Below are 72,089 nucleotides of genomic sequence, written 5' to 3'. Positions count from 1 at the left end.
AAGGCATAGAGTCGACTGTACTTCCTTAGAAGGTTGGCGTCATTCAATGTCTGTAGTGAGATGCTGAAGATGTTCTATAGGTCAGTTGTGGAGAGTGCCCTCTTCTTTGTGGTGGCGTGTTGGGGAGGAAGCATTAAGAAGAGGGACGCCTCACGTCTTAATAAGCTGGTAAGGAAGGCAGGCTTTGTCGTGGGCAAAGTACTGGAGAGTTTAACATCGGTAGCTGAGCGAAGGGCGCTGAGTAGGCTACGGTCAATTATGGAAAACTCTGAACATCCTCTACATAGCACCATCCAGAGACAGAGAAGCAGTTTCAGCGACAGGTTACTATCGATGCAATGCTCCTCAGACAGGATGAAGAGGTCAATACTCCCCAATGCCATTAGGCTTTACAATTCAACCGCCAGGACTTAAGAACTTTTTAAAAGCTATTATTAATGCTTTTTGAGATAGTGATTTAGATGCATATCATATTTTTTACTGAGTTAAGTATTGTATGTAATTAGTTTTGCCACAACAAGTGTATGGGACATTGGAAAAAAAGTTGAATTTCCCCATGGGGATGAATAAAGTATCTATCTATCTATCTATCTATCTATCTATCTATCTATCTATCTATCTATCTAATAAACCTGATTCTGATTGGGATATCCTTACTAATCTACAGGCATCTGTCATAATGTTTTTTGTTAACATTCAATTAGAAGAGCCACTCGCTAAACAGCCTGCACATATTCCAGACCTCTTGGCTGTGCTCTTCCAATCAAGGAATGGGGATCAAGGACCAACTTTATTGGCCACCTACTGAGAATTTACCTGTATTAGGAATTTGCTGTGGCGTGTTAGTCAGGATGCTTGTTGGTCAGTTTAGTGCTGCTCAGAAGGGAACTTTGAGGAAAGGCGGTTTGCTGGGTAGGTATTGTCCGCATTGATTTTTCCTGCACGCTTCTTTGTCCAGAAAACATACAAGTCCAGCAGTGATTGCAGACTGCAATCAACGACCTCTTCTGCTGACCAGACAGCTCACTGTAGTTTTGGTAAATTATAAAAGGGTGCTGCACCAAACCCGGCAGTAATACTCTCTATGACGGCATGAGCAACTGTATCAGTACATTCTGAGGAAAATGGAATTGTACTGACTGCCGCAAGAAGTATGTCCTCTGCTGAGACTTTTGTAAATGAAGGAGATGTAGTTTTCCAACACAAGATCCTGCAAAATAACCCAAGCACCTGACTGTTGAAACAGTGCGATAACTATAGTGTTGTTGATGATGAGTGGGTGGAAATAAGACACATTTCTCCTGAAGTCGATATGCATATCTGCTAGTAGGCAGTGTGATCAGAATACTAGCTGGTGCCAGGATCTGTTTACTCTACAGATTTCCAGCAGTTGTGTAATGTGCCAAATCTATGTAAAGCTTTAGAATGTATGCAGGATCTGCCAGGCCATTGAGAGAACAGTGTTTACAGCCATTCTCTAACCATGACCCATTGTTTCAATAAGATGTGTTGTTAGTTTATCACAGAAACTCAGAATCAGCTTTATTATCACTGATATACATCTTGAACTTTGTTTTGTGGCAACAGTAGACTGCAATACATAAAATATGCTATAAATAATAATCAGAATTTTATGGTACGTATATAAAAATAAATAAGTAAGGCAAAAAGAGAGGAAAGCTGATGTTGAAGGACTCATGGTCCACTCAGGAATATGAATGTGGAGGGAAGAAGCTGTTCTTAACACATTGTGGTATTTTCAGGCTCTTGTACCTCCTTTTTGATGACAGTAGTGAGAAACAGGCATGTCCGGGGTGGTGGAGGTCCTTAATGAATGCCACCTTTTGAGGCATCACCTTTTGAAGATGCCCTTGATGCTGGGGAGGCTAGTGCCCCGGAGCTGGCTGAGTTTACAACGCTCTGCAGCTTTTTCCGATTCTGTACAGTGGCCAACCGTACCAGATGGAGATGCACAGCGAGCCCTTCGTTCTGAAATAGGAGAAACCCATCCAAGTTTTCTGCTTCCTTCTCTCACTCTGCCTTACAAAATTGCTCCCATCTTTACCCCTCAGAAGATTCTTGACATGTTGAGTTGCCTAAGGCTTGTTGTAAACCACCAGGGGTATGGTTAGGATGATGGATAGTGAATTGTTTCATAGACCAGATACAAATCTTTTGGGATAATGATTGATTCCAGATTAGGAAAAGGTTGAAATTGGTCCACTTATTCCTAATCATTTGGACTTGAGTGTAAGGAGCACATTCTTGAGATCTGCTGATAAAAGTAAAGGAGAACTTTATAAACCACACGTGGGAATAATAATAGATTTGAAGGAAATTAATAGTTAATGAATTACCAGTCAGGGCATGAATTAGATACAAGTTGTAAGGTGATATCATTTGGGAGAAATAAACAATGTTAGAAGAAAATACTGGAGTTTTAAAGGGTGGGAAGATTAATGCTGTGGGAACTGTGGGCTTGTAGGACATATTAGATAATAGGTATTGTCAGTGATGAATTGAGTAGCAGTCAAGCATGGATGACAGAAGCTTGATCACCTTCTCTACTCTTGCCCACTTCTTCATGTTTACTGTATGTAATCTATGAAATTCCTGGGGAAGGAATGAGAAGTAGCATCAGGGTCCAACTGGGAATAAAAGTAACGGCCATAACAACCAGCCAAAACCGATGCAGTCTCAGTGTGTGGGCATGCTCACCAAACGGAGAGACGTAAATGGGGTTAGGAATGCATGAACTTCACATAACCATATAACAATTACAGCACGGAAACAGGCCATCTCGGCCCTTCTAGTCCATGCCGAATGCTTACTCTCACCTAGTCCCACCGACCTGCACTCAGCCCATAACCCTCCGTTATTTTCCTGTCCATATACCTATCCAATTTTTTTTTTTTAAATGACAATATCGAACCTGCTTCTACCACTTCTACTGGAAGCTCGTTCCGCACAGCTACCACTCTCTGAGTAAAGTAGTTCCCCCTCGTGTTACCCTTAAACTTCTGCCCCCTAACTCTCAACTCAAGTCCTCTTGTTTGAATCTCCCCTACTCTCAATGGAAAAAGCCTATCCATGTCAATTCTATCTATCCCCCTCATAATGTTAAATACCTCTATCAAGCCCCCCTCAACCTTCTACACTCCAAAGAATAAAGATCTAACTTGTTCAACCTTTCTCTGTAACTCAGAGAGAAATGTCCACAAATGTGGAGGTTATGACCAGGGTCACAGTTAGAGAATGGCCACAGACACTATTTTCATGGAGGTCTGAGAGAATCTACACAGATTATCAAACATTGTTCTGGTATCCCATCTGCATCCATTTTGTACATTGAAGTCCATACTCAAACCAATTCAAACTAAATGAAAATCACAAGCAAGCCTGAAGAATTTATATTGTTTAACTCTAAATTCTCAACATCTTAAGTGCTTTCAGGCTAACTACTTATCTACTTAAAAAGGAAATGATTTATTGCAAGGCAACACACACAAAATGCTGGAGGATCTCAGCAGGCCAGGCAGCATTTATGGAAATGAATAAACAGACGTTGTTTTGGGCCCAGACACTTTATCACGACTTGACGAAGGCTCTTGGCCCAAAATGTTGACTAGTCCTGATGAAGGGTCTTGGCCTAAAACATTGACTGTTTGTTCATTTCCATAGATGTTGGCTGACTTGTGGAGTTCCTCCAGTGTTTTATATGTTGCCTTGGATTTCCAGCATCTGCAGATTTTCTCATGGTTGTCACTTATAACAAGAGTTTTCTTTCACCTCCACAGCTCCATAAGGTTTCTGTGAAATAGAATTTGGTTGGAATGTTCTTGGGCAGTGTGGTGAACTACATATACCTGTCTGGACACGCCCCCTGCTGACTGCTCCTGTGGCTCCTCCCACAGACCCCTGTATAAAGGTGATTGAGAGGCCTGAGCCCGGCCTCTCAGTCTCCAGGATGTAGTATGGTGGTCAACCACTGCTTGTTCCTTCTTCCAGTCAATAAAAGCCGATATCTCGCCTTTACGTCTCAGAGTGAGTTATTGATGGTGCATCAGGCAGTAACACAAAATGGGTGCTAATGAGTATTATTCAAACATCGAAAAAAATTCATGCAATCACTATTAAATATCATCATTATGTATCATGTCATATGACACAGGTGATTATGGTCTTCCATCTGTCTCTATCCATCACCATGATTGTTTCTGCAATTTTTTTCTCCAGAAGTGATTTGCCATTTCCTTCTTCTGGGCAGTGCCGGCTGGTGGCGTAGTGGCATCAGCACCGGACTTTGGAGCAAAGGTTCCTGAGTTCAAATCCAGTTGGCTCCCTTGCTCACTTTCCATCCGTGCTGGGTTGAGTGTCGAGCTAGCAACTCTGCTTCATAAAAATGAGAAAGCCTGCTAAAAAAATGCTGTAATGACAGTTTAATGGTGCCTGATGACTTCACTGGGAGTTAAGGGCTTTCTTCTTTCTTCTTCTCTTCTGGGCAGACCCCAATCATTATTAATATTCTTGGTCGCTTAACCAAGACTTGTGATCTGCACCAGCTGCTCAACGACCTGCTCCCATGGCTTCATGTGACTTTAATTGGAGGGGAGTGGATACACCTTGCCCAAGGGTGACCTGCAGGTTAGCAGAGGGAGAAATGCCTTACACCTCCTTTGGTAGAGATGTAGCTCCACCACACCACCCACATTATAAAATACTCTGCAAATATTGCAGATTTCAGCATGAAATCAAAGGGAGATTATAAATCATAATTTGACAAAATTACTAGTGTCAGAGAAAATAATTTGATGGCCTTGTGTGTTGTAGATCTTCTCATAAATTATTTAATATATATACACAATTACAAATTTTTATGATCCAACTGCTCCAAAATTAATATTTTGCATATGGTTTGTATGTTCTTTGAAGTGTTTTAAATGTCATTTAAAATTAGTGTTAAACATTAAAATGTTTTAATGTGGTAAAAATTAATCACTAGTCTTGTTTATTTTGCTGCCTCAAAGAATTAGAACATAGAATTCTCCGATGTGATTGGCTGGTTAGCCAGATTAATAAAAAAGGATTACATGAACATTGAAGCAGTCCATGCTGGTGTTTATATTCCAGCCAAGCTTACTGCTGTTTTTCTTCATCTAAATCAGTGTAACTCTCTATTCCTTTCTCCCCTTTCTGTCTTATGCTTGACCAACCTCTTCTGAAATTTCTCCTGTCATAGCAAATTCCCCATCACTGCAACAGGTTAATGGATTTTCTTCCAAATTCATTATTGGATGTCAAAGTGTCACAACTGCGGACACTTCCGTGGAGTCTGGGCTCACTTGCAGGCGGGAAGCTGGAAGAAGACGGCAATCCTGCATGTGAGGATGAGCACATTCCAGTCAATTAGAGCTTCTTTGTAACTGTACTTAGCTCTTTTCCTTTTGTTTCAGTCCTGTCAAGTCTTGATCAAGGCACATTGATGACAATGCTCTCTGCTTACCTTAGTCCACATTCCAGGAAAGGGGATTAGTGATTTCGATAGACACTGTTAAAGGAGTGGTATTAATTTAGTTTTAGGTTACTGCTTTTGAGCTACAGTGATGGTATTAGTTTTTAGTTAGTTTGAGGGATTTTTGTTAATGGCCCTGTTGGTATAGGGTTTATAAATATCTCCCTTTTTCCTGTACAGTTCTTATTAAAACTCAGTGAAATATTTCTTTCTGTGTCTTTCTATGTCTCTCCTTCTGTATTTGGGTCATCACTGAACTCCTGTCACAAAGTTAGAGTTGAGTCTATTATTATAATTATAAGACATGTTTATCTGTGTAGGCCTCCGTTAGTCTCAATAGACCATGGATTTGCACCTTGGGAAGTTTCCAAGTTTCATAATTTTTTTATGGGAGACCGACAGTTGCCCAACCTGCAAGTCTCCCCTCTCCACGCCACCAGTGTTGTCCAAGGGAAGGGCATTAGGACCCATACAGCTTAGCACCGGTGTTGTCGCAGAGCAATGTGTGGTTAAGTGCCTTGCTCAAGGACACACATGCAAGCCTCAGCCAAGGCTCGAACTAGCAACCTTCAGATAACTAGACGAACGCCTTAACCACTTGGCCACACGCCAACACATATGTTCATGTAGGTACAATGGAAAAATAAACTTACTTGCAGAAGCATCACGGGCACATGGCATCATATAATCAGTATTCACGAACACAACAACTAGGACAAAAACGTCAATTAGAGTGCAAAGTGATCAATGTAGACATAGTGTTGCAGCAATCTAGTTATCAGGGTTGTGCTGGTTGATTCAAGAACTGAACGGCTGAAGGTAAAAAACTATTCTTTGACCTGATGGTGTTGGACTTCAGGATTCCTGCCTTCTGCTTGATGGTAATAAGACAATGACATAGTTTGAATGGAGGTGACATTGATGATAGATTATACCTTCTTGAAGCTGTGTTTCCAATAGATTCTATTGATGGTGGGGAGGGACGTGCCTTTGATTTACTAAACAGAGTCTGGTCTGCTGCTCTCTGGGATGTGTGGGGTGTCCAAGGAGGGGTAACACCTCTGGGGAATGGGCTTGCTTTGTCCGTTCTGGAGCAGCTCTCTCACCTTCGGTCCCCACCGGACACTCAGCTCTCAGCTGTGGCTCCAAGTAGCTGTTAGTACGTGACGGCAGCCCCTGCCTGTGCACTGAACCAGGTGAGGGTAGCCAGAAAGCCTAGCACTCCGGTGAGATAGGGATATGGCTGACCCATCACGTGAAGTCGGCTCCAGTGGAGTGGGGAGATGAAATCAACAGTGAGATCCAATGGCCAGGGAGGCGGTTGTGCAATGCTTTGCGGAGAGCGAAGGGCGTAAGGAGCCACAGAAGAAGTCATGGACGTCCACCACAACCAAGGAAGACCTCACTTGTGCTGACTACTGGTGCAACTGGACCAAGACATCCGAGGTTGAGAGAGTGGAACTGGCCAAGCGCAATGTCTTTTCCATGTTAAAACTCCTGTCATGGTCAGATACGACAGACAACCACTACTCTCTGTACCTTCTTACCTCCCTGCTGTAACCAGTCATGACACTTACAACAGCACGTCAGTCGAAGGTTGTTGGAGGCTTCAGTGACAGGCCAATCCTCCTTAATTGCCCAAGAAAGCACAGAAGCTGGACCTCATTCCCTGTGACAGCATCAGTGTGCTGGGCTCAGGAGTCGTCAGCCAATATGTCAGCTCCCAGGAATTTAAAGCTGCTGACTCTCTCCATTGTCGAGTCTCCCTATGTAGACTGGCACATATTTGACCCCCTTTCTCTTCCTGAAGTCAACAATCAGCTTTTTAGTCTTACTAATAGTGAGTGAGAGGTTGTAGTACCACTCAACCAGGTGCCCTATCTCACTTCAGTTAGTTGACTCATCACTACCTGTAATTTATCCAATGACAGTGGCGCCTTTGGCAAATTTGTGTACAGCATTAGAGTCTTCTAGCTATGTTCTTCTCCACTAGTGGAAACATTATCACTATTTCATCTCAATCAATACACTTAATCATTTTAAAGACCATAAAAAGAGTTTCAAAAGGCGATACATCTTGAAGGTAGCATCTTTCATTTTGGGCCCTCACCACCTGGAACATGCCCCCTTCTTATTACTAACATCAAGCAGGAGGTGCAGAAGCCTGAAGACTTGCCCTCAATGTCTTAGGAACAGCTTCTTCCCCTCCACCTTCAGATTTCTGAACAGTCCATGAACCAATGAACACTACCTCACTACTGTGCTCTCTGTTTTTCCACTAATTACTTATTTTTTGCATGTTTCTTATTGTAACTTTAGTATTTTCTATGTATTGCATAGTGCTGTTGCTGCAATACGATAACTTTCACAGCATATAGAACTGTGCAGAAGTCTCAGGGATATATATAGCTCGGGTGCCTAAGAATTTTGCACAGTACTGCATGTGTCGATGTGGAGCAGAGAAAGAGTTTGTGAAACTGGCAGGAGCAAAGGATGTTGGGAATGATGAGGGCGGAGCGTCGTGGGAGGGGTGTGGGACAAGTGGCAGAGGAGTGCCGTGGAAGGGGCTGACATGGGTGCAGACACACCCAGCCCTGAGCCACCAAGCAAGGTCATTTGATTCCAAGCAGTTGTTTCATTGATAGTTACAGAATGCCTCCCTGGTGCTTCCTGCTCTCTCCACTCTCCTTTTCCCTTTTTCCAACCACAATTCCCCTCTCCCTACCCTTTCCCACTCTCAGTCCACAAAAGACATCAGAATCAGGTTTATCATCAATCACATATGTCATGTTTTATTTTGCGGCTGCATTATAGCACAATACATAAAATTGCTATCGTACGTGCAAAAGTCTCAGCCACCCTAGCTATTTATATGTGCCTAACAATTTTGTGTAGTACTGTATGTCAGTAATGATAAAACATTTTCTGATTCTGATTTTGACTTTCACGAGTCACTTCACACAACTTCTGTTTTCAAGTGAACAGAGAAGCTGCTATGACATTGCTGTAGCATCACAGAGGGATCCCGGGAAGCTAATGACTCACTGGAAGCAATCTGACATAAAAGGACAGTTTGCATCTTTCTTGTCCCTTTTCTTTGCCATTAGCAGTGTGCATGATTGCTTTATCATTGACTGGAGCAAACATTGTATGCAAAATAAAATTAAAGCAAGGTCGGACAATTGACTATTGTCTGGGACTAATTTCAGCTCTATAACAATTTTTATTATGTTATCATCACTAATGAAAACCAAAGCCTTTAATTAAATCTGCTACATTGGTTTGTTGAGTGAGAGTTTTGAACCTAAAAGATCTCTCTGCCTAAACATGTAATTCTCTTCACAGACACGCTCTGAAATTGTTGCTACATAAACAGTCACTCTAATCCTTTCTGAGTTGATACAGTGCATTGAATGTCTCCATTGTATCATATTTCTCCGATAAGAGCTAATACTAAAGAGCTGGCTGCCTCTTTGTTAAAGCAGATCTGGCAAGTTAATGACAGATGTTAGCAAAATCTGGACTTTCGTTTATGTTGCAGAGTCAGACAATTGTCACTTTGAATTATTAACCTGCTCAAAGTACCAGTACATTTCACTTGAAAAACCTTTAATTGATTTCAGGTTGCCGTTCACCAATGTACCAGGCACTTCAAGAATGAAATATTTCTTCCTATTACTTTATTGTTATTAGCAGATAGCACCGCTGGACTGGGCAGATGCAATCAACAGAAAGATCCAACTCACTGTTGGCAGTTCAGGAACGCCTCGGGGAGAGCGAAGGGCATGGTAAGGCATAGAAAAAATCATAGTCATCGACTAAATGTATCCTGAATCTGGACTTCTGAGGTTTAGAGAGTTGAACTGCCCTAGTGTTATGGCTTCTCCACTTTAAAAACTTCCCCATACGAGGTTTGAACTGTCATCATTAGATATTTAATTATTTGAGATATTTATGGACACTCAAAGCTGCTACGCAGGTTGACTCTGTGGTTAAGAAGGCATATGGTGCATTGGCCTTCATCAATTGTGGGATTGAGTTTAAGAACCGAGAGGTAATGTTGCAGCTATATAGGACCCTGGTCAGACCCCACTTGGAGTACTGTGCTCAGTTCTGGTCGCCTCACTACAGGAAGGATGTGAAAACTATAGAAAGGGTACAGAGGAGATTTACAAGAATGTTGCCTGGATTGGGGAGCATGCCTTATGAGAATAGGTTGCGTGAACTCGGCCTTCTCTCCTTGGAGCGACGGAAGATGAGAAGTGACCTGATAGAGGTGTACAAGATAATGAAAGGCATTGATCCTGTGGATAGTCAGAGGCTTTTCCCCAGGGCGGAAAAGGCTAGCATGAGAGGGCATAGTTTTAAGGCGCTTGGAAGTAGATACAGAGGAGATGTCAGGGGAAAGTTTTTTACGCAGAGAGTGGTGAGTGCGTGGAATGGGCTGCCGGCGGTGGTGGAGGTGGATACGATAGGGTCTTTTAAGAGTCTCTTGGATTTTTACATGGAGCCTAGAAAAATAGAGGGCTATGGGTAAAGCCTTGGAGTTCTAAGGTAGGGACATGTTCAGCATAGCTTTGTAGGCCAAAGGGCCTGTATTGTGCTGTATATTTTCTATGTTTCTGTATTTTGACAGAAATAAAATATTTTAATGCTTCAGACCGTAAGTTAACAGAAACTTTGATTAGTACGCTGAGGCTAATTTCTCAGCAAAAGATATCTATGATTCAAAGATCCAAAGATTAAAAGTACATTTATTATCAAAGTACATATGCAATATACAACCCTGAGAATTGTCTTTCCATAGACAGCCCCGAAACAAAGAAAACCCTGGAAACTGTTCAGAGAAAAACATCAAACTCCTCCCCATTCTATGTGCAAAAAACACAGGTCACACACATGGCAAAAAAGAGAAAAAAATATGAGAAAACACAAAATCGAAAGAGTGCAGACATATTCAGCTCAGTTCAGTTTAGTAGAATCCGGTGCTGTGTCAGTTGCTATCTTTAGGCTGCCACATCAAAATTGCCAACATTCTTTTATACTAATTAACAAATCTCTCATGCTCCAGGTATGCAACTTACAAAGTGCTTTCTCATGAAGACAAGAAAATATGACTTAAAGTAGATGCTCCTTTAAGGCATGAAGTACATTGAATTGACTTAAAAATGAGTTCATTTACAAGACAGAGCGCAAAGGTGAATCTTGGTTTTGATTGATTGACAGGTCCCCGGGGGAGTTTATTTATTTATTTATTGAGATATGGCGCGGAATGAGTCCTTTCGGCCCTTCAAGTGATGCCGCCCAGCAATCCCCTGATTTAGTCTGAGCCTAATCATGGCACAATTTACAATGACCAATTAGCCTACCAGCTGATACATCTTTGAAATGTGAAGGAACCCACGTGGTCACAGGGGGAACCTACAAACTCCTTACAGGCAGCAGCGGGAATTGAACCTGGGTCATCTGCACTAAAAGCATTGTGCTAACCACTGCAGTGATTTTCCTTTAAACCATTTATTTATTTTCAAGTGTTGATGCTGCTGAGAAGGCTAACAAGCATGAGGTTTTGATCTTTGGTAGGACAAACCAGGGTTGAACTTACATGGTGAGCGGTTGGGTACTGAGGAAACCAGTAGACCGGGGGGCGGGCGGGGGGGGGGGGGTCTGTAAATAGAGATCCATAATTCCTTGAAAGTAGTGTCACAAGTACATAGGATCATAAAGAGAGCTTTTGGCATATTGGTCTTCATAAATCAAAGTATGGCATACAGGACTTGGGATGTTATTTTGAAGTTGTATAAGACTTTGATGAGGCCTAATTTGGAGTGTGTGTGCAATTCTGGTCACCTACCCACAGAAATAGATCTGAAGATTGAAGGAGTGCAGAGCAAATTTATAAGGATGTTGCCTGGACTTGAGGATCTGAGTTATAGAGAGAGGCTGAATAGGTTAGGACCTTATTCTTTACAGCATAGAAAACTAAGGAGAGACTTCAGAGAGGTATACAAAATCATGAGGGGTATACATGGAGTAAATGTAATCAGCCTTTTTTCACTGAGGTTTGACTAAACTAGACCTAGAGGTCATGGGTTAAGGGTGACATGTTTAAGCCACACATGAGGGGGAAATTCTTCACTCAGAGAGTGGGAGAGTGAGCAGCCAGTGGAAGTGTTAGAGAAGGGCTTGATTTTAACATTTAAGAGAAATTTGGATAGGTACATGGATAGGAGGAGTATGAAGGAAGGGCTATGATCTGGGAGCAGGTCAATGGAACTAGGCTGATTAATAGTTCAGTATGGACGAGATGGGCTTAAGGGCCTGTTTCCGTAATTGGTTAATTCACCCTTTTTTTTCTCTGCTGTAAGAGCGCTGCAGTGTTAAAGCCTCTTGCATATTTGCAAGTTCAAATCCAGCGTGTTTCACTCACACTGCCACGTTTGCTTTGATTTTTACTTTAACACTGGTTGGTCCATCTGCACGAGTGATGCTGATTTATTTATTTATAGATACAACAACATAACAGGCCCTTCTGGCCCTAGGAGTTCATGCCACCCAAGTACACCCACATGACCAATTAACCTACTAATCTGTACGTCGTTTGGAATGTAGGAGGAAACCAACTAAGTCAGGGGGCAATGTAGAAACTCTGTTCAAACAGTGGCAGAATTGAACCTGGGTCTCTGGCACTGAAATTGTGCTTTGCTACCAACCTACCCCAAAGTTTACAGTACCTGGTACTCCCAGGTGATCTCTGACCAGGTACTGAGCAGGGCTGAGCCTGCTTAGTTTTCGAAACGAGATGGGATTGGGCATTTGCAGGTTAGTATGGCTGCAGGTCACCGAACCCACGCTTCCTGCATGGCAGGGAAGAAGCCTGGCACCAAACCACCAGAGCAGATAACCTGTTGCTGCCTTGGTCTCCTCCCTCCGAACTGACCAGCATAAGTACACTCACTGGGTGTATCTGCACCAGCTCCTATGCTCAGACACTTTCTGCCGTATTTGTTATTTTGGCCCTTTCTTTACAGCTTTGTGATAAGCACAATTAAAGAAGATTCATCTGAGGGATGAGGATAATACTTTTCTCAGTTATTTTTAACAACACTTCGCCAGAACGGAAGACTATCCTTGTCGATAATTTCTGAATGGGCTTCCAATTATATAGAACATCGAGCAGTACAGTACAGGCCTTTCAGCCCACGATTTTGTGGCGACTTTATAACCCACTCCAAGATCAATCTAACCCTTTCCTTCCACAACCCCCCCCCCCGTTTTTTCTCTCATGCTTGAACCTATCTAAGAACCTTTTAAATGTTATTAGTGCATCTGCCTGTACCACCACCCCCAGTAGTACGTTTCATGCACCCACCTGTGTAAAAAAACTTAGCTCCGACATCCTGTATATTCTTCCCTCCAGTCACCTCAAAAAGCCTGTGCCTGTCCACTTAATCCATGGCTGTTATGATCTTGTACAACTCTATCAAATCACCTCTCATCCTCCTTCACTCCAAGGAGAAAAAGCCCGAGTGCGCTAACTAATGTACGTAATGACATCTGGAGATTGTTAAGAATTTATTTAGAGATAGGGCACATAGTAGGTCCTTCCAGCCCTTTGAACCACACTGCCCCAACAACCCCACAACTCCCATTAACTCTAGCCTAACCATGGGACAATTTGCAGTGACCAGTCAACCCACCCAGCACCTCCCTGGACTCCGACAGGAAGCCAGAGCCCTGGTGGAAAACCCACACATTCCACGGGAAGGACGGCCAAAGACTCCCCACAGAATGGCACCGGTATCGAACCCCAAACTCCGGAATGTCCCGAACTGCAACAACCGCAGTACAGGGAGAGTTTACTTTACTCTGGTACAACACCAGGTCATCTCATTTTGCTTGCGTCATTGTCATGTGGCAAATTTATCCGTGTTCTATACGAACGTGATATTTGCTTCTTAGACATTAATGACTCGCAGAACAGTTATGTCAATAAGCCCTGCAATTACTTCCAAAGGAAATATTTCTGTCTGTCATTGTTGCAACAGCACCACAGACATTCAAATTTGGGCTTAATATGCCATTTCAAATTCAGGATCATTATTACCGCCTCCACTCAAGACTTTCTGCAGATACTGGAAATCCAGCGTAATGCACAGAAAAGTCTGGAGGAACTCAGCTGGTCAAGCAGCATTGATGGAGAGAAATAAAGAGTCAGTGTTGCGGGGTGAGGCCCTTCATCAGGACTGAGAAATTTTAGTTTTACTTCCTAGGTGACTTGCTTTATAGATTATCGTTTCCCCTTGCGGATCAGTGCTGGTTAAGACACTGTGAGTTGCTTACCTTCTCTCCGACATAATGCCACAGTATCTTTTATTTGCAAACGATAGAGTAGACCAAGGCCTCTGCTAAATCACTCTGCCTAAAAAAGATCCCCCTTTGTAAATTTTCTGAAATTTATTTCCATTGCAGTCAATAGAGCCAGCTGTTTAGATTGCGTGCTTAGCACTGCTGACCAGGGATCAATCCCGCACTTGAATATGTCAAATAGCATTACATCAAAGCCTCAGTGGCCTCTGATCTGTGGCAGAAAAGCCTACTTCAAAGAGTAAAGCTGTAAAACCTGCAGATTCATGTCTCTTACAATGGTCTGCTCTGGAATACCCAGTGTGTTTCTGTATCAGCCTGATGTTGAGTTATGCTGCACTGCATAGTTTGGATCAAAAAAGATACTAATGCAAATCTAAAATAGAAACTGTTAGAAATTCTCAGCAGTTCGGCCAGCATCTGTGAAGAGAGAATCAGGGTTAATGCTCAAGGTCAACACATACCCTTTAATGGCCACCTGACTAATATCCATTATACAATCATTTTAACATGACAATAACGATTTGAACAAGTAGATTTTCTTCTGATGAGGTGTAGGCAAAGAGGTAAATGGTGGATATTTTGGATGTATGGGCTCCAATAATTGGAACAATAGGGATAAGAAACAGAAATAGGATCGGATTCAGGTCTATTATGTGTCTTTATTTATTCATATAAGGCACTATGCAAAAGTCACATATATTGTATACAGCTAACAAGAAAAATTCTGCAGATGCTTATATAGCTGGGTTACTTAATAAGAATTTTGCACAGTTCTGTAGGAATATTATGTATCACATTGTATTGCTGCTGCAATACTGATTTCATGACATATGTGAGTGATATAAATCTGATTCTGATTTGGGTCTCCATTGTGGATGGAGAGTGGGAAGGGGGCAGGGGGAGGGGAATCATGGTTGGAAAAAAGGGAAGGGAGAGGGGACGGAGCGGGAAGTACCAGAGAGACATTCTGTAATGATCGATAACCCAATTGTTTGGAATCAAATGACCTTGCCTGGTGTCTCAGGGCTGGGTGTGTCTGCACACACAACACCCCCCACTGGCACTCCTTCTCTGCCACCTGTCCCACACCCCTCCCATGGCGCTCCACCCTCACCATTCCCAACATCCTTTGCTCCCACCAGGTTTACAAACCTCTCTCTCTCTCGCTATATATATATAGCTGATACAAAGCTAAGCACTCTTATTAATGTTTTGCAACTACCTTCCTATTGTAACCAGCACACAGGACCGTGCAAGTCCTAGGAACCCTAGCTATATAAGACTTCTACATAAATTACTATACAGCAGTTTATGTATGGAACTCTACTGCTGTCGCAAAACAGCAAATTTCACAGCATAAGTCAGTAATAATAAACTTGATTCTGAATCTGATTCTGATTCTTATATGACATAAAATTTGTTGTTTTGTGGCAGCAATATATCATAAAATCTTAAATTTGCTATTAATTACAAAATAATTAAAGAGTTTAAAGAAATAAGAACAAAGAGTTAGTGTTCATGGTTCATGAAATGTTCAGATATCTCACGATGAAGGGGAAGAAGCTGTTCCTGAATCACTGAGTGTGGGTCTTCAGGCTCCTGTACCTCCTCCCCACTGGTAATAAAAAGAAGAGGGCCTGTCCCAGATGGTGAGCGTCCTTAATGATGGACAGCGCCTTCTCGAGGCTTGCTTTTTGAAGATGTCCTCGATGGTGGGGAGGTTGATGGAGTTGAGTGAATGAACAACACTGTGCAGCCTCTTGCAATCCTGTGCTTTGGAGAATCCACACCAGGCTGTAATGCAACCAGTCAGAATGCTCCCGGCCACACACACCTATAGAGATTTTCAAGAGTCTCTGGTGACATATCAAAGCATTATCAGTCCTCAAGCCTCATTACCTTATCTGTTTTGTGATATAAAACCTTAAGACATTGGAGCAGAATTAGTCCATTCGGCCCATCGAGTCTGCTGTGCCATTTGACCCGTTCCCTCTTGACCCCATTCCCTTTCTTCTCCCCATAACCTTTCACTCCCTGACTTATCAAAAATTTATCACCCTCCTCCTTATATACGCACAGTGACCTAGCCTCCACAGCCGCCTGTGGCAACAAATTCCACAGGTTCTCCACCCTTTAGCGAAAGAAATTCCTCCTCACCTCCACTCTAAATGGACATCCCTCCATTCTGAGATTGTGCCTTCTGGTCCTAGACTCCCTTACCCACTATCAGAAACATCTCCACATCCGCTCTATCTTGGCTGTTCAACATTTGATAGGTTTCAATGAGATCCTCCCTCATTCTTCCGAATTCCAGCAAGGTCAGGCCATGAGTCATCAAACGCTCCTCATATGATAACCTTTTCGATCCTGGAATCACTTTTGTGAACCCTCTCCAATGCCAATGCATCCTTTCTTAAATAAGGTACCCTAATGTGCTTGCAATACTCCAAGTGAGGCCTCACCAATGCAATGCTTATAAATTCTCAGCTTTACATCTTTGTTTTTTATACATGTGTTTATGCTGAAGGCATTTTAAAATGTTTATATTTAAGGGATTTTTAGGCTCTCATTTAGGAATTAGGAGGGATTTAGGAAAAAAGGCTATCATTGAAACACGCAATGAGTAAAAAGTGTAAACAACCTGTAACCTGAAGAGTTAATTTTAGTAGTTAGGTAACTGGACTAGTAACTCATTGACCTGGTAAAACGAGCCAGAGAAATGGGTTCAAATGTAACTCCGCTCTAAACTGCCTAGGTTTCAGTTATGTCTATGTTTTGTTCTTCCACCGCACTGGGTAGGCCACACAAACACTAATCTGAACTCTTTCATGGGTACAGATGGTGAGGCGGACAGAGGAAGTGTTCACAGCATATTTTCAGTATCTCCTTGGAAGAATGCTAGTTCCCAGTCAATTCTTGGGAATTCTCACCCCTTGATCACTCACAGTAATCTGGGATTTCATGGAACCCCTGGGTAAGTGGTTGAAAATGCACAACATCTTTAAGGTACCTAGTCATTTATCCCATAAAGTGCTTCCTGCCCCAACAATGGAAGTCTTTGAGGTTCCTACACTCGCCTCATCAGTCACTTCGAAACCACCAAAGTCCAAGTGAAGGAAAATCTGCCTCAATCATGAGGTGCTGCCTAAAATAAAAGAAGAATGTTGTAATGAGAGAAGGGAGAGCTTTTTTTCTCCTGTTGGTTATGGTTGCTGATGTTGTAACTGGAATTATGTTTAGTTCTTTATAATCCTTTTGGAGTTAATGTGCTGAGAAGAATAGGCAATAATCCAAACAGAAAACACTTAACTTTATTAATGTCACTTGAAATCTCACCTAGGATTTTGAGGCCAGACCGTTACCTCATTGAGGTCAGCAATTATAATTGAAATGCTCGTTCCTCTTTGAGAGCAGTGAAAAAAATGACTTCAAATTTTTTCCTTCATTTAAAAGCATATTTTTCATTGCTGTTTGAAAAGTGATAGTGAGAAATATTTTTTAAATTTTATAATACTTAATGGGCTAGAAAAATAAGATTTGATGTTTTATAGTAAGAATTAGACATTATACTAGAAAGAGGTTCTAGCAACTGATGTAACATGTTACTGAAAGTAACAAAAGACTTTTCTAGGTATAAATTCAATAAGCCCATGTATATGAAGTAGAATTGTGCTGCCTTTATGCCTAAAAATCTCATCAAGCTCTGTGCAATTTCTCACACAAAGCTACTTTCTTTTGTCAGACTTGGTGAATGACCTTCTTTATCCTTGATCACACACACACTGTGATGTCATTGCAGACCAATCACAGGACAGAAGCAATGTCTGTCAGGACACTATTACATTTTTGCAGACTGGCTTCATTTACCTTCACCACTCAGGCTCCTCAGGACGAAATTGAGCTATCCCATATCAATGATATGATTCAAGGGCCTTTTGTCACAAATCCAATTAGTTATGATTGTGAATAATTAATCAGTCACTTACCTACTAAATGGGTCAAATGGCTCTCAAATTATACTTTAAAAAAAATAAAACCTCCTATCTTCATCACAGTATTCGGTACATTGTGATGGGTCATGTTGCCTGATGAATTTTCTGAGTTTTCAATATAGAATTAACCGATATTAAAGTACATAGCTTGTAGTATTGTTTTCTGATTCTGTATGTGGAATAATGTTAAAGATGCCTTCAATATAACTGAATATATAAATAAAGATGAATTAACAAAAAATAGCACTGTTAGCTTCAAAAATGCTCATTTGCCTATCAGCTAAATGGTCTAGAGCAGGGGTTCCTAACCTGGGGTCCATAGACTCCTCAGTTAATGGTAGGGGTCCATGGCATAAAGGAGGTTGCAAAACCCTGATCAAGAGACTATTTATACAAATCTCTCATTAATGTTTCCCAATGCTTTCTTTCATCTGTTAAGAGGAAAATACACAGAGTGTATGCTCATGGTCTTCTGCTGCTGCAGCCCATCCACTTCAGGATTTGATGCATTGCGTGTTCAGAGGTGCTCTTCCGCACGCCACTACTGCATGGTTATTTGAATTACTGTCACCTTCCTGTCAGCTTGAACCAGTCTGATCGTTCTCCTCTGACCTCACTCATTAATGAGATGCTTTTACCCACAGAAATGCTGCGCACTGGCCGTTTCTTGTTCTTCGCACCATCCTCTGTAAACACTAATGTTGGAGTGACGGAGGTTGAGGGGAGATCTGATAGAGGTTTATAAGATTATGAGAGGCATCAATAGAGTCAACGGATAATATCTTTTTCCTAGGGTTGAAATGTCTAATACCTGAGGGCATGCAATTAAGGTGAGAGGGGGAAAGTTTTTACACAGGAGTGGTGTGTGCCTGGAATGCACTGCCTGGTGTGGTGCTAGAGGTAGAAACATTAGTGAAGTGTTTACAGAGGGACATGAGTTTGAGGAAAATGGAAGAATATAGACATTGTGTGGACAGAGAGGATAATTTAGTTAGCCAGGTGATTACTAATTTAATTGGTTCATTATGGGGTGAAGGGCCTGTTCATTTGCCAGGCTTTTCTATGTTCTTTTGTTATGCATGAGCATCCTAGAAGAACAGCAGTTTCTCAAATACTCAAACCACCCCATCTGGCACCAACATTATGGGCTGAAGGGCCTGTTCTTGTGTTGTGCTATTCTACGTTCTACTGCTATGTATGAAAACACTAGGATATCAGCAGTTTCGAAGATACTCAAACCACCTTGTCTGGCACCAACCTTTCATGGTTAAAGTCACTTAGATCACATTTCTTTCCCATTCCAATGTTTGGCCTGAACAGCAACTGAACCTCTCGGCCATGTCCGCATGCTTTTATGCATTGAGTTACTGCTATATGATTGGCTGATTAGATATTTGTATTAAAAAGCAGGTACACCGATGTACCTAATAAAGTGACCACTGAGTGTATGGTTAGTAGGGCAAAAATTTATTTAGGGTGGCTTTTGGATGGTTGAATGTGTTTGAGGAGTTTGGAGATGAGTCATTTGTCATGGAATATCATTCTTCAAAACTATTCTTGTAGCATAATATTAATGACTGGTCCTCATAAATTTTAGGTCACTGTTGATCAACAGGATAGAGATAATGGGGAAAAATTATTGATCTTAATGTCGAAGAGTCTGAAGTGATTTAATTAAATTCTTGCTTGTTGGAGAACTTTGCCCTGGCCTAGCACTTTCATTCTGTGAATAATATTTGGTCATTCTCAAACCCAACCTAAGTATTGCCTGAATGAATCTTGCAGGAACAAAGAAGTACATTATCTGAGGATCTGCAATAATCACTGGACATTCCCATATCTTACAGTATGAAGGAGGGAAAGTCATATGATTCAGCAGCTGAAAGTGGTTATAGTGAGAACACTGACCTGCAGCAAAAGTATGTAGATAGACGATTGACCTCCTACAGCTACAAGCATAGAAGGAACATTTATGTATAGCCTAATGTTCTCAGTTAGCAGAATCCCCAGCTTTTCTATGTACACAATCAATGCACTTACTCTAAGGATTAAACTATTTAGACCACTTTCTGTGGTTGTCCAATGTCCCCAAAAACTCATCTATGTACTTACTCAAAAGTTAAATAGAAGGAAAGCTAATTGGGTTTGAAGGACAATGTCCAACTTTTGACTTGATTTTATTACTTACATCCTTCATATACATGAGGAGTAAAAATCTTTATGTTATGTCTCCATCTAAATGTGCAGTGTGCAATCATAGTAATTTATAATAAGTAGTATGTACAACAGGACAGTCAATACTACATAAAAATACAATTGTATCAGCATGAATTAATCAGTTTGATGGCCTGGTGGAAGAAGCTGTTGCAGAGCCTGTTGGTCCTGGCTTTTATGCTGCGGTACAGTTTCCAGGATGGCAGCAGCTGGAACAGTTTGTGGTTGGGGTGACTCAGGTCTCCAGTGATCCTTCGAGCCATTTTCTCACACCTGTCTTTGTAAATGTCCTGAACTGTGGGAAGTTCACATCTACAGATGTGCTGGGCTGTCTGCACCACTCTCTGCAGAGTCCTGCGATTGAGGGAAGTACAGTTCCCATAGCAGGCAGTGATGTAGCCAGTCAGGATGCTCTCAATTATGCACTTGTAGGAAGTTCTTAGGATTTGGGTCCCATACCAAACTTCTTCAACCACCTGAGGTGAAAGAGGCACTGCTGTACTTTTTTCACCACACAGCCTGCATGTAGAGACCACATGAGATCCTCGGTGATGTATATATCAAGAATCTTAAAGCTGTTCACCCTCTCAAACCCAGATCCATTGATGTCAATAGGGGTTATCCCACCTTCATTCCTCCTGTAAATCCACAACCAGCTCCTTTTTTTTTGTGACATTGAGGGAGAGGTTGTTTTCTTGACACCACTATGTCAGGGTGATGACTTCTTCTCTGTAGGCTGCCTAGTTATTATTTGAGATTAGGCCAATCAGTGTTGTATCATCAGCAAATTTAATTAGCAGATTGGAACTGTGGGTGGTGACACAGTCATGGGGATACAGAGAGTAGAGGAAGTGATGCATTTTATTGAAGAGTACACCCCTTTCAATTCTATTAAAAGTCAGGCTCATATTTGAGATTGCATCTTTTAATTAGAGAGGACAGCCCTGGCAGGACAGAGAAGAGCACACGTTTAAAGTCTCAGAGGGAAGATTGGATCCATTGAGTGAAAAAATTATAAACTCTGCCTTTGAGAGAAAATATAAAGCAGAGATTAAAGATAAGAATAACAATTAGCTTTAATTTTAGACATGCGCATCTAAACGTGCCATTAATGTCAAATCAAATCAGCCAGGATTGTGCTGGGCAGCCCATAAATCTCGCCATGTTCTAGCATACCCACAACCTGTAAATTCTAACTTTAAGTCTTTAGAGCGTGGGAGAAAGCAGCAGCACCCAGAGGAGACCCAGGTGGCCACAGGGAGAACGTACGAACTCCATCCAGACAGCATCAGGATTTGAACTCTGATCTTACAGCTGGTCCTGTAAAAGTGTTACACTAACTGCTATGGTACTGTGCTATCTCTAATAGTCATACCTGGACTGGATGAGCATCTACAAACTCCCCAGAAGGAGAATATGCTTCTTGCCTGACCTCCTTAATGACCGCAAAAAATGACTGCTTCCCCTGAATCTTTTTCCAGTGTAGTTACAGACACATATGCAGAATACCAGGGTGGCGGGGTGGAGAAACATCTCTACCGAAAGAGGTAGAAGGTGCTCCTTCCCTCCACTAGCCTGCAGGACACCTGTGAGCAAGATCTAACACCTGCTTAAACCCCCTGATCACGGTTACGCAAAGCCATGGGAACAGGTGGTGAATGGTCGTATGAGCAGCTAGTGCATGTCACAAATCCTGTGTTTGCAATCGATGATGTCAGGCAGTCTCTGGAGAGTATGGCTGAGGTCATGCATCTTCTAAAGACGCTGCCCGGAAGGCGGCAATGGCAAACCACTTCTGTAGAAAAAATTGCAAAGAACAATCATGGTCGTGGAAAGACCGTGATCGCTTATGTCATACAACATGGCTCATAATGAATGAATCCGGAATACCACAATGAGCTATTAAAAATCCACGTGACAGGTTATTAACTGGACTATTCCAACTATGAGGGAGAAGAACAACATTCATCACACAGAGAGGGAAATGCAGTAGAGACAGGATAGATGGGGATAGGAGATATATTCACTGAAAAGGAAAGGATTGGTGTGTTTGCAGGATAGATAGCTGAGAACGACAACGTGATGGAGTTGTGATTCAGAAGGCTGTTGAAGAGAAAATTTCCCATTTATATACCTGCATTCACATCCCTCTCAGGACATTCCACTGAAGCATGGGAGCACTGCTTTTCTTGCAGTGCAGACAAGGCAAAAGGCAATTTCTCACATCAAACTTCTTCAAATATTGTGGTGCTTAAGTTAAGGTCAGTTATATTTTAGTGATGCTGACTGAGAGATAAATATTTGCTGGGTACCAGGAAAGTCCTCCTGTGCATCTTTTGAAGTATAACCATAAACTCTTTTCTGTTCAGTAGGTTGCCATTTTAAAAAGTCATCCTAAAGATGGCACCATATGCTTCTCACATATCAGTACGGTGACAGTCTGAATGATTGTAGATTGTTGTTTATGGATGAAAGTTTTGCCAAAAGTGCCTCCCAGAGAGACTGTAATTGTAGATCTAAAAAAGGCATTTGGGTGCTGTTAACGACAGGGTATTGAAAACAGCAAATTTCCTTATCTTTTTCAAATGGATAGGTCAGAAAAATCTTCCAGAACCCAATGTAGGAAGGTGGGACATTAATCCTGTAGCTGACATACTTGGCTGCTACCAGATATGTCATCTGTGTAGTGATAGTGCATTTATCTCTTGGGAAAAGTATTTCACTTGCTGCAGCTGAGTATCAGCGGTTTAATGTTAAATCAATAAACAGCCATCAACTATTCTTAGTTAATAAAACTTGTCCTCTGTGCAAAATCCCAATCTTTCCAAATTCTACGAACAAATTGGCACTTCAAGTTGAGATTGAGGTTTGTGAATCAATGCCATTCCCTTGGCCACATCCTCAACATTGAATCATGAAGAAATATTGTCACCAGATGTCTGAGTGAAAAGCTTACAGGCGAATAGGTTGGAAATTTGGTGTTACCCATGTGATGGCTCCGCTCTTCCACTCTGAACGTGGCCTGGAATTCCTCTTCGGACAAATTGATCGGCTACTTCAAAGAGCACAATGTCATATAGAAATTACAACTTCCAGCTTTAGATTGATCATTTTTATATGATTGTTTATACTTTTTAATATGTTCGCTGCTATAAAGTTTCCAGAAGCATTTGTATTTTTTAAAAATCAGGGTATGGTAGGAAAACTGCTCTTTACTTTTGAGCAGGACATCAGGGAAAATTCAGCTACTTCTCTTCAGAGATTTGTCATGAAACCTTTAATGTTTGGCCGAGAGAGCAGACAGGTTTAATATCTCATCCAAAATGATGGGGCCTTTGACAGTACAAACCACTCTCAGTATTCTCCTGAAACTCATATTGAAGAAAGAAAATGCTGTGGAAAAAATTCATTACACGGTACATCATACAACAGTTGAAAATACTTGCACAAAAACACAGTATTATTACAGCAACTGTGCAAACATATTTCTGTCAATTGGTATCACATTTCAAGCACTTAGAATTGTCTAACAATGACAATCACAAGGATGCTTTGTCACTCAAGTGCCTGGAGATCAACATAATTTATATACAGTCTCCAAATTGATTTTAAGATAATTTTAATGAATCATTCATAGATTGACTTGAAAGGGAAAATGAGATTTAGAAGTGCTGAATCAGAATCAGGTTTATTCTCTCTGATGTATGTTATGAAATTTGTTGTTTTCAAGTCAAGTCACTTTTATTGTCATTTCGACCATAACTGCTGGTACAGTACATAGTAAAAATGAGACAATGTTTTTCAGGACCATGATGTTACATGACACAGTACAAAACTAGACTGAACTATGTAAAAAAAAACACAGAGAAAGCTACACTAGACTACAGACCTACACAGGACTACATAAAGTGCACAAAAACAGTGCAGGCAATTACAATAAATAATAAACAGGACAATAGGGCAAGGTGTCAGTCCAGGCTTCAGGTATTGAGGAGTCTGTTAGCTTGGGGGAAGAAACTGTTACATTGTCTGTCTGTGAAAGCCCAAATGCTTCGGAGCCTATTTGCAGCAGCTATACAGTGCACAACATAAAAATTACTACAATAAATAAATGATAAATAGAGCAATGCAAGGTGGTGTTCATGGACCATTCCCAAATCTGATGGCGGAGGGGAGAAGTTGTTTCTAAAATGTTGAGTTTGTGTCTTCAGGCTCCAGAACCTCCTCTCTGGTGGTAACAATGGGAAGGGCGGCTTGGCCCGAATGGTGACGGTCCTTAAGGAAGGATGCCACATTCTTGAGAGACCATCTTTTGAAGATGTCCTCAGTTGTGGGGAAGACTGTCCCTGTGATGGAACTGGGTGAGTTAATACACTTTCAATCCTGAATACTGGAGCCTCCATACCAGATGGAGATGCAACCAGCCGGAACATTCTCTACCGTGCATCTATAGACATTTGGTGACAAACCAGATCTCCACAAATTCCTAATGTACGTTTGTAGTATAGCTTCTTTGTGCCTTCTTCTTAATTGCATCAATGTGCTGGGCCCAGGATATACCCTCTGAGATGCTTCCTTTCAAGAGCTTGAAGGTGCTGATCCCTGGATGATGACTGTTGTGCGTTCTCCTGACTTCCCTTTCTGAAGTCCACTATCAGTTTCTTGGTCTTGCTGATGCTGAGTGCAAAGTTGTTGCTGTGGCACCACTCCACCAGCTGATACACCTCACTCTCGTGCACCTCCTCATCCAAAATGCACTGACTGTGGTTTCCTAATGAGGAGGTCAACGACTCAGTTGCAGAAGGAAAGACAGAAGCCCAGGTTTGAAGTTTGAAAGGATGGTAGTGTTGAACACTGAGCTGTAATCCATAAGCTGCAGCCTGACTGAAGCTTTATTGTTGTCCAGGTGCTATAAAGCTGAATGGAGAGCCAATGAGGTTGTGTCCGCTGTAGACCTGTTGTGGTGGTAGACAAACTGCAGTGGGTCCAGGTATCTTGGGGTTGTCTTCTGTTTCATGGATGCTTGTGGAGAGTAAGAATTTCAGGTTGTACACTGTATACATCCTCTGATATTAAATGGAGCCATTGAACTTGCTTAGGCAGGAGATAACTGCAGCCATGATCAACATCCCCAAGAATTTCATCGCAGCAGATGTGAATCCTACCAAGTGATAGTTTTGTAAGTGATAGGCATTGCTGCCAAGTGATAGGCAGCTCATGCTATTTTGAAGCAGGTGCTAACCTCCAACTGCAGCAGTGAGAGGTTGATGATGTACTTGATCACTCCAGCCAACTGGTTGAAGCAGGTTCTCAGTAACATGCCAAGTAATCATCGTGCTTGACGCCTTGCGAGGTTTCACTCTCTTGAAGGCTGTTCTGATATCGGTTTCCAAGACAGAGATCACAGGATCGCTAGATGCTGCAGGGATTTGGGTAGGTGTAGTGTTATTCTCCCTTTCAAAGCATGCACGAAAGACAAAATATGATGGGTCAATTTTATCTGAATATACTGGTAACATGCATAGGCACTGTGAAATAATTTATGCAAACGCAGACTTTTAGAAATAGAATGAGCAAACCTAATGCATGTCACAAACCATCAAAGCTAAACTATTATTTAAGCCCAGAACAGTGAGAACTGGCCAGCAGAATGGCTTATATTTGAATTGGTGTCTTTGTAATAAATTTAGAACGAAAATTGCTCAATGGCTGGATAATATGGCTTCAGTTTTGAATTGATTTGAGCTCTTGATAGCTATCATAAATGCTTTGGCATACTTTACTTTGGAATAGGAAAGCTCTAGTAGATTAAGGGCTCATGCAGTAATCAGCTGGACACCAGTTCAAGAGTAAAGTACACTGGGACATTCATTACAGCCAGATTACTGTGCCAAGAGTGCTATTTTTCATAGTATTTATGGTAAAATTGTTTGACTGTTATTGTAAATGTTAAGATACTTTGAAGAGGTAATCTGCATTTAAACCATGAAAAGCTGGTGAAATTACCTATAATCTGTAAGAAGAATATAGGATTATTTTAATATATGACATGTGTTGGCCTCTTTCTGGCGAATCTACACAAAATATCATTATAGATACTGTGCTTGGTTTGGAGAGAAAATAAATTGAGAGAAGAATTAATGGTGTATATCATCCAAAAGTGTCCAAACCAAGACGATCGGACTTCCTCACATTTTCAGCCAGCTGACAGAAATATTTCAGAAACAGCCACCACACCCTCTCAGGCTGCCCTGGTTTCACCTTTTAAAGAGAGAGTGAACAACCCTGGAAATAAATTCAGTTGAATTAAAAACATCTAGATATGTTTTTGGCTGTGATACGGAACAGTTCCATGCTTACAAAACTAATTTAGCTGTAAAGAGATCACAGCAACTTATGTTTCATTTTTATTTATTTGGAGATACAGCTCGGTAACAGGCCGTGCCGGCTCAAAGAGCCCCACATCACACATTACACCCATGTAACCAATTAAGCTACCAACCCATATATCTTTGGAATGTGAGAGGAAACCCATACGGTCAGCTATACTCCAGAAGACCGAAATCAAACAGGAGTTTGGCATCAGCACCGGACTTCAAGACGAGTTAGTTCCTGCTTCGAATCTGGCCAGCTCCTTGCACGCTTCCCATTCGTGAGCGCCGAACAAGCAACTCGGCCTCGTAAAAAACAGACAAATTACTAATGAAACAGTAAAGTTGCCACCCTATACTCCACAAGGTGCAGAGAGGAACAACTATAACTAACTTTTGTTTTAGTATGTACCATTAGTATGCACTAGATTAACTCAGCTTGGTTTATTCCACAGCTCCTTGCCAACTCTAATGTCAAGGAGGAAAAGGGGAACAGGCACAGGGAACACCGCCACATATCTCTTCATAGTCAAGCATTATCCTGACTTGGAGAAACATAAGGTGAGGTCCTCATCCTGGAACTCAACTGGCAACAGCATTGAGAGAGCACTTACACTAAAAGGACTGCAGAACTGCAGGGCTATGTTGAAGGGATGGGTTAGATTGATCTTAGAGCTGGTTAAAGATCTGTTCGGTTAAAGTGTTGTTTAAAGATTTGGTTAAAGGGTCTGTTCGGTGCTGTAATGTTCTAAGTCCAATATTTATTGGGACGCAGTATTGGGTTTCCACTGGGCAGACTCAAAGTGGAAAAGGTCTGGAGACGGATAGGACTTTAAAATTTTAAAAATACTAAGGTACAGATCTATTTTTTTACATAGAGATCACAGGCCACTGAGGCCTGCTGCTTCTTCTAAGATGGCTGTGGTTTTCACCTCCCACAGTTTGGGATGAAGTAGTTCTGCCTTCACAGAATGTCTGTGACAGCTGGTTTTGCCCCACCCCAGGGTCACTATTATTGAAAGTAAATAGCTTCAGGATATGTCAGGAAATAAAACAATGTTGAAGAAGGGAAAACACCAGTGTGGACACCCACACAATGGAGCTAATTAAATTAATCCATAAATCTCCACTTACATTTCACGCAGCAGCTGATTTCCCCCCATTCCTTTGAATGGGAGCATTGCCCAGGTTTGACCTGCTGCTTAATCTGCAGATTTCCCAGGCAGAGAACAGAGAAAATCCGGGAACATCTGCAATGCTGCATTGTATTCTGTGGTGAGTCTTGACGGCCGTGTAAATATTGGATCAGAATATTTCAAGGGACAACGAGCATCATAAATGCAGCAACTCCATCTCCCAGAGGTCTCCACCACTCCCAACAGGGGACTCACAAGGGACAGCCCAATACCATAAGACATAGCAGCAGAATTAGGCCTATTGAGTCTGCTCGACTATTGGCTGATTTATCATTCCTCTCAACCCCATTCGTCTGCCATCTCCCCGTAACTTTTGATACTCAAGAACCTAATAAGACCTAAACAGCCCAGCTTGGTAGACATCAAAAGATGGTCTTCCACCTGCATAATTTTGTTTCTCCATTCTTAGTGATTCCTACTTTGCATGATTAAATTTAATGAAATATTGGAATTGAACTTTCACCTGTTTACGCAATACAGAACCAGCTTCTACCTTGGATGACTTTTCATTGAATAAGTCTTTGTTTCATCACTTGCATGTCACTGTTTCTGTTGTTTTCAGACAGGGAGCTCAATAGTTTTCATGTTTACCTGTGACTTGGGCAATACAAAGGGCAGAAGGCATGGGAGCAGTGAGATTGGGGGATTGTTTCATAGCACCACCTTTCACTGATCAGATTCAACTCCCGCTGGCTGTAAGGAATTTGTACATTCTTCTCACATCAGTTACTCTGGGTGCTCTGGTTCCTCCCATTTTCTCCCAAAGATATATGGCTAGGGTTAATGAATTGTGGGATGTTATGTTGCCCCTGGAAGCATTGCAACAGTTACCAATGGCCCAGCACAGTCTCCAGTGATTTGATTAACTCAAACAAGGCATCGCAGTGTGTGTGTGTGTGTGTGTGTGTGTGTGTGTGTGTGTGTGTGTGTGTGTGTGTGTGTGTGTGTGTGTGTGTGTGTGTGTGTGTGTGTGTGTGTGTGTGTGTGTGTGTGTGTGTGTGTGTGTGTGTGAGAGAGACAAATAAAACTAATCTTAATCTTCATCCTTAAAGCCCGCTTTATGTTTCTTTTCTCTCCAAGACAGAATTTATCAGTTTTTCACTCAGTGGAGCAATCCTGCCTCTGATCAATCTTGCCAGCAGTCAGATTCCACTCAAGGATTTTACTACGTCATATAGGGTGACGCACCTGTATGTTACAAAAAGGATTTTGGTTAAGACATAGTCCCACTTCGCCAATTTAAATAGAATAAAGATCTCATGCCACGGTTTGCAGAGTAGGTTACTTCCCTTATTGAAATGTCAGCAAGTCATTTATGCCACTCTCTGTAGGATGTATGATCTATTTTGTTTTTCAGCATACTTCTGCCAATGTAAGCATAACTGTCAAAAGTTTGTGGACTTTTAAGCACAATTTGCATTCACTGATTTTAAAACTTCTGTGATCTTTTGGTCCAGTTGTAAAAACACTGCGTTAGTGGATTGACACATGCATTTTTTTGTGATAAACCCATTTGCAGCTGCTTAACCAAATTCTTCCACTCTTAAATATAGAATGGAACATTTTTAAGGTGAAGATTATTTAATAAAAAAAAAGAATTAGCCTTTGAAATGATGCCTGACTGTGTTGATTCAAGTTTTTGCATTTGGCAATATTGAACGAGTTTGAGTGAAGTTCAGGAGAAATTTCAACTTTTTGACAAGATATTTATGGGCACAAACTTCCAGAATAATCATTCCCTCAAAAAGGAAATCCCACCTGTCACAGTTTTTAAAATAACAGAGCTAATATTGGATTTGATGGAATTGATTTCAAGTCAAGCAGCAAATGCAGCTTGATTGAAATATTTGGAAAATAAATGACAGCCTTCTACTTCACAAAAGCAATTTCTACTTCACAAGAATGCAATTGCAGTTCCAAGACAGGAAATTGAAGAAAATGGTCTACATAGGGTAATGAAGATGGACAGATAAGATAAAATATACTGGATGACCTTTCCTGCTCCTTGCTTATGTCTGATGGAAGACACGTTGAACTGATTCACATTGATAGATCTACTTTAACACAATCGTGCTTCCATTTCATCGAAAATGAATGTGAATTAATTTGCATGGAGTCTGAGTTTGTAAATGTTATTGGTCTCAATAGATTATTGTATTTATTCAACTGTATCACCTGCATTACAATTCCTATGTTTTGTAACTTCATAAATTAATTGAAAGACAAACATGGGTGCCTGGGGAAAAACGTTTCTATTTCATTTTGTTAATTCAGTGAGGCGCGCACTTATGATGCAATGAAGTGATGACTTATGCAATTCATGTACTTTTACATATAGCCTGTAATAAATTATGTAAACAAAGAATGCTTAATCAAACAATAAATTTACAGTTTACTCAAATATTACTGAAATATTAAATAAGCATTCCTTCATATTAGCTATAAACTACAGCTCAATATAGAATGCATCTCAATTTACAGTGCCTATAAAAAGTACTCACCTCACCCCCACCCACCGCCCAGGAAGCGGATTTAATTTGGCTTTTTTGACACTGGTCAACAGAAAAGACTTTCTTTGTGTCAAAGTGAAAACAAATTCCTACAAATTCGTCTAAATGTATTACAATTATGAAACACAAAATAACTGGTTGCATAATTACTCACCCTCTTCAGGTCAGTACTTAGTAGATGCTCCTTTGGCAGCAATTACAGCCTCAAGTCTGTGTGGATAGGTCTGTATCAGCTTTGCACGTCTGAATGCAACAATTCTTCCCCATTCTTCTTTACAAAACTGCTCAAGCTCTGTAAGATTCTGGCCACTCCAAGATATTAATTTTGTTGTTTTTAACCCATTCCTATGTAGCTTTGGCTTTATACTTGGGATCTTTGTCTTACTGGAAAAGAAATCTTCTCCCAAGTCACAGTTCTCATGCAGACTGTATCAGGTTCTCCTCCAGGGTTTCCCTGTATTTTGCTGCATCCATTTTACCCTCTACCTTCACTAGCCATCCAGGGCCTGCTGCAGAGAAGCATCCCCATAGCATGATGCAACTGCCTCCATGCCAATTGGGATGGTCTGTTTTTGATGACATGTGGGGTTTGGCTTATGCCAAACATAGTGTTAAGTTTAATGGCCATAAAGCTCAATTTTGGTTTCATCAGACCATTGAACCTTCTTCCAGCTGACTTCAGAGTCTCCCACATGACTTCTGGCAAACTCTAGCTGAGATTTCATGTGAGTTTTTTCAAAGGCTATCTCTTTGCCACTCTCCCATAGAACTATAACTGGTGAAGCACCCGGGCAACAGTTGTTGTATGAGCAGTCTCTCCCATCTCAGCCACTGAAGCTTGTAACTCCTCCAGAGTTTTCATAGGTCTCTTGGTGGCCTTGCTCACTAGTCTCCTTCTTGCATGGTCACTCTGCTTTTGAGGATGGCCTTCTCTAGGCAGATTTATAGCTGTGCCATATTCATTCCATTTCTTAATGATTTTCTATCATTCCCACAATCCTGATTAAGAAGTTGCAGAACATTGGCCTCTGTACCTCCCTCTGAAATTGGATCCTCGACTTCCTAACCAAAAGGCCACAATCTGTGTGGATTGGTGATAACACCTCCTCCTCATTGACGATCAACACTGGTGCACCTCAGGGATGTGTGCTTAGGCCACTGCTCTACTCTCTATATACCCATGATTGTGTGGCTAGGCATAGCTCAAATACCAACTGTAAATTGCTGACGATATAACCATTGTTGGTAGAATCTCAGGTGGTGACAGGAGGGCACACAGGAGTGAAATATGCCAACTAGTGGAGTGGTGCCACAGTAACAACCTGGCACTCAAGTCAGTAAGATGAAAGAGCTGATTGTGGACTTCAGGAAGGGTAAGATGAAGGGACACATACCAATCCCCATACAGGGATCAGAAGTGGAGAGAGTGAGCAGTTTCAAGTTCCTGGGTGTCAAGATCTCTGAGGATCTAACCTGGTCTCAACATATTGATGCAGTTATAAAGAAGGCAAGACAGTGACTATACTTCATTAGTAGTTTGAAGAGATTTGGTATGTCCACAAATACACTTAAAAACTTCTGTAGATGTACCATGGAGAGCATTCTGACAGACTGCATCACTGTCTGGTATGGGGTGGGGGCAACTGAACAGGACTGAAAGAAGCTGCAGAGGGTTGTAAATCTAGTCAGCTCCATCTTGGGTACTAGCCTACAAAGAACCCAGGACGTCTTCAAGGAGCAGTGTCTCAGAAAGGTAGCATCCATTATTAAGGACCTCCAGCACCCAAGGCATGCCCTTTTCTCACTGTTACCATCAGGTAGGATGTACAGGAGCCTGAAGGCACACAGTCAGCGATTTAGGAACAGCTTCTTCCCCCTCTGCCATCTGATTCCTAAATGGACATTGAACCCTTGGACACTGCCTCACTTTTAAAAAAAAGTATATGGTATTTCTGTTGTTTGCACAACTTTTAATCTATTCATATACTGTATAAAGTATACTGAATAGGATTTGTTTATTTATTTATTATTATTTTAATTTTTTCTTCTATATTGCATTGAACTGCTGCTGCTAAGTTAACAAATTTCACTTCACACACTGGTGATAATAAACCTGATGCTGATTCTGATTCAGTTTGACTTAACTGTACTCCAACGGATATTCAGTGACTTGGAAATTTTCTTGTATCCATCTCCTGACTTGTGCTTTTCATGGAGTTGCTTGAGCTGTTCTTTATCTTCATGGTGTAGCTTTTGCCAGGATACTGACTCACCAACAGTAGGAGCTTCCAGATGCAGGTGTATTTTTACTAGAACCAATTGAAACACTTGACTGCACACTTGTGATCTCCATGTAACCAATTATGTGACTTCAAAAACCAACTGGCTGCACTAGTAACGATTTGATGTGTCATATTAAAGGGGGTGAATACTTATGCAATCCAATTATTTTGTCTTTTATATTTGTAATTAACTTCGATCACTTTGTGGAGATCTGCTTTCACTTTGACATTTTTTTCTGATGATCAGTGTCAAAAAAAAATTAAATCCATTCTGATTCAATGTTGTAAAACAATAAAACATGAAAATTTCCAGGTGTGTGTGTGTGTGTGTGTGTGTGTGTGTGTGTGTGTGTGTGTGTGTGTGTGTGTGTGTGTGTGTGTGTGTGTGTGTGTGTGTGTGTGTGTGTGTGTGTGTGTGTGTGTGTGTGTATTAAATGTATTAACCTTCCTTGGAAGTTTTCATACATAAAGAGTATGATATAATACACCTACTCTTTGGACATCCACAGTATAAGTATAATAAATTATAAATTGACCTATTCAGGCCTAAGGATTTAATTGTTGTAGAGGATTTCTTACTCTTGTGGGCTAACTTCTTTCTTGACACAAGTTAGGTGTGGTGGTCAATCTGCTTAGCAGATGAAACTTGTGACTGTGAAACAATCTCAGGTTCAGGGGCCTCCTCCATAGTATAGAACATAGAACATAGTTATCTACAGCACATTATAGTCCCTTTGACCCACAGTGTTGTGCTGACGAAGTAACGATGTAACCTATTCTAGAAACAGCCTAGTAGTATCCTACCGCATAGCCCTCTATTTTTCTAAGCTCCATATACCTATCTAAGAGTCTCTTAAAAGACCCTATTGTATACTCCTCCACCACCATTGCCAGCAGTGCATTCCACGCACCCACCACTCTCTGCGTGAAAAACTTACCCCTGACGTCACCTCTGTACCTCCTTCCAAGCATCTTAAAACTATGTCCTCTCGTGTTTGCCATTTCAGCCCTGGGAAAAAGCCTCTGGCTATCCACACGATCAATGCCTCTCATCATCTTATACACCTCTGTCTGGTCACCCCGCAGCTTCTATTGCTTCAAGGGAAAAAAGCCAAGTTCACTCAACCATTCTCATACGGCACACTCTCCAATCTGGGTAACATCACTGTAAATCTCCTCTGCAGTCTTTCCATAGTATCCACATTGTTCCTGCACTGGGGACCAGAGTTGAACACAGAACTCCAAGCGGGGTCTGACCGAGGTCTTATATAACTGTAACGTTACCTCACGGCTCTTAAACTCAGTCCCACTGCTGATGAATGCTAACACACCACACGCTTTCTTAACAACGCTGTCGGCCATTGCAGTAGTTTGTCAGGGTGTGAAGCATCAGACCTCCTTGTTTGAGGAGCCCTCAATTTGTCTGAGTTGTTTGTCCTGCAAACTCCTTCTGGGATTGGGTTTGAGGAACGGCACAGCTGGTGAGTTGTTGGTTGTGGAGTGTGCTGCACTGCGATACACAAGGAGGAAATTGGCGAGATTCGGATTCAGTGTCAGGGTAGTGTCCACGGCTGACATTGCCTGCAGTGTGTTCTTTAGACTCTGGACAAACCTCACTGCCAAGCAGAGCAGATGTAATACCTCTGATTCCACTTAATTTCAGGAATGACTGAAACTGCTGTTCAACAAATGGTGGTCCATTGTCACTGACGAAGCGTTGTGGAATACCAGTCCTTAAGAGGCTTCCCTACACGTCAACCATGTGTGAGGCTGTAGTGGAGGTTATTGGAAACATTTCTAGGCACTTGGTAGCTGCAATCACTACAATCAAGAAATCTGTGCCCATGAATGGTCTGGCAAAATCGACATGAATCACTGCCAGGGCAATGCAGGCCATTCCCGGGGATGGAGAGGCACTGCTCTTCACATCTTCTGAACATGTTGGCATCCTGTATATCGCATGGCGAGCTGGTCGATCTGCTGCTCTATTCCAGGCCACGAGACAAAGCTCTGAGCCCACACTTTCATTTTGACCATGCTTAGATGACCGGCATGTCGCTCCTCCAACACTTTAGCTCTCAGCTTGGATGGTACAACAACTCTCAATCCCCACATAAGGCAACCTCCATCAAGGGAAAATTCATCCCATCACTGGTAAAAATGGGGGAACTAGGATTCCAGCTGCGCATTCCAGATATATTGGGTTGTCATGTGGAAATGAGACAGTGTGGGGTCTATTATATTTTACCGTTGGATCATCGCTGCCATAATAAGCAGACTTTTGATTTGCATTTGGAAAAATGTGTCAAGTGGAAAGTCAATGTTTCAGAGATTTCCTTTTCCAAGGGTAAATGAGACAATACAAGACAGTGTTTTGGATTTGTACTATGGACTATGGTTCTATCATTTTTAAAAAAATATTCTGTGTTTTTGCCTGTTTTTTGTTTTTCTGTGCGGGGCTGGGGAATTGGAGGTCGAAGTTCTTGTAACATTTTGTGCGGGGGAGGTGGGTCTAGGGATCAATGTTGTTGCATTTTTATTGTTAGTTTTTTGTGTGGAGAGAGGGAGATTTGGAGGCTGATGTTCTTTTTGCATTTTGTGCAGAGGAAAGGGGATCGGGGTTAATGTTCTTGTTGTGTTTCTTGAGAGGGAGGGTATTTTGGAAGTTGATGATCATGTTGCTGTTCTTTTTTTCTTGGCTTCGTGGCTATCTGGAGAAGATGAACCTCAGAGTTGTATACTTTGATAATAACTTAACCTTTGAATCTTTCTGAAATCCACTTCTCATTGTTTGTCCATTGCTATTTATTCCTGATCTGTAGTAATGAGTTCAAGGAGTGGACAACAGTAGTCAGATTTGGCAGGAAGCTGTTATAGTAATTGATAAAACCTAAAAAGAACCACAACCATGACATGTCCTTTGACGTTGAATCATCCATCACTACTTGAATTTTCTCAGCAGACTTGTGTAATACTTGTGTGTCAATGGTGTGACCACAGTAAGAGATGCTTGGGTTAAATAATTCACAGATCCTGACAGACCCATTCTTCTTGGCTACTGCGACCACTTGCATTGCCCATAGGTTCCACACAATCTTGGAAAGAATTTCTTCAGCCTCCATGCATTCTAACTGACTGGCTACTTTATCATGGACAGTGTAAAGAATTGGATGGGCTTTCGTAAAACTTTGGTGGGACATTTTCATTCAACACTATTTTACCCTTGATATGTTTACATTTTTCAATACCATCCTTGAACACTGCTGTGGTATCATTCAGTATCTTTCCTAATTCACTTTCAATTGACTCTATTGCAGGAGATGTAGTATGTGAATTATGGATAGATCTCCAATCAAGAAATGTGAAAACTAATCATTGTCCCACAATGCCAGCTCTCCTGTTCTTAGCACATGCAAGCCAAATGTGGCTTCTTGCTTGTCATTCCCACAGGAGCTATCTTTTCTCCAGTGTAAGTTCTTAGTTGGATATCTGCAGGCTTCTGTTCTTTGAAATGCCATTCAAAATCATTTTTGCAGCATGATTGAAATGGCTGAGCCAGTGTCCAATTCCATTTTAATTAATTTGCCAGTCACTTCCAGTGAAACCTATATTGCTTGCCTCTTGTTAGTTTTCACTTTGAAAATCTCAACACTACACACTTCTCTGTCACTCTTATAAGTATCAGATTTTTTATCAACAGCATGTGGATTAGTGCTCTCTATGAAGCTGCACCTTGACTTTTTATCTTTTCCTCTACCCTAGGCAGCCTATTTAGTTTTGTCTGTCTGACATGTTCTTTGTATACATTCTACTTTGTTGCATTTTCTGTAAGTTTTGCCTTTAAACCTTCATTGGTTCAGTGTATGTGAGCCCCTGTCACAACAATAACACAATTTGTTTGGTCAAGCAGGTTCCTGTTTAGACTTTGCAATTTTGTTCACAGACAGACAGACAGACATCCTTTATTGATCCCGAGGGAAATTGGGTTTCGTTACAGTCACACCAACCAAGAATAGTTTAGAGATATAGCAATATAAAACCATAAGTAATATAATAATAATAATAATAAGAAGAAGAAGAAGAAGAAGAAGAAGAAGAAGAAGAAGAAGAAGAAGAAGAAGAAGAAGAAGAAGAAGAAGTAAATGATGCCAAGTGGAAATAAGTCCAGGACCAGTCTATTGGCTCAGGGTGTCTGACACTCCGAGGGAGGAGTTGTAAAATTTGATGGCCACAGGTAGGAATGACTTCCTATGACGCTCAGTGTTACATTTTGGTGGAATGAGTCTCTGGCTGAATGTACTCCTGTGCCTAACCAGTACATTATGGAGTGGATGGGAGACATTGTCCAAGATGGCATGCAACTTGGACAGCATCCTCTTTTCAGACACCACCATCAGAGAGTCCAGTTCCATCCCCACAACATCACTGGCCTTACGAATGAGTTTGTTGATTCTGTTGGTGTCTGCTACTCTCAGCCTGCTGCCCCAGCACACAACAGCAAACATGATAGCACTGGCCACCACAGACTTGTAGAACATCCTCAGCATCATCCGGCAGATGTTAAAGGACCTCAGTCTCCTCAGGAAGTAGAGACGGCTCTGACCCTTCTTGTAGACAGCCTCAGTGTTCTTTGACCAGTCCAGTTTATTGTCAATTTGTATCCCCAGGTACTTGTAATCCTCCACCATGTCCACACTGACCCCTTGGATGGAAACAGGGGTCACCGGTGCCTTAGCCCTCCTCAGGTCCACCACCAGCTCCTTAGTCTTTTTCACATTAAACTGCAGCTGATTCTGCTCACACCATGTGACAAAGTTTCCCACCGTAGCCCTGTACTCAGCCTCATCTCCCTTGCTAATGCATCCAACTATGGCAGAGTCATCAGAAAACTTCTGAAGATGGCAAATCTGTGCAGTAGTTGAAGTCTGAGGTGTAGATGGTGAAGAGAAAGGGAGACAGGACAGTCCCCTGTGGAGCCCCAGTGCTGCTGACCACTGTCTGACACACAGTGTTGCAAGCGCACGTACTGTGGTCTGCCAGTCAGGTAATCAATAATCCATGACACCAGGGAAGCATCCACCTGCATTGCTGTCAGCTTCTCACCCAGCAGAGCAGGGTGGATGGTGTTGAACGCACTGGAGAAGTCAAAAAAACATGACCCTCACAGTGCTTGCCGGCTTGTCCAGGTGGGCGTAGACACGGTTCAGCAGGTAGACGATGGCATCCTCAACTCCTAGTCGGGGCTGGTAGGCAAACTGGAGGGGGTCTAAGTGTGGCCTAACCACTCTCACTTTCATTCCTGACCGCAACTAACATGCCTAAGTCTGCAATTTTCATTGATACAGTGATTTCAACTGCTCTTTTAAATGTGAGTTGTACTTCAGTTTGGAGTCATTTTTAAATGCTTTCTTGTTAGGTTCCACAGACTAAACAACCTCCCAGTGCAATATTAAGCCCTTCTCTGAACTGACAACGCATAGAAAACCTCTTCAATTCAGCCATGTACACCAAAATGGACTCCCCTTCACTTTGATTCTGATTGTGAAACATTATGCGTTTTGCTATCAAGAATGGTTTCATTCTAAATGTTCTTGCATTACCTTCACTACTTCTGCAAAGATAATTTTTGTTGGATTGGTTAGAGCAGTTAAACTTCTAAGCAAACTGTATGCTCTTCTACCAAAACTGGCACTCATTTCTCACTGGCTATTTCATTTGATTTAAAATACTGTTCAATTAGCTCAGTATACTATATCCAGTTATCTCTTGTGCAATCAGAACCATTCATCTTTGTGTTATAGTCAGCCATTTTTGCTTTGTTTTAATTTATTGTTATCACCCAGTACTCACTGATTATGAATCCGTGAATTCCATTTATTTTCTGTCGTTTTTTAACTCAAACATTTCTCTCTCCCCTTGCAAAGAAAGAAAAAACATGGTGTTTTTTTTTAAGTTGCGTGTCTCAGTGCACTCCAACAGACAGGTAGGTGTCTTAGATTCATTTTAAATGCCACTGTTATGCTTTGTAACTCCATAAGCTAAATAAAAGAAAAGCACAGGAGCCTGGGAGTAAATGTGACTGCTTCATTTCCTTACTTTAGTGAGGCACGCATTTATGACATAGTAGTGTGACAACGAGCGCCATTCAAGCACTTTTACATATCACCTGTAATAATTATGTAAACAACAAAGAATGCAATATATTTACAATATTACTGAAATATTAAATACACACCAACAACACTATGGCAGTGAAAGTATTCACTCCTTTGCCAATTTTATTCCCTCTTCTCCCCTGCTACCTTGACTTTCACAAGAGATGATGCAAACTGTCCAGATCCAATTGTCCAGATCACTATCGTTAAACCATAGTAGAAGATGATTAACACTATAAATTGCATCTACACTCAGTGGCCAACTTATTAGGTACGGGATTGGAACCCAGTGTGATCAAATTGCAAAATAAATTTATTACCAATATACTTATACTGTATGTCATCTTATACAACCCTGAGATTATTCTTTGTGGGCATTCACATGAGATATAAAGAAACAACCGTAAGTGTAGTCATATGTATAAAACGAGTAGAGCAGGGGTCTAAGCACACAGCCTTGTGGTGCACTTGTGCTGATGGAGATTGTGGAGATGTTGTTGCCAACCTGAACTGACTGGGATCTGCAGGTGAGGAAATCAAGAATACAGTTGCACAGGAGGTATTAAAGTCTACGTTTGGAGCTTATTGATTAATCGTATTGATTGTATTGAAACCTATGAATAGCAAACTGATGTACGCCTCTTCACTGTCCAGATATTCCAGGGCTGAGTGAAGAACCAATGAAGCAGCATCCGGTGTTGACCTGTTGTGACGGTAGGCAAATCGGAGTGGTTCTAATTAATTCCTCAGGCAGGAATTGATCTGTTTCATCACCAGCCTCTCAAAGCCCTTCATCGCAGTGGATATACGTGCTGCTAGAAGTTGGTATTTCAGTCTTCTGCTGCAGTAAGCCCACCCACATCAAGATACGCACGATATGCATTTTCAGAGACACTCTTCTGTACAGCACTGTTGAACATGTGGTTATTTGAATCATTGCCACCTTCCGGTCAGCTTGAACAAGTATGGCCATTCTCTTCTGTTCTCTCTCATTAGCAAGGTACTGCAGAACTGCTGCTCACTAGATGATTTTGCACCATTCTCTGTAAACTCTAGAGACTGTTGTGCATGAGAATCCCAAGAGTTTAGCATTTTCTGAGATACTCAAAACACCTCATCTGGCACCAACATACTTTCCATGGTCATAGTCGCTTAATTTTTATCCCCCCCATTCTGATGTTTCGTCTGAACAACATCAAAACCTCTTCATCTTGTCTGCATGTTTTTAAGCATTGAGTTGCTGCCACATGTTGGCTGGTAAGTTTTTCTTAACATGCAGGTGTACAGGTATAGCCAATAAGGTGGCCGCTGAGTGTATCTGGACTTTGATAATAAATTCACGTTGACTTCGATTTACCATTGAACCTGCACTCTGTTTTGCCAGCAACAGAAGGTGTCCACATGCATCGCTTGTTACCTTCTCCCCCCTGCTGCTAACCCATTCTTTGTCACCTTCCATAGTCAAGAACTGTAGCCAAGCCATGTAATGGTGAAGTCTGGGAAAATAACAGAGATGGACATATATCATCACTTGATTAGACTCATAACCATCAGCTATGGTCCTTTAAACCAATGGGTATATTAGGCAGTTACTAGATTTCCCTTCTGCCCTTCTTTGAGAGGTGTCTTCAATATCTTAAAGAAACATTCCTAACCAGGCGGTGCTGAATCTATTTTAGAGAAGCCTGTCTGTTTCATTGGGAAATATAGGTCATCAATGTTTGATGACCTATGTATATGTCTGCTATTTGTTGATGTTCTTCTGGAATTTCTTCTCAAACAAAAACTGCTTAAACTCACTCTATAAATGGCAATTGTTGTCAGGACAATTGCTCATTGCAGATCTAAATTAGATTGGTTTCAGTTACCTAAAGCTGTTAAAGAATATTACTCAAAGATGAGGAAACCTAGACCAAATGGGAATTTAGACTTAAAGCAATAATTATGTAACATTTGTTCTGATTCATGAATTACATAAAACAAAAACAACTCCTCCACAGAAACAGGCTATTTGGTCCAAGCATTTATGCTCCACAGAAATTTATTTTTATCTCTTCCAATGCCATTGAAAAACGCATTGGGTGAACACTCAGCTTACATTCATTAATTGTCCTGCTATACTTCTTTTATAAGAACAATGGGAGGAGAATGTAGAGTTTAAGTGAAGGGACAAGACCAGAAGTTAACACTGAGAAGAAATCTTCACAGCAGAGAAGAAACGTTGGAATAATGGTAAGCAAATCTTTTTTGCTAAGCATGTGAGATAGTAGATTTAGTAATACATTGTAGGGGTTAATCATATTAATCCCTCAAACTGTCCTCTATAACAGCACACTGCATTTTAAATTGGCTTCTGTCAATATTATCAATTTAATCATGCCTTTTGTCAACATTCGTGAAATTCTGGTCAGATCTCTTATTCCCTTTTATCTCCTGATAACCAAACCTTCAGCAAGAAGACTTTTGCCCACTTCAGTATGAAATCACTGTAATTGAAAGCAGTACATGTGACACCCTGAATTTATTATCAGACGATACGGATGTATATCAAACTAGATTTTTGTAAATTGACCATACTCTGAGAAAGTTTTGTCAAGCCAACAGACATTTAAACTGAAAGCCTGAAAAATCCTATATGTAAGTTCTGTTTTTTTCTCAGCTCCTTTTCAATTAATAAGTATTGAAATATGACAGGATGGTTTTGTAATTTTGTAAATTTCTGGCAAAACACATAAAGTCAGAGCAACCTTATGCAGGCATTTGGTACTGTGCAAGGATATGTTCTAATGTTTCAAACACTAAACATAGGTATAAATATTGACACAGAGAAATCAAAGGATTATTTGTCATCTCAGCAGTTATGAATAACAAAGCATGTTTGATAGGATATCCTGAGAATCTATGAGCATCTGTCCACAACCACACACAGAAGTTCTGAAACAAAGTTTCAGATGTTAATGTATGGTTTTGCAAATGTATACAGACTTTGATTGGAAGAGGAGATGGGTCAATTTTCAGGGCATTTGCAAAGCTTACTTACTAAAGAGATGGAACTGCAGTTTGCAAAGGAATCCTTGATGGGCTAATCGCTAGACACACGAAACCAAGCCCACACTGATCACTGGGGTGAATTGTGTTGAAGGTTACATAGCCAAACTTTATTATCCTTATTATTTATAGTTTATATTATTACAAGTAAATCACAGCATTGGACTGTGATATATAACTATTCTGATTCAACTTCACAACAAGGCGAGAATAGAGTATAGCAAAAAGGCAATATTTCCAACTCCCAAGCAAACCATGTGAGAGAAACTAATTCTTTGCTCTGAGATGCAGAGAACTCTTCAGGAGAATTCACTCCTGCTGAAAGAAGTTAGTCGCAGGACACATGTGAATTGGTAAATTTGTCTATTATTGTCATATGAACTGAGGTAGAGTGAAGAACTGTTTATTAATAATAATAATAATAATAACAACTTTAGTTATAGAGCACCTTTCATACATTAAGATACAGGCTCAGAGTTCTTGACATAGATTGTAGAGATAAATCAATAGTCATAAATATGAGACAAAATTAAAAATAATCAGTAAAAACAAACATTATCAGAATAAAATATAATTGAAAATACCAAATTATATAAATGTAATTAACATCAATAGGCATTAAGTAATTTTATAAGTAGGGCAAATTTCAAAAGTAGGTCTATAAGAAGTGTTTTGGAAGTTCCACTGTACTAGCCTGGCGTAACTCGGTCAGTAGATTAAGGTGGCAAGCGGATAGACATTCCAAAATATATGGAGGGAAGAGTTAAATTATTCAGAGCCTTATATACAATTAAGAGTATTTTAAAATTGATCCTAAAGGACGTAGGCAGCCAGGGTAATGATGCCAGAACAGGGGAATTTTGCTCAGATTTTCTTTTTTTGGTTAAGATTCTTGCAGCAAATTTTTAAAAAATCTTTCTTAGGCAATCCCGAAAGAAGAGCATTACAGTAGTCTAATCTGTTAAAAACGCAAGTGTGTATTAATTTTTCTGCATCTTGAGATGTTATAAGAAATCAAATGCTTGCAATGTTCCTTTAATGAAAGAACACAGTCTGAGTAATATGGTTAATCTGTGATTTGAAATTTAGCTCAGAGTCAACAATAATGCCGATTTTTAAAATTTCTGGCTTGATTTGTATGGCCAGATGATCATTTGTTTCTAAGATTCACACCTTTATTATTGCTACCAAAATACCAAAACTTCTGATTTCTTCCTTCTTTAGTTTAAGGAAATTCAAACCCATCCATTCTGTAATGCTAGTAAGACACTGGACTAGAGAGTTTAGAGCCTCAGGGTCATCTGGCGGTATAGACAAATACAGTTGTGTGTCGTCTGCATAGCTATGGTAATTCACCCTGTGTTCTGAATAACCTGACCTAATGGGAGCACATAGAGTAAGAACAACAACAGGCCAAGAATTGATCCTTGTGGCACACCACACACAATATCATGGATTTTAGACACTCAATCACCACAGCTAACAGAGAATTTTCTTCCTGTTATATAAGATTGAAACCAGCTTAAGGCAATACCAGAGAGACCTTCCCATTGACTACGGTGGTTTATGAGAGCGCTGTGATCTACGGTATCAAATGCCACACTCAAATCTAAGAAAACAAGAAATGATATGTTGTCTGTGTCGGCATTAAGAGATAAGTCATTAACTACTTTAAGCAATGCAGTTTCGGTACAAGATTTGTTCTAAAACATGATTAATACTTGGAGAAGAATAGAATTTTTATTCAAGTTATCACTTACCGTAATTGTGAAAAACTACTTTCTCTAAAATTTTACTTTATGTAAGTAATAGGTGTAATATTGTCCAAAGCAGAGCAATCCAGATTATTTTTCTTAAGCAAGGTTTTAACTACTGCATTTTATAAGAAATCCAGAAAAATGCCAGAAACTAGTGTGCCATTAACTATGTCAAGTTCATTGTTGATTCGAGTGTCAGAAGTTTCTTTAAAGAAGCCTGTGGGAATACGATCAAGAAAACAAGTGGATGGTTTTAGCTGAGTAATTAGTTCTTGAACTTCTGTTAAATTGATTTTAGTGAAGGACTTTAGTTCACAGCACTGAGCTCATTGAGGTTCAACTAGATTTACTCTCGAGGTCTGTTTTATATTACATCGCATATTGATTTTTTTCTGTAAAACTCTCTCTTTTGCATGCATCCATTGAGATCATTTCGTTACAACAAGGCTTTGAGGTAGTAAAGCAATAACAGAGTGCAGAGTAGAGTGTTACAGTTACAGAGAAAGTGCAGGTAAACAATGAGGTACAAGGCTATAATGAAGTAGATGGTGAGGTCAAGAGGTCAAATACTGGGGAACCATTCAATAATCTTATAACCATGGGATTGCAGATCCCCTTGAGCCTGCTGGCATGTGCTTTTAGGCTTCTGAATCTTCTGCCTGATGGGTGGGGGCGAAGAGAGAATGTCTGGGGAGTGATGCAGTCACTACACAATGTAAGCACAACAGCAGATTCCAGTAGACCTGATAGATGCACATAATTAGTGGAGTGTGGTAAATGGGGCAACAGTATGGAGTCTGCATCAGAGGATACTGTCTGCTCTAACTTCTGCTTGGCTCAACACTGATGCTAATCTTTTGGCGGAGTTTTGGAGCACCATTGAGAACGTCCTGACAAGTTGCATCTCCATCTGGTATGGGAGCAGTTGAACATTGGACCAGAAGTCCCGACAAAGGATTGTGAGAACGGCTGAGAGAATCATTGGAGTCTCCCTACCATCCATCAGAGATATTTATCAGAAGCACTGTGTATGCAGGGCCCATAGTATTATTAAGGATCCCACCCATCTATCCAGCATCTGCTTTGACAGGAGGAGACTACAATGCACAAAAACAAGAACTGTCAGGATCAGAAACAATTTCTTTCCCCAGGCCATTAGGCTTCTGAACTCCCTGCCACATAGTTAATCTGTTCTGTAGCTTACAATATTTAATACTAATGCACTTCAATTTGTTATTTATGTGAGATTCATCTGTACATTTTATCTTTACCTTCATAACTTATCATGTGTTATGTGTGCTACTGTGCTTTACATCCTGGTTAAGAGAAACGTTGTCTCGTTTCTATGTTCATTATATGCTTATATACGTTACATACATGTATATAGTTAAATGACAATAAATTTGACCTGATTGGAATTGCATTGGTTTAAAGCAGAATGATGGATAATCAGCAATAACTGACTAATCTTTAAAAATCCTCCCATGTTGAATTGAATTGACTTTATTTCTTACATCCTTCACATACACGAGGAGTAAAAATCTTTACGTTACGTCTCCATCTAAATGTGCAGTGTGCAATCATAGTAATTTATAATAAATACCACAGTCAATGTAACATAAAATACACTCAAATCAGCGTGAGTTAATAAATCTGATGGCCTGGTGGAAGAAACTGTCCTGGAGCCTGTTGGTCCTGGCTTTTATGCTGCGGTACCTAATCTCAGATGGTAGTAGCTAGAAAGGTTTGTGGTTGGGGTGATTCAGGTCCCTAATGATCCTATGGGCCCTTTTTACACACCTGTCCTTGTAAATGTTCTGAATCATGGGAGGTTGACACCTACTGTGCTGGCAACACACACAAAATGCTGGTGGAACACAGCAGGCCAGGCAGCATCTATAGGGAGAAGCACTGTCAACGTTTCGGGCCGAGACAGCGCTTCTCCCTATAGATGCTGTCTGGCCTGCTGTGTTCCACCAGCATTTTGTGTGTGTTGTTTGAATTTCCAGCATCTGCAGATTTCCTCGTGTTAACTACCGTGCTGGGCTGTCCGCACCACTCTCTGCAGAGTCCTGTGATTAAGGGAGGTACAGTTCCCATACCAGGCAGTGATGCAGCCAGTCAGGATGCTCTCAATTGTGTCCCTGTAGAAAGTTCTTAGGATTTGGGGGCCCATATCAAACTTTCTCAACTGTCTGAGGTGAAGGAGGTACTGTTGTGCCTTTTTCACCACACAGCTGGTGTGTATAGACCACGTGAGGTCCTCGGTGATGTGGGTACCGAGGAACTTAAAGCTGTTTACCCTCTCAATTCCAGATCCATTGATGACAATAGGGGTTAGCCCGTCCCCATTCCTCCTGTAATCCACAACTAGCTCCTTTGTTTTTGCAACATTGAGGGAGAGGTTGTTTTCTTGACACCACTGTGTCAGAGAGATGACTTCTTCCCTGTAAACTACCTTGTTATTGTTTGAAGTAAGGCCAATCAATGTAGTGTCATCAGCAAATTGTTTGCCACAATGGAAAAGCAACTCAGAAATTGTTGGACTGACATCACTGTCACATTGAGTAGCACAGAGGTCAGCTGGTTTTGCAATGGATACTCGCTTTGCTTTTCAGAGTTGAAGTTCTCAGGTGATGTGCTTAACTCTGACAAAAAAATCACTAATGAAAACTGCAATTTATCTTTTCTGCACTGAGAAGTGTGAGCTTCCTACTGACTGCAAAAGTTATTTCAAACTTACTTCAGGTCACCTCAATGACACCCCCTCCTCCTCCGCCAAATGCTTGGAAAAATTATCCGTGACAAGACCCCAGTACTGTTCATGATGAGTCCTACCCATATTAACCCTAACCATTACAAAACCTGTCCATGACTTCTCTGAGTGATGGAGTCATACAATCAGACTGCAAGGAATCTGGCCATCGTGTCCATGACAACCATCAGACACTGTACCTCAAACCAATGTGACAATAATAATCTGATATATCAAATAATCAGTATTCAGACAATATATAAGAAGAAAATAAAAATTCAGTGGCCACTTTATTCTGCTGGCCCAACCAGTGGCGGCAGCAGTGCACAGTGAGAAGGAGTCTCACAGCTTAGTGACGCTTATTTGAAATGAGATCTTTGCGGGCATTCACTGTCATTCCGGCAGCTCAATCAGTGGTGGGAACAGTACAGAGAGGAGTAAATAAAAGTGCAAAAGGGACAAGCGGAGTGGCCGTTGTTGGGAGTGAGCCAGTGGTGAGAGTGGGAGTGTCAAGCTTTGGATCAAAGGAAGGGGCATTGGATCTGGGTCAGTTTCTGTTAAGTTTCCCTTCTTTCTTACACTGTCTGGCAGGGATACTTTGTGTAGTTTAAATGGCCAGAGTCTCCCAGGGAACTACATCTGCATGAAGTGCATCCAACTGAAGACCAGCTCCTTGAAGACCACATTAGGGATCTGGAGCAGCAGTTGGATGACTCTCAGCTTGTATGGGAGAATGAGGAGATCATCGATCGAAGTTACAGGGAAGCAGTCACCCTTAAGTTGCAGGAAGCGGATAGTTGGGTGACTGCCAGGTGAAGAAATGAGAAGGTGAATAGGCAGTTCGTGCAGAACACCCCTGTGGCCATTCCCCTCAATAATAAATATACCGTTGTGGATACTGCTGTGTGGGATGACCACCCAGGAGAATGCCATAGAGACCAGGTTACTGGCATTGAGTATGGATCCGTAGTGCAGAAGGGGAAGAGGGAGACGAGGGAGCAGTAGTGATAGGGGACTCAATAGTCCGAGGAAGAGTCAGGAGGTTCTCTGGACATGAATGGGACACTCGGATGTCAGGGTCAGGTACGTCTCAGATCGCATCCGGAGCATTTTGCAGGGGGAGTGGGAGCAGCCAGGTGTCTTGGTACATATTGGTACCAATGACATAGGAAGGAAAAACGAAGAGGTTCTAAAGAGAGAATTTAGAGCGCTAGGCAGAAAGCTGAGAAATAGGACCTCCAGGGTAGTAATTTCATGACTGCTGCCTATGCCGTGCACTAGCGAGTGTAGAAACAAGACGACTTGGCAGATAAATTTGAGGCTGAGAAGCTGGTGCAGGTTCTTGGATCACTGGGATCTCTTCTGGGGGGGGGGGGGTATGACTTGTACAAAAGGGGGATGGGTTGCACCTCAACCCAAGGGGGACAAGTATTGTCATGGGCAGGTTTGTTGGAGCTGGTGAGGAGGGTTTAAACTATTTTGACAAAAGGATGGGAACTGGAGTGAAGGGACTCAGGATAGGAGGGATGGTAAAAAAGCAAAGATAGCGTGCAGTCAGACTGTTAGGAAGGGCAGACAGATGACAGGACAAAATAGCAGCCTACATGGTGAATATCAGTGCATTATGGATGCAGAATCAAAAAGCGTAGCAAATACAATACTCAACATGTTATATCTCAATGCATGGAGTATAAGAAATAAGATGCATGATCTTGTTGCACTTCTACAGATGATAGGGTATGAGGTTGAGGCCATCCCTGAATCGTGGCTGAGCAATGGTTGTAGATGGGAGCTGAATGTCCAAGGTTACACTTTGTATCAGAGGGATGGGAATGTCAGCAGAGGGGGTGGTGTGACTCTGCTGATAAAGAATGTCATCAAATCAGAAGAAAGATGTGACATGGGATCGGAAGATGTTGAACCCTTGTGGGTTGAATTAAGAATCGGCAAGGGTAAAAGTACCTTGATGGCAGCTATATACAGGCCTCCCAACAGTGGCTGAGATGTGGACCACAGATTGCAACAGGAAATAGAAAAGGCACGTAAAAAGGACAATGTTATGGTAATCATGGGGGATTTCAACATGCAGGACAATTGGGAAAATCAAGTTGGTAATGGATCCCATAAGAGTGAATTTGTTGAATGTCTACGAGTTGGCTTTTTAGAGCAGTTTGTCATCGAGCCTACTAGGGGATCAGCTATACTGGATTGGGTGTTATGTAATGAACCGTGGGTGATTAGGGAGCTTAAGGTAAAAGAACCCTTAGGAGGCACTGATCACAATATGACTGAGTTTAACTTGAAATTTGTTTGGGAGAAAGTAAAGGCTGGCATAGCAGTGGAGTAAAGGAAATCACAGTGGTATGAGAGAGGAGATGGCCAAAGAAAATTGGAAGGAAATGCTAGCAGGGATAACAGCAGAGCAGCAAAGACTTGAGTTTCTGGGGGAAAAAATGAGGAATGTGCAGGATAGATGTATTTCAAAAACAAAGGAATACTCAAATGGCAAAATAGTGCAACTGTGGCTGACAAGGGAAGTCAAAGCTGATGTAGAAGCAAAAGAGAGGGCATACAGCAAAGCAAAACATTATTGGGAAGGTAGAGATTTGGAAAGCATTTAAAAGCCTACAGAAAGCAACTAAAAGAATCATTGGGAGGGAAAAGATGAAGTAGGAAAGCAAGCTAGCAAACAATATCTAGGTGGATAGAAAAAGCTTTTTCAAGTATATAAAAATAAAGGAGAGAAGAATGGTGATATTGGACTGCAAGAAAATAAGGCCAGAGAAATAATAATGGGGGACAAGGAGATGACAGATAAATAGATGGACAGATAGATCGAGAGATGCTTTATTGATCCCAAAGGAAATTGGGTACAGTGTCACAGTAAGCATTACAAGTGCACATATATACAAATATCAGAAGAGAAGTAAGAAAGAATAAAAAAATAAGTTACCTCAAACAGACTAACAAAAGGGGAGGGGTTCATCACTTCCCCAGCTATAGGTTGACTCATTATAGAGCTTAATGGCTGAGGGTAAGAATGACCTCATATAGCGCTCTTTGGAGCAGCACAGTTGTCTTAGTCTATCACTAAAAGTACTCCTTTTGATGGCTTTGTTGCCAAGTTTGCAGATAATATGAAGGTTGGTGGAGGGGCAGGTAGTGTTGAGGAAACAGGTAGGCTGCAGAAGGACTTAGACAGATTAGGCAAATGGGCAAGAAAGTGGCAACTGAAATACAATGTTGGAGAATGCATGGTCATGCACAGAAGGAATAAATGTGCAGACTATTTTCTAAACGGGGGAGAAAGTCGAAAAATCTGAGATGCAAAGGGACTTGAAAGTCCTTATGCAGAACACCCTAAAGGTTAACTTGCAGGTTGAGTTAGTGGTGAGGAAGGCAAATGCAATATTAGTATTGATTTCAAGAGGTCTAATATATAAAAGCGGAGATGTGATGCTGATGCTTTATAAGGCTTTATTTTCTGCAGTTGGTTCTGCAGTTCTTTCTCTCATTTGCTGTTTGAAGAACATCGTGCCAGACCTGCTCGTTTCACCAAAAAATTGCATCCTTAGCATACTCCATGTAAAATATTTTGTCTATCCTCTGCGGAGCGATCACACCTTCCTGTGATGTGGTGACCATTAACATTTGAAAAGCATTAGCTGTTGCCTTACTCATTCCATCATAATCCTTCTGCTCTTTTATTCTGTGTCTTGGCCAGCAAAATATCCCCGATGTCTTCTTAATCATCATATCCACCTGGTCTACAACATTCAGGGATCCATGGATGTCGATTTACACATCTCTCTCTGTTCCTCGTTGCTTTATTCCATGATTTATTTTGTATTTCCTTGCTTTGTTCACCTTCCCCAAGAATTTTACTTCACACTTCTCAGTCTGAATACCGTTTCCTGCCTCCTTCCCCTGAGAATCAGGAAGAATATCTTTTCCTGCACTCTGAAGTTTTCTTCCTGACCATCAATCACTCGCAAAATTTATATCAAATAAACTTTTCCTCAAGATGCCCATCCTCTAAATATTTAAGTTGATATCTACTGGACAATGCAAGGGTTCTGCAGAATTCCAAAGCAAGCAAGCTTCTAGACACTAAAATATCCATTGACATCCTGCATTCTGTGGTACCGAATGCATTTTGGATCCAACTTGTCACATTCTCTTGGATCTCAAGAACATATACTCATTTGATCATTCTGTCATATTCCTTTATTGGGTGTTGTCCAAACACGTCTTCCAAATATGTTGTCCAAACAGATGGCAGGATATCATGCAACTAGCTGATCATTACAACATGCGTGAATTTCTGAGTGTTGCCAAGAAAATGTGCAAACCAGTCACCAAGGGCTCACTCTGCCGAGGGCTAAGAATAGAGGAGAGAGAATCAGTCAGAAGATAACCTATACTATTGTCTAAATGGGGAGCCAATTCCGAAATCAGAGGAGCAAAGGGACTTGGGAGACCTCATGCAGGATTCCCTAGAGGTTGAAGACAAATGCAATGCTAGTGATTATTTTGAGAGGACTAGAATACAAGAGCAAGGATGTAATGCTGAGGCTTTATGGGCATTGGTCAGACTGTACTGGGAGTATAGTGAGCATCTTTTGGCCCCTTATCTAAAAAAAGATGTGCAGGCTTTGGAGAGGATCCAGAGGAGGTTGACAAGAATGATCCTGGGAATGAAAGGCTTAATGTACGAGGAGCATTTAATTGCTCTTGTCCTGTACTCACTTGAGTTTAGAAGAATGAGAGGAGCTGTCATTGAAACCTATGAAATAGTGAAAAGTCTAGATTGAGTGGAGGTGGAGAGAATGTACCTTAGGGTGAGGGAGTCTAGGACCAGAGGGCACAGCCTCAGAATAGAAGAATGTCCTTTTAGAACATAAATCAAGAAGAATTGCTTTAGTCAGAGGGTGGGGAATTTGTGAAATTCATTGCTTCAGACTGCTGTGGTGGCCAGGTCATTGGGTATACTTAAAGTAGTGATTGATAGTTTCTCAACTGGGTAGGGCATCAAAGATGGGGAGAAGGCAGGAGGAGGGATAATAAATCAGCCATGATAAAATGGTGGAATAGACCCAATGGGCCGAATAACCTAATTCAAAGTTCAAAGTAAAATTTGTTATCAGGGTACATTTATGTCACCATATATAACTCTGAGATTCTTTTATTGCGGGCGTACTTAGCAAATATATAGAACAGAAACTGGCATTGGTCTTCCCATACCAGGCTGCAAAGCAGCCAGTCAGCACACTTTCTACCACACATCCATAGAAGTTTGACAAGGCTTTCTTTCTTTTTGTAATTTATTTTTTTATTGAAGTTCATCATCAAACAAACATTTCCATAAGATGTATTTCAGACATTGTACATACATATCATATAATCATATATATCACAAATTTCCACAAAGTATTTATCTGAGTATGTACAAGTAGGGAGTGATCTATTTTTTACAACATGTTCATTGATTTGTGAGAATAAAATCAGGCCTATGAGGCATTATGTAGTTAAACCATTGTTCCCAGTATGAATCAAATTGTCCAAGGTTTTCAATGTCAAACCTCTGCAGACTCCTAAGGAAGTAGAGCCACTGTCATGCCTTCTTCAAAATAATATTTACATAAGGGGTCTAGGAAAGATCCTCTGAGATAGTGACACTCAGGAATTTAAAGTTACTGATGATCTCCACCTCTGAAAATTTGAAGATTACTGGCTCATGGACCTTTGGTTTCCCTCTCCTGAAGTCTACAACCAGTTCCTTGGTCTTATTGACATTGAGTGAGAGGGAGATTGTTGTTAATACACCACTCAGCCATGTTTTCGATCTCTCTCCTGTATGCTGATTCATCACCCACTTTGATACAGCCCACAACGGTGGTGTTGTCAGCATACTTGTATACGGCGATGGAGCTGCACTTAGCTACATTATCATAGGTGTACAGTGAGTATAGCAGGAAGCTAAGTACATATCCTTGCAGTGCTCCTGTGCAGATAGAGATTGTGGAGGAGATGTTTTTGCCAATCTGAACTGACTGGGGTCTACAAGTGAGGAAATCTACTGAGACCCAGGTCTTGGAGTTTACAAATTAGTTTTGAGGTGGTGATGGTGTTAAATGCTGAGTTTTAATCAATGAAGAGCATCCTGATGTATGCATCTTTGCTGTCCAGATGTTCCAGGGTTGTGTGAAGAGCCATTGAGATAGCATCTGCTGTAGACCTGCTGCTTTGGCAGGCGAAATGGAGCTGATCCAAGTCGCCATTCAGACATATGCTTCAACATTAACCTCTTCTCAAAACATTTCCTCACTGTGGATGTAAGTGCCACTGGGCGATCTTCATTGAGGTGGGTTACTACACTCTTCTTGTGCACTGGTACAATTGACACTTGCTTGAAGCAGGTGGGTACCACATTCTGCTAGAGTGAAAGGTTGAAGATATCCGTGACTACACCATCTGGTCGGCACAGGTCTTCCGTACTCGGCCAGGTACTCCATCCAGACCGGATGCTTTCCTTGGATTCTCTCTCTTGAAGGCAGCTGCATGTCATCTTCAGAAACTGAGGCCAAAGGATCACCGGGAGACATGGGTGTGTGTGATGGTTCCTCCCTGTTGTGGTGGTGAAAGCGAGCATAGAAGGCATTCTCATCTGGAACTGAAGCTCTGTTGTCCTCCAGATTGCAAGATTTAGCTTTGTAGGAGGTTATGGCATTCAAACCGTGCCACACCTGTCAAGCATCCCTTTTTGACTCCAGTCCAGTCCGGAATCTCCACTTTGCCCGAGACATGGCTTTCCAGAGATCGCACCTGCACTTCTTGTAGCATTCTTGATCTCCAGACTTGAATGTCTCTGATCTGGCTCTCAGGGGATTCTGGATTTCATTGTTCATCCAAGGGCTTCTGATTGGGGAAAACCATGAATGGTTTTGTGGGGACACACTCATCCACAGCTATTCAAATTAAGTCTGTAATGACCTTGGTCCATAGATGAGTTCGTCAACCCAGCCCAGTCCACTGACTCAACGAAGTCCTGTAACCGTTCCTCAGTCTCCTTTGACAAGCTCTTAGTTGACTTGATCTCTGGAGCCTTGCTCTTTAAGCTCTGTCTGTATGCAGGTAGTAGGAGTACAGCTAAATGGGCCATCTTACCAAAATACAGTCTCGGGAATGAATGATAGGCATCCTTTATCGTAGTGTGGCGGTCATCTAGTGTGTTGGGACCTCTGGTGCGACAGGTTACATGCTGGTGACAATTGAGCAGGATTTTCTTCAATCAGGCCTGGTTAAAGTCACTGACTATAATTTGAAATGTGTTGTGATGGGCCGTTTCTTGTTTACAAACATCATTGTGCAGTTTCGTGAGTGCTTGCTTATAACTGGTGACTGGAAGTACATAAACTGCAGTCAGCATCATGAGCGAGAACTCCCAAGGCGAATAGAAAGGTGTACATTTAATCAATAATTGTTCTAAGTCAGGGGAACAAGAAGCCTACATAACCCCAATGTCAGTGAGAATTGACTAAAAAGCATACGCTGCCAGCTCTTTCCTTATCAGAATTTGAGGTTCACTCCATTCTGAAAATAGCAAAACCTCCTGGTCAGATAGTGGCATCTGGCGTGTTCGCTGTTAAGTAAGTCTCAATGCAATGAACAATTGATGTCTACCTCATCTCCCTTTGATACAACAGCCTTGCTCTGAGTTTGTCAATCATACTTCACTAACAAAATGGTAGGCAGAGGAAGCCTCGTCCTTCTGTTCTTCAGCCTGATTTAAATCCCACTACTCCTGCGCATTTTTGGCCTTGGCCTTGGTATTGACCCTTAAAGATGCTGGGCTTAACTGCTCCCCAATTAATTGTCAAACGTGAGATCTGAAGATCATTGATGTAATTTCATTGTCCCTTGCTAAGAGGAAATGTACATGCTGCAGATTGCAGCAGAAGTTGTTCAAAAAGAGTATATTTAAGAAAAAAACTGGTACAAATTCCTGCAGCCCACAGAGATGCTGATGTAGACCAGAGCCATTTTACTGTCTTATGACTAAGTCCAAGGAATTGATTGTGGACTTCAGGAAGAGGAAGTCAGGAGAACACACAGCAGTTCTCATTGAGGCGTCAGCAGTAGAAGGGGTGAGCAGCTCAAAGTTCCTGGGCAACAACATCTCTGAGGATCCTTGCTGGCTCCAACACATTGATGCAATGTGAAGAAGGTATGTCTGTGTATATACTTCATTAGGAGCTTGAGGACAGTTAGGGGTCACCAAAGACCCTTACAGATTTTTATAGGTGTGTGATGGAGAGGATTCGAATTGGTTGCATCAGCTCCAGGCACGGAGGCTCCAAAGTGCAGAAATGAAAGAGGCTGTAGAGAATTGGAGCCTCGCTCAGCTCCATCACGTGTATAATCTTCCCCTCCGCAGAGAATATCTTCAAGAGGCTTCCCCTTAAAATTCAGAAAGAAACTTCAAAAGTGTGAAGCAATGACCCCAGCCATCCTGACTACTTCAGTGACATCAGCAACCTACAGTAGACGCCTCACAGCGGTACAAACATTGTCTCAGCAAAATTAGCCAAATCCAATAAAAGAATAATGAATCAACATCAACCTCCAGCGTTGAAGCTCTAGGTTCCTCACTCGACTCAGGTGGGTGGGTTGCATTGTCCATCTGACTCAGACCAGTCTCTTGACAGGAATTCTTCTCTAAGCTCTATTATGGCAAGGAATTACCCAGAGGACAAATAAAATCAGAAAGAAATCTCAAAATCTCTTTGGGGGAAGAAAAGTCCTCATTGATTCTTGTGAATATATCTGAACAAAGAACATTTGGGAAAGTGCTGAGAACCTCATAGCTCTTCATTATCAGCCTACAGCAAAAACGGTGAAAGAAACTTACCATTACCCAATTTACCAACCAACCTATCCTGGCCCATGTATGGCACAGTTGGTGGGTCCCACATTGGCCTTATCAGTCATAGGAGCTATTCATCCTTGATGCAAAAGATCAACTAGAAACAAAAAGGTGTTCAAATACCCAGGAATTAACAATATTTAGTGACATAAATATCAGGCTTCTTTGATATGAGAAGTGTGGCAAACTGGAAGATTTTAAATTTGTTTTAGATTAGGTATAAGACAGGGGTGTCAAACTCATTTTAGGTCACGGGCCGGATTGAGCAAAATGCAGCTTCATGCGGGCCGGATCAGTCGGACGCGTGCGAACGCAGCTTTCGTTGCCTCCATTTTTTCAGCCTGCTCTCATGTGTCTCAGTCTCTGCTATAACTACAAAGTGTTTCACTTTACAAATTCCGTTTCTTATGAAGAAGACTGCCGAGCAAGACTGCCGAATAAACACTAAAAACCCTGAAAACCTGGTACCTGAATAAACTCAGCATTAGCCATATCATATGCCATAGGCGCTTCGATTACTGGGGCCAGCTTTAATAGTAATTAGATATTATCTCGCGGGCCAAAGATAATTCCACCGCGGGCCGGATTTGGCCCACGGGCCTTGAGTTTGACATATATGGTATAAGACATTGGAAAAATGTTCAGTGAAAAATATTGAGCTATTCAAGTCCTACTGTTGCAATATCGAACATGATTTCTTTACAGCCTTCAGAGAATTTGAAGAATGAGCAGATTCATCAATAGAGACTTACCATTTGTCCTTGTAGCAACCGGTGATGTGCCAGTTCATGATGACCCATAAGAGATCGAAGTTGTGGTGAAGTTCAATGACGTAGGGTAGAAAATTTATGGGATATTTAAAAAACAACTTGCTTTTCACGTCAACCATTTGTCAAAGCAGACTGAAGACCAGAGAAGTTCAAACATGATCAAGTAACTAGAAGCCACATTGCTAAATGACTTCACTTAATCACATAGATCTCAACATCTGGTTATTTGATTTGATTGTGAGAGCCTGGCACCTGTCACAGTACACCATAAAATCCCTGCTGGCAAAGAACAATAAAGAAAGAAGATTTTAAAAGAAGGATAAGTAATCCACCTTTGTGTTATATACATAAATGTATCCTGGATTATGCTTCAATGTAGAAACACTGAGATGACATCCATACACTTCAAGAGCTTTTCCCTTGTAATTTATTATGTGCTTTCGGCTCTGGGATATGTTATTACCTTGTAAAAACTGAAAATTCTGAGTTCCCGTGTAACTTATAAATCCTTTAATCAGTTACTCTAAACATGGTTAAAGTTTGTTAGATAGAATTTTTTAAAAAAAAGCTATTCTACTGCATTCTTTGTGTGAATATGTTCTGAAAGAAGGAGAGGGCTGGTGGAAAAGGAAACAATTATATCAAGCATTTTGCAATTTAGGGATACCAAAAGCACATTATAACCAATCAAATATTTTGTGAAGTATAGGCACTTACATAATGTAGGAAATGTGGTGAGCAATTTGCCAATGTAATAATTATGAAATCATGTCACATGTGATATATGTGCCAACTTTTCAAGAGCTATAGAACTGGTCCCACTTTTCTGCTTTTTACTTGTAGCCCTGAAAAATTCTCCTTATCAAATATATTGTACATCCAATTGACATCAAAGCCTATGAGTGTATTTGTTTTCCTATCTTTTCAAGTGCTATATTCCAAGTTGTGACTTACTGGATTGCAAAAAAAAAACCCTCTCCCCTCCAATCCTTACCCCCACCTCACCCCAAATTGGATATTTCTTGATCCAGTTAATATAATTTCCCATCTACTGGTCACAAAATTTTCTTGACATGGATAATTTCTACATAATTACCACAACAAAATCCTTCATGTTAAATTTCCCCCTTTTCCCCTTCAAGTGACTGGGTAATGTACTATATATTTGAGATACACACACACAAAATGCTGGAGGAACTCAGCAGGTCAGGCAGCATTGATGGAAATGAATAAACAGTTGATGTTTCAGGTCTAGTCCCTTCACCAGGACTATAGGTGCTGCTTGACCTGCTGAGCTTGTCAGACAGTCATAGGGTTATAGAAAAATGCAAAGAAACAGGCCCTTCGGCCCATCAAGTCTGTGCCAAATTATTTAAACTGCCTACTCCCATTGACTTGCACCGGGACCATACTCCTGCCATCCACATGCCTATCCAAACTTCTCCTGAATGTTGAAACTGAGCTTGCATGTGCCACTTGCACTGCCAGCTCACTCTACACTCTCACAACCCTCTGAGTGAAGAAGTTTCCCCTCATGTTCCCCTTAAAATTCACCCTTAACCCATGACCTATCCATCTTCAGTGGGGAAAAGAAACTGCTTGCATTCACTCTATACCCCTCATAATTTTGTATCCCTCTATCAAATCTCCCCTCAATCTTCTACGGTCCGAGGAATAAAGTTCTAACCTATTTAATCATTCCTTATAACTCAGGTCTTCCAGTCCCAGCAACATCCTGGTAAATTTTCTTTGTTCCTCCAGCATTTTGTCTGTTGCTCTGGATTTCAAGCATCTGCAGAATCTCTTGTGTATACTTGAGTTAAATATGTGCAGACAAAACATATTTGAATGTGTACTACAGGGAAACCGATTCCATTCAATGTTTGCACTGAGCTCCATCAAAAGAAGTCTCAACTGTAATGCAATCACTTTTCAATCTCAATGCTGAGTTTGGAGAGCCATCTGCAATACACCTGCAATTTTGTTTCAAGTCTTTAGAAATCATATAGAACAGGAAAATGGCCATTATAAAGTAGATTTTTTTTTGAAGGACAAAAAGTCAGAAGCATAAAACAAGATGCTTGAGTGAATGCCGCAGGTGACTTTCAGTGACGATTGAGAGAACAAAGCTTGCAGCTGTACAAATTCAACAGATCTATCTACTTTAAGGCCGTATTAAAAATATTTAAGTTACAAAAAATGCTTCCAACAAAATAACCTCTAGATTCACAATCTGCCAAATTACAGGATCCACATGGAAAAATGACTGTCTTCTGTAAGGGTTTTGGCAAGAAATTTCAGCCTCTAACAGCTGTTACATAGTGTGAGGTGGTTGGTGAGAAATGAACACTTAACCCTTGACTGGGTATTTCAATTTATCAAGGACACACTCCTCAAGTCCCTCTACTACATCTCTACATGTGATATGTTAAAATGATTAATAGCATCTGGAAATAAATTGAAGTGTACAGATATTCCATGTACTTTCAAAGACTTTGATATCTTTTTTTTAATCATTAAAGTAGGATACTTGCAAAGACTTCACACCCTCATAAAAATAAATTAAAACAAAACATGTCCTATTTTCAAAAAAGCCATAAAATTGCTGGGAAAAATAACTGAACCTCAAGTCTGTTCAATCACTATAAGCCACAGATTTTACAAGTACGAATGTACCACTAAACAAAGTCATCAAAAGGCATATTAGCTAACGTCATTCTGATATGCCACTTTCCAATGGAAATGATTCATCCTCTTCAGTTTATTCAGTTTTGGCATCGAAGCAGAAATGAAACATTAATGCTTATTGTGTTAGAGAAGTAAAGATTATTGTAGAGTTTTTAATCATTCTTACTTTACTCATATTTTTTCTTTTGCAATAAATCTTGATTTATGGTCATAAAATGTGTTGATATTTGGACTTTCCCAATGTATTTCATAGAAATGTGTTGATATAGTGCAATTAAGTTAAAATTGCATGAAATCCAATGTAGGGTATTGCATCATTCTGACTGAGCAGATTTAGTGCTTATGAATTAAGAGATGACGTTCTTCTCCCATATTCACTGCTGAGGTAAGTAATACTTTTATTTTGGATAAAGCATCTTTGCAACACATGAAAAAAACTAGTCCTCCAATGGATATTTTAAAGTAATAGTTTGTCTGCACAAGGGGAAGCCTCCTGTAAGCAGGAAACCTTTAAAGAAAGAGTATTTTTTATTAGGAGATACAGCATGATAACAGGCACTCCCAGCCCTTTGAGTACGTGCCTCCCAGTTATACCCATGTGACCAATTAACCTACTAACCCGTGTGTTTTTGGAATGTGGGTGGAAACCAGAACACCTGGAGGAAATCAATACCGTTGGAGAGAGAGCATACAAACTCCTTACAGACAGTGGAGGGAATTGAACCCAGATCTCCGGCACTGTGATTGCATTACGCTAACCATTGCACTACTGTGCCGCCCCCCCCCCCCCCGTGTAAAGGATGGTGCAGCAGTTAGCTCTGACTCCAGTGATCTGGGGCCAATCCTGACCTCCAGTGCTATCTGCCAGGAGTTTGCGTTAAAACCCCATGAGTGCTTGAGTTTCCTCTAGGTACCCCTTTTCTTCACCCATATCTTGAAGATGTCTGATGGGCTAAATTGCACTTTGCCTTGTGCAAATGGGTGGTTGGGGAACTAGAGGGAGTTCATGGGCATGTGAGAGAGAAGGAACTGGAATCGGAATTGGTTTATTATTGTCATATATACCAAGGTTCAGTGAAAAGACGGACTTGCATATTGTTCACACAGATTAAAGCATTACACAGTACGTTGAGGTAGAACAAGGTAAAGTGCCAAAAGAATGCTGAATAAAGTGTAACAGTTGCCGAGAAAATGCGGTGCAAGTACACAATAAAGGACAAATCCTAACCAGGTAGAATATGAGGAAAATGGAAGGATATGGACATTGTGTAGGCAGAGTGGATTAGTTTAACTGGCCATTTGATTAAAAAAGCAACACACAGAAAAATAATCTTCTTCAGGCATCTGGCATCTTTCCCCTTCCTTCTCAGTCCTGAAAAAGGGTCTCGGCCCAAAATGTCGACAGTTTACTTTTTTCCATAGATACTGCCTGACTTGCTGAGTTCCTCCAGTGTCCTGCTCGTGTTGCTTTGGATTTCCGGCATCTGCAGACTTTCTCCTGTTTGTGATTTGATACTAATTTAACTGGGCTGAAGGGTCTGTTCCTGGGCTGTACTGTTCTATCTACTACTGTGAGGTTGAAAATCCTGATGAACCACTTAAAAGTCCTATAACAGCAAGGTAGCAGCTGTCCTTGAGCCTGGTTCAGGGTTTTTTAAAATCTTCTGCTTGATGGAAGAGGGGAGAAAAGAGAATGTTTGGGGTGCGTGGGGTTTTTGATTACGCTAGCTCCTTTACGAAGGTAGTGAGAGGTGGGAAATGACACCGGCGCAATTGTCACTTCTGAGAGCCAGCGTGCACCTGATAGGCAAAATTGCCTCTTTCTGTGGAATAATACCTTAGTATAAGAAGAAGAAGAAGAAGAAGAAGAAGAAGAAGAAGAAGAAGAAGAAGAAGAAGAAGAAGAAGAAGAAGAAGAAGAAGAAGAAAGCCCTTAACTCTGAGTGCAGTCATCGGGACACCGCCGTGACAGCGTTTTTATAGCAGGCTTTCTTGTTTTTACAAGGCCGAGTTGCTAGCTCGACGCTCAACCCAGCGCGGATGGAAAGCATGCAAGGGGGATGGCTGGATTTGAACTCGGGTGTCCTCTCCGAAGTCCGGCGCTGATGCCACTATGCCACCCGTCGGCCAACCTTAGTATAAAACCACAAATAAAAATATACCGTTATGACATTCCCTTGCCTCCTCAGGGATCATTTTGCTTTTCTGATTCATTGTTTATCCTGAGTTCTCCTTCAAACTGTTCAGCTCAAAATATATTTGTAAATATTGCATCTGCATCCTCCCATTGTAGAGCAAGCAAATTTCACTGTGATGAGCAATAAATTACTTGCTCACAGTGTCCAACTTTGTTAGGTACCATCTATACTTTAATAAAGCAGCTACTGAGAGTATGCTCACGGTCTTCTGCTGACGTAACCCCTCAAGGTTCGATGTGTTGTGTATGCAGAAATGCTCTTCTGTTGTAACACATGGTTATCTGAGTTACTGTCACCATCCTGTCAGCTTGAAGCAGTCTGGCCTTTCTCCTCCGAGCTCTCTCACTAACAAGGTGTTTTCACCACCAGAACCGCTGCTCACTGGATATTTTTTCTGTTCTATGCACCATTCTCTGTAAACCCTAGAGGCATCGAGTGTGAAATTCCCAGGAAATCAGCAGTCTGTGATATAGCCAAATCATCCGGGCTGGCACCAACAATCTTTCCACAGTCAAAGTCACTTAGGTCACATCTCTTCCCCATTCTGATGTTTGGTCTGAACAACACATGGACCTCTTGACCATGTCTGCATGCTTTTATGCATTGAGTTGCTGCCACATGATTGGCTGATTAGATATTTGTATTAATGTGCGGCTATGCAGGTGTACCTCATAAAGTGGCCACTGAGTGTATATAATATGAGTTACTAATTAGTTACAACATCCCTATGTTATCAATTCAGTTTATACTACAAAGGACTGCTAACCAGATTAGTAACTCTGTCCATATTCTTGACCTGAACTGTCGATAATTCCTTTCCCTCTACAGATACTATTTGTTGCGCTGTGTTCCTTCCAGCTGTTTGTTTATTTCTGCTTCAGATTCCAGCATCTGCAATCGTTCGAGTCTTCAGTTATCAGTTTTCCACATTATACATGCTCATACATATTGCAAGTCATCCCATCACGATTTAAAAGAAAACACTAATATCTTGGCAAGGATTGGACATATTGTTGGATAAAGAAGATGCTGATGGAATAAAGATGACAAAATATCAGCGAGTGAAACTGGGGCAAACTGTCCTTTTTTAATTGGGTGAATTGATATGTATTCCAGTAGTGGTAGAGGTTTAACATGGTTAAATATGGCTGTAATTATTTGAGGGTAATAATACAATTAATAATTGCAACATAAGGAACAATAAATCAGTAATATTATGAATATTTAACAATCTGATTTTTCCAAAGCAATGTTCCAAATCCTTTGCTACCAAACTATAGGCACTGTCATTTTTAAGTGTTCTTATTACTATAGAAATAAGCCAATGAGAAACATGTGTCTCACAAGGCTTACCCAGAACTACATGCTCACAGATTTAACATGGTACAGCTGTTGGATGTAGCTCCATGCAGACTTTTATTAAACACTGGGGCCTGCAAGTTATGGTGTGTGAATATTAAACTAAATAGGTTAATGACTGACTAAAATATCACTCAGAAGAATTTCATACAAAGGTGATAAGTGTTTGTACTCTAATTGGAATTCGGCATATTTTCAAAGGAGTTTTTTTTTCATCAACTAGTTATTAGACAAGAATAATTTCTACCATATGGTAGCTCCGTGTTGATTGACACGCTTATCCACTGGTTTATAAACCATTAGTTAGAGACTGTGGAGTTGAAACTCCTTTGGGGTGGTTTGTTCTAGCATAAGCCACAGGATGTACCCACCCATGGCCCCCGCACCAAAGGATGTTGAAACGTGCAGGAGAGGAAGGCAACAAACTGGGCTGAACAGGCATGACCGTGGTGGCGGGGGGTGTGGGGGAGAAGATGGTGGAACACTGCTTCCAAAGAGGCCAGGTTAATAAATGAGTGTTGATCGGGTTTTAATGGAAACGAAGCTACTCCTTCTGTCATGAGGTTGCTTCTAATTCTTCCCTGACCTGTGTCAAGCTGGGATCATTCCCAGATAGAACAGGAATTTTTTATGGGTCCTGAAAGAAGGTAGGGGCACCGAAAGCCATGGTTTAGAGTGTCGCCCTAATTTTACATTGATAGCTGGGCAGCGCCTGCAACCTCACGAGCCTTTTATCCCTGTGAATTAGAACTCGACAGAAGAAATAAGGTTGTGATACTTCTAGTGAGGTACATCATTTAATGCCTGAAAAGAGAGTCTCATGCTGCTGTGTGTCTTTTCGTTTCACCGTGATGCCTAGGCATTATATACACCAGAGATTAAGCAGATGCTGGAAATCCAGAGCACTTCACACAAAAGGCTGGGAGGATCTCAGCAAGCTGATCAGCTGAGTTTACTTCAGGATTTTCAGTGTATTGCCGAGGGCAGGATTTCACAGACTTTTTTACGCTATGAACCCCTATCATTAGCTGAGGGGTCTGTGTGGACTCCAGGTTGGGAACTCCTGGTCTAGGGATTATTCTATGTTTGACACTGTACAAATGTGGCTTTAAGGATATTGTAGCATGGCAAGAAGCATACAAGATGTATCACAACTTCGATGGTCAGATTAGTAACTGAAATGAAGAATTATCAATTAAATATGCAATGGAGAAATGCAAATTCATCATAAGTAACATAATTTAGTCAGAACGAATGTGAATGAAAATACAGCAAGCCTTAACTTCTTGAAACAATTCATACTGTGACTGTAGCAAGGTTAACAGGTTGGTGAGGAAACATCTGTAATACGCACAAGAGAATCTGCAGATGCTGGAAATCCAGAGTAACACACACAAAATGCTGGAGGAACTCAGCAGGTCAGGCAGCATCTATGGAGGGGAATGGAGTGCTGAGACCCTTCATCAGAACCTCCAATATAATTCAGCGAGCTAAGCAATCTCCATTGTTCTCCCTCCTGGCATTTATCCTTGCAAGTGCTACACCTTCCCCTACACCACCTCCATCATTACCATTCAGGGCCCCAAACAGTCCTTCCAGGTGAGGTGACACTTCACCCGTGAGTCTGTTGGAGTCATCCACTTTATCCAGTGCTCCCAGTGTCGCCTCTTGTATATTGGTGAGACCCAGTGTAGGTTGGGACACCGCTTCACTGATCTCCTACCCCCCGTCCAGTCCACCAGAAAAAACAGGATCTCCCATTTTAACTCCCCTTCCCATTCCCATTCCAACATATCAGTCCATGGCCTCCTCTACTGTTACCATGAGGCCACACTGAGGTTGGAGGAGCAAAACCTTATATTTTGTCTGGGTAGCTTTCAACCTGATAGCATGAACATCGATTTCTTGAACTGGGTAATGGCCCCTCCCCCTTCATCATTCCCCATCCCCTCTTCCCTGTCTCACCTGATCTCCTTGCTTGCCCATCACCTCCCCCTTTTCTTTCTTCCATGGCCTCCTATTAGATTCCCCTTCTCCAGTCCTGCATCTCTTTCACCAGTAAACTTCCCAGCTCTTTACTTCACCCCTCCCCCCTTCCAGTTTCACTATCACCTTGTGTCCCTCCCCCACTTCCTAACTCTGACTCCACATCTTTTATTCTCCAGTTCTCCTGAAGTGTCTCGGCCCGAAACATCGACTGTACTCTTTTCCATAGGTGCTGCCTGGCCTGCTGAGATCTTCCAGCATTTTGTGCGTGTTGTCTGCACAGTTTTTTTTCTGAGTGCTAACGGTGGGGTGGATTTCTGACTCTTGATTCTGCTCCAGTTTCTGGAAAGGGAAGGATAAATCCATTTTACTGAAGAGCTGTTCGATGGTCAATATAGCAATGCTTACAGTTTACAGTTACTGTTCTATAGATTTGCTAAGTACGTCCACAGAAAAAGAATCTCAGGGTTGTATGCAGTGACATGCATGTACTCTGATAATAGATTTTACTTTTTGAACTTCAGCTTTGATACACCGCCTTACAGTTGCCACCAATCCTTCCTGTTCTGCCTCTGGTTCAGTATAATCATTCTATTTTGTATATGCATAATACAATGTCATGCCTCTTCAGCCAATCTGTTTCCTTCTCATTAGATTTCCTTATCAGTGGTTTCAGAGATCTGTGACACCTGCAAGCAGAGCCCCAGCATAATCTTGTGCCTTGACTGTTTTGTCTACAAAGGCCAAGACCATAAGACCATAAGTCAAGTTTACTGTCAGATTGAAGTGTCATTGGGGTGTGGCTGGGTGGTCAAAATATGCAATCAGAGAGACACACAGCAGAGGGAAAAACCCTTTCACCCATCAAGTCTGTACTGACCATCAATCTCCCACATACTAGAACACAGAGCAATGACCTGTCTCACAGCTTGATGCTCATGGGGGGGATTAGGAAGGACACTACTGCTGTGCTTCCTATTCAAAGTAAAGGGATTTCATCTACTTTTTCTTTATTTTTCCCTAGCCTGAATGAACATGGGTTTGTGAGTTTTGGACGAGCTTTTAAACAATACAAAATTTGGAAAAGGGAGAGAATTCCACGTGGCTTTTTAACAACATTGGCAATCATGCCAAGCTTAAACAGTCTGTTGGGTACAGTATAGGACTCAAAGATGCTGGTGGTGTTATCAATGACCTCAAAAGCACAATAAATTACTCAAAGGTCCGCTTGTTTTGTGGGCTGTTGGTTGGGGTGTGTGAGTGTAATCCTCCTTACCAATGCGTAGCTTCCCAATGGAAGTGTGAACTCACAGCTTGGCATTCATCTTCCAGAATCTTCTAAGATGTAAAGAGTGGGAAGGGAATTTACAGGGATGGTTCATGGGTTCTATTTAATACCAGAGAATGTATACAGTATACAACCTGAAATTCTTACTCTCCGCAGCCATCCACAAAACAGAAGGAAAAGCCCAAAGCGTGAATGACAAGGAAATGTTAGAACCCGAAAGCCCGTCCCACTCCCATGCACGAGCAACAGTCCCTCACCACCCACCCTGTGAGGAATAACAAACCCTCAGAGACCATGATCCATCAAAAACTACTGTTCACCCCTACAGTTTGATGTGCCACAGTCTCGCTCTCTCCCTAACAAGGGACAGAGGGATATCCGCTCCTGCCACAGCAAGAGGGAGACCAACAGCTCGCTGTTTCGATGTTAGTTTGCATCATTGCTTATTTTGGCAGCCGTGTACCCTGCTCTCTCGACGTTCTGATCTCAGCCGGCGACACCGGCAAGGCATCGGTTCTTCCACAGGGCCACACCCTAAAGGTGTCCCCATCTTCCAGGCCGCTTGGTGAGCTCAAAGCGCAGGGACCCACCACCATGAAGAACCACAGTTTGAGTGCAGCTGTAGATCGCCGACTCCAATGTGACCCCAGACACCTTGAAAAAGGAAAGAAGAGACATTAGAGAGAAGAACTCAAACTGTTGTGCAGATGGACTGGGGCAAGTCACCCTCGTGCCATTTCTAGCAACTCCCACATGAGGACCTGAGTTATAGGGATAGGTTGAATAGGTTAGGTCTTTATTCCCTGGAGCATAGGAGAATGAGGGGTGATTTGATGGAGGTATATAAAATAATGAGTGGCATAGACAGGGTAAATGCATACAGGGTTTTTCCACTGAGTTTGGGTGAGATTAGAACTCGAGGTCATGGGTTAAGGGTGAAAGGTGATGTGCTTAAGGCAAGTGATGAGCAACTTCTTCAGTCAGAGGGAGGTGAGAGTGTAGAATGAGCTGCGGGTGAAAGTAGTGGATATGGGTTTGATTTCAACATTTAAAAGAAGTTTGGATTGAAGTGATATGGAGATCAATGTTCAGGTAGGCCGATGGGTGTAGGGAGAATAAAAGTTCAGTACAGATTAGTCGGGTTGAAGGGCCTGCTTGTGTGCTGTAGTGCTCTACGATTCTAAAATCAGCATACATTGTGTAAATTGGGAGAATCAGTGTCTAATTCAGTTGCTCTACATGTGCAGTGACACTTCACTAATTCTGTGAGCCCTAGGTTAGAATTGTATATAATAAGTCTGATAGTTCCAAGTTGTAATATTTGACAATATTCTCATCAGCAACATCTTAATCTTTTGTGCATCTGTCATAATATTTTACATCCAAAATAACAGTTAACCAATCTTTTAGGAACATAACAATATATCAATATTTGCTGGTCACTTGACTCATAAAAAATATAGAACATCTGTCTAAACTTTTACTGAATCCATCCTACTTATTTACAGTGCTAATTAAATATACTAAATAATTTATCCTTGCTTCTCAAAGCCCTGGCTTGTTGCCTTACAAAACATGCAGTTGTTCTCCATCCTCACAGATGGAAGAACTAGAGCGTCTCTTGGAAGTTTTAGTCTCCTCATTATAACATTACAAGCTTCAAACTACAGATTGAAGAAATTAGTTGGAAGCACAAAGAGTTTTGCTTAGAAACCATTCCAGATTCTGACCGCTGTGCAGGAAATAAAGAATCTTTTAAGCCCTGCTTTATTTTTGATTACTAAAATACACGGTCCTTTAACTCATGCTTGCTTATATCAAAAAGATTTATGTATTTTAACATATGGCGATAATGATTATGTCTTCTGTTAGCATTACTATGAAGTTGGACTGATTCTTCTCCCTTCCCTTTCTCTCATGATCCACTTGCCTCTTCTATCTGATCCTTTCTTCTTCAGCTCTTTATCTTTTCCACCTATCACCTCCCAGTTCTCACTTCATCCCCTCTCCCACATCCACCCACCTCCTCCCTCACCTGGTTTTGCTTAACACCTTGCACATCTCTCCGCAAGCCCCCATACTTATACTTTGGTTTCTCCCCTCCCTTCTCTTCGGTCCTGATGAAGGGTTTTGGCCCGAAACTTTGACTATTTATTCTTCTCCATAGATGCTTCCTGACCATGATTTTGTGTATGTTGGTCTGCAGTTCCAGCATTTGCAGAATCTCTGGTGTTTATAACTATAAAATTGTCTGCATCTTGATGCAGTATTAATCTACTAAATACTTACTTACTTACTGCCTGTTACGCCTCTAGTACTTAGAGCAGCAATGAAAGTCTGGCAGTGTTCAGGGCTTCCCTCATTGTGTCAGTACCTTCCTCTCAGTTTCCACAACTGTCAGTCATGCAAGTCTCGGTTGGAGACTCAGGAATACAATCACACTCAAGCGTAGGACTCTTCATTGCTGCTCCGTAGCAATTTTGTTTTACCAGTCAGGGTTGTTAGCCCTGAGCTGCACCCCCAAATCCTGGAGGACTAGTAGACTACTCTTAGTCTGTCCTTTGCCCTTTGACCTGTTTGCCATGGATGACCCTACCAAAAGCCAAAGCATAAAGCCCTGACTCCAGCCAACATAGTTCTCCGGGTCATTGAGGCACACAAACCTCCAAACCCAACAACAAGGTTGTGGTCCTCTTGGAGGGATCTATTAAATAGCAGTATCCAAACTATGGCATAAACTAGTTATAGCAACCAGTCATCACACCACACCCTTATGCCTTAGGAATATAGCCATTGAACCACAGGTGGCTGACTTCAGTCAGTGTTTTCTATACAACCTTTGGTTTATTTTGGTGGGCTTGAAAACCTGAATGTGCTCCTGTTAAACCATTGACTATGAGAAATATTCAAATGAAAGGCATTGAAGATGAGATGTTTTACAGCAGAGGGGTTCTATTTAAAAGAACCAGATACAAAGCATTGCCTACATGCATGGGACACGTTGTATGTGAAATGATGTATGGCTGTTATTCAACAGTAATGCAAATGATAGCTCATTAGTTGACTTCTGATGAGCCATTTCAAATACACTCAATGGCCAATTTATTTGGTACGTCAGCTCATTAATAGAACATAGAACACAGAAATCTACAGCACATTATAGGCCCTTCGGCCCACAATGTTGTGTTGACCTACTCTAGAAGCTGCCTAGCATTTCCCTACCACATAGTCCTTCATTTTTCTAAGCTCTGTGTACCTATCTAAGAGTCTCTTTAAAGGCCCTATTGTATCTGCCACTACCGCTGTGGCTGGCAGTGCATTCCACGCACCCACCAATTAATGCAAATATCTAATCAGCCGATCATTTGGCAGCGATTCAATGTATACAAGAACTCAGGCATGATCAAGAGGTTCAGTTGATGTTCAGACCTATCATCAGAATGGGGAAGAAATGTGATCTAAATAACTTTGATCGTGGATTGATTGTTGATGCCACGTGGACGGGGTGGTTTGTGTATCTTAGAAACTGCTAATCTCCTGGGATTGTTATGTGTCATTCCAAATCTCTTGTACTTTATATTCATTCCCATTGACAATCCTGTTGCACGAAACTGCACCGATTGAATGACAGAGGTTGCATCTTCAATTTGACACTAAATACAGTACTGTGCAAAAGTATTGGGCACATACGTGTAGCTGGCATGCCTAAGACTTCGGCACAATCCTGTATTTGTTAATGTGGAGCAGAGAGCGGGCTGGTAAATCTATCGGGAGTAAAGTATGTTGGGAATGGCAAGGGCGGAGCACCGCTGGCAGGGTATGGGGCAGGTGGCAGAAAGGAGAGCCAGGGCGGTGCAGGTGCAGACATAGCAAGCTCCAAGGCATCCAAACAATCAGTTTATTGATCATTACGGAACATCTCTCTGATGCTCCCTGCTCCCTCCCCTTTGCCCAACCATGGTTCCCCTCTCCCTGCCCCCTTCCCACTCTCAGTTCACAACAGAGACCCATATCAGAATCAGGATTACTGTCATGAAATTAGGGCTTTTTTTTTGCAGCAGTACAGTGCAATACATAAAATTACTACAGTACTGTGCAAAGGTTTTTGGCACCCCAGCTATATACAGTACTTGCGCCTAAGACTTTTGCACAGTACTGCATATATAGTATAAATGCAGGAACAGATGTTGCGAAGTAGAGTGAAACTGCTCGTTCAGGGAATTGTACTCTAACATGAGTATCTGAAGCACCATTATGATTCCAACATCAAATTGAAGCAAAGCAGTACAAATTTGGATCTCTTGTTTCATTGTGTAGATATTAAACGCCAAGCTGCACAATTCAAGTTTGCACTGTACAATTGGAGTTGGCTGAGAGTGAACGAGATCATGCAAGACTGAACAGCTGCTTAATAGTCATTCATTTGCTTTGCTCAATAAATTATGATTATACTGCAAGATCATGAAATGTGTTACTTATTTTTAAATTGTTTATTGTTTAGAAAATATTAAGATGTCAACATTAAGAATGACCTGCCATTCCTGGTTTAATGTGTCCCCTGTAATGTATGCCAATGCATACAATAAATAAACAAGGAATGATTTAGAAACTAATTTTTAACCCTTACATACTGTTCGGGTCAAATTTGACCTGTTTTGATACTTGACAGCAGTAAAAACACCCTAAGTGCCAACACGAGGAAAGCTGCAGATGCTGGAAATTCAAGCAACACACACAAAATGCTGGTGGAACACAGCAGGCCAGGCAGCATCTATAGGGAGAAGCGCTGTCGATGTTTCGAGCCGAGACCCTTCGTCAGGACTAACTGAAAGGAAAGATAGCAAGAGGTTTGAAAGTAGGAGGGTGAGGGGAAAATGCGAAATGATAGGAGACCAGAGGGGGTGGGGTGAAGCTGAGAGCCAGAAAGGTGATTGGCAAAAGGGATACAGAGCTGGAGAAGGGAAAGGTTCATGGGACGGGAGGCCTAGGGAGAAAGAAAGAGGGAGGGGAATACCTGAGGGAGATAGAGAACAGGCTGAGTGATGGGCAGAGAGAGAGAACAAAAGGAGGAGGGGGAAAAATAACTAAATATGTCAGGGATGAGGTAAGAAGGGGAGGAGGGGCATTAACAGAAGTTAGAGAAGTCAATGTTCATGCCATCAGGTTGGAGGCTACCCAGCCGGTATATGAGGTGTTGTTCTTCCAACCTGAGTGTGGCTTCATCTTGACACTAGAGGAGGCCATGGATAGACATATCAGAATGGGAACAGGATGTGGAATTAAAATGTGTGGTCACTGGGAGATCCTGTTTTCTCTGGCAGACAGAGTGTAGGTGTTCAGTGAAATGGTCTCCCAGTCTGCGTCGGGTCTCACCAATATATAAAAGGCCACACCGGGAGCACCAGACACAGTATACCACACCAGCCGACTCACAGGTGAAGTGTCGCCTCACCTGGAAGGACTGTCTGGAGCCCTGAATGGTGGTGAGGGAGGAAGTGTTAGGGCAGGTGTAGCACTTGTTCCGCTTACGAGGATAAGTGCCAGGAGGGAGATCGGTGGGAATGGATGGGGGGACGACGAATGGACAAGGGAGTTGCATAAAGAGCAATCCCTACGGAAAGCAGAAAGGGGGGGAGGGAAAGATGTGCTTGGTACTGGGATCCCGTTGGAGGTGGCGGAAGTTATGGAGAATTATACGTTGGACCCGGACGCTGGTGGGGTGGTAGGTGAGGACAAGGGGAACCCTATCCCGAATGAGGTGGTGGGCGGATGAGGTGAGGGCAGATGTGAGGGAAATGGGAGAGATGCATTTGAGAGCAGAGTTGATAGTGGAGGAAGGGAAGCCCCTTTGTTTAAAAAAGGAAGACATCTCCTTCGTCCTAGAATGAAAAGCCTCATCCTGAGAGCAGATGCGGCGGAGGCGGAGGAATTGCAAGAAGGGGATAGCATTTTTGCAAGAGACAGGGTGGGAAGAGGAATAGTCTAGGTAGCTGTGAGAGTCTGTAGGCTTATAGTAGATATCAGTAGATAAGCCATCTCCAGAGATGGAGACAGAAAGATCAAGAAACGGGAGGGAGGTGTCAGAAATGGACCAGGTAAATTTGAGGACAGGGTGAAAGTTGGAGGCAAAGTTAATGAAGTCAACGAGCTCAGCATGCGTGCAGGAGGCAGCGCCAATGCAGTCGTCGATGTAGCAAAGGGAAATGCCATGTTTTTTAGATGAAATTTGATGACTTTTCCTGTAGTGACCCAAAATGCGCAGAAATGAAAATATTTAAAAATGTTTATACTTTTGTACAAGTGCCACAATTTTTTGCAGATTGAGGCTGTTCCGGGTCAAATTTGACCCGTATCTATTGAAATGGATTTTAGATCTCTGAAACATTAATTAAGGATTAATCACCCATTTATTAATGTCAGATAGGCTATTTATACATTCTAAATAGATCTGTGGTTCAAAATTTGGTATAGACACGTGTTATGAGGGAATTGTTGGGCGGGGTGGAAATTGACCTGGACCATACTGTGAAAGCATGAACAGGTCGCCTGGGTTAAACCTCAGGGGACTGATTATCTTCCCAGATCCTGAAGTGGGCAGGCTGTAGGCGTTAATGGGGCCAATTCCGCAACCAGCTTCAAATTTTCTTCATCCTAGTAGCGAAAAAGGAGTTTCCAATTGAATCCAAATCAGTAATTGGTGATTATTCAACAC

General features: G+C 41.5%; 1 long non-coding RNA gene across 1 annotated transcript; it reads left to right on the top strand.

The window, feature by feature from the left end:
- The first annotated feature begins 25,406 nt into the window (after window positions 1–25,406).
- Window positions 25,407–69,844, top strand: LOC140713986 (uncharacterized). Its single transcript, XR_012095798.1, has 5 exons — window positions 25,407–25,521; window positions 26,915–27,020; window positions 39,257–39,316; window positions 40,736–40,834; window positions 69,695–69,844. It is a non-coding gene; the product is annotated as an uncharacterized lncRNA (long non-coding RNA).
- Window positions 69,845–72,089: the final 2,245 nt, after the last annotated feature.

Source organism: Hemitrygon akajei, chromosome 20, assembly GCF_048418815.1.
Source record: "Hemitrygon akajei chromosome 20, sHemAka1.3, whole genome shotgun sequence".
Taxonomy (NCBI): domain Eukaryota; kingdom Metazoa; phylum Chordata; class Chondrichthyes; order Myliobatiformes; family Dasyatidae; genus Hemitrygon; species Hemitrygon akajei.
Note: the sequence above shows the minus strand (reverse complement) of the source record. Positions and strands in the feature narration are given on the sequence as shown.